We start from the raw sequence: 62,349 nt of genomic DNA, 5'->3' as shown, positions 1-62,349 counted from the left end.
CAACCAGGACTACCGCACGCCTGAATTTGTCCCGGTACAACTCCGGGTGGCGTTGTTCATATAATGACAAACCTTCCGAACCATATGCGCCAGATGAAGGGTAGTCTCGCTTGGGAAGCCATATCCTTGACTCGGTGAGGCGAGACCCACCACCGCCAACTCGATCGCTTCTTTTCAGCCAAACGAGCCGAATAGCACCGGTTCCTAACGGTCCTGAAGCGCCGGATGGCTTCCCGACACCGTTTCTCCGCGCTTCTCGTCGTACTTGTGCTAGATCGGCAATGCCAGCCTCGAAGCCTCCTCGAGTGATACCGCATGTGGAACTGTTCTTCCAACTCGCTTCCAAGTCCGGATTGAGTCTCGGTGGCAGCGATGTGTACCACCCGAAAGCCGATCCTCGTGAGGGACCGTGCGAAGAACCTCACACGTAGTTCATCCGATGCCGAGATCGTGCCCGCCTGCGCCAAATATCGGCTCACATGCTCGATTGAACCGGAGCCATCCGACCCACTAAACTTGGAGAATTCAGTGGAGCCGATATTTGGGTGGTAGTGGGATCAAATCGTACTCGTTGGGGTACGGCTTGGAATAGCCGATTGCCCTCCTTTTCGACACCATGCCGAACTGGTCTCTCAAGATTGTACCGATCCGATCCGCGGTGCCGGCTGCAGGAGTCGAGCTCCGAAGATTCGCCGGAGTAGCATACTTAGCCAGCCACGCTTGCTTCTCAAGCTTCGAGCCACCTGCAGGAGTTGAGCTCTCGGAGGTTCGTCGGAGTGGCATACTTAGCTAGTCACGTCTCGCTTCTCAAGATCCGATCCGAAGCTCCTCCTCGCCGTTCCAAGTCCTCGCCGCTGTGCGGTCCGGTTCGTGAGTGCCCGCCATCGCAGTCCGGCACGTATGTGCACGTGTACCCGTGAGGGACCTCCTTAGGCGCCTCATACAAGAACTGGTAATCACTAGGGTCACCACCGATCTTGTAGACGACGAATGCCGGTGAACTCGGCACTTTCGGTGCCGCCAACGCGAACGGGCAGCGTGGTTGGGACCGGAGTGGTATCTCTCCTTGGTGAGTCCCTAGAGCAGGTCCCGACGGAGAGTACTGATGCCTCATGATTTCCTGGATCACCCGGAAGGGCGACACGCTCCAAAGTGTTCACCAGTGCTCTCGTAATGGCGGTGCAGCGAATGAGCTACCATGAAATTAATCTCCCGACGCAGACCCGGTGCGTTCTTCTCGAAGGGGTAGACAGGTCCACTCCATCGAGCGCGCTTCAGGTGAGAACCCCTTCCACCTAATGCCGTGTGAGCGGGTCCTCCGGAAAGAGCCGATGAGGTCGGCTTCGAGGATAGCTTTGACCTCGTCATACTTCTTCTTGAGCTCCCTCGCCGCATCTTCGTACGTGATCGGAGTACCTTCCGCCATCTCGATGTAGATGGCGATGCGCTTGATGTCGAAGACTGTCCCACCGGGCGTGCTGAATGTGTTGCGGTCGAAACTCCACCGGCGAGAAACGACGGCCAACACAAGAGAGCCGGAGGCTCCCGAGACCGCGGCCGGCCCCGGTCCCTCGAGCGACGGCCCGCAAAGCCCCTCGGCACGCACGTCCGATGCCGGTGCAGGGCGTGCCACTCCGACCTATACCTGGTCGTGAAGGTGATGGATTTGCTTCGCTTAGTTTCCTGCATGGCATACACGTAAACATTAAATACGAGCCTCAATCGGCTCTCAGGTTGTCCTGTGAATCGGCTCAAAGAGCCGATCCACCCATGATTCGTATGAGGTCTACGATCACATGGTGGTCCTGTGATACGTCTCCGACGTATCGATAATTTCTTATGTTCCATGCCACATTATTGATGATATCTACATGTTATATGCACATTTTATGTCATATTTATGCGTTTTCCGGAACTAACCTATTGACGAGATGCCGAAGGGCCAGCTCCTGTTTTCTGCTGTTTTTGGTTTCAGAAATCCTAGTAACGAAATATTCTCGGAATTGGACGAAATCAACGCCCAGGTTCCTATTTTGCCCGGAAGCATCCAGAACACCCGAGAGCCGCCGGAGGAGGGCCACACGGGCCCCAGACGATAGGCCGGCGCGGCCGAGGCCCCGGCCGCGCCGCCTATGGTGTCGTCGCCCGTTGACCCTCCGACGCCGCCTCTTCGCCTATATAAAGGTCCCGGACCTAAAACCTCGATACGAAAAAGCCACGGTACGAGAAACCTTCCAGAGCCGCCGCCATCGCGAAGCCAAGATCTGGGGGACAGGAGTCTCCGTTCCGCACGCCGCCGGGACGGGGAAGTGCCCCCGGAAGGCTCCTCCATCGACACCACCGCCATCTCCATCAACGCTGCTGTCTCCCATGAGGAGGGAGTAGTTCTCCATCGAGGCTCGGGGCTGTACCGGTAGCTATGTGGTTAATCTCTCTCCTATGTGCTTCAATACAATAATCTCATGAGCTGCCTTACATGATTGAGATTCATATGATGATGCTTGTAATCTAGATGTCATTATGCTAGTCAAGTGGGTTTTACTTATGTGATCTCCGGAGACTCCTTGTCCCACGTGTGTAAAGGTGACAAGTGTGTGCACCGTGTGGGTCTCTTAGGCTATATTTCACAGAATACTTATTCACCGTTATGAATGGCGTAGTGAAGTGCTTATTTATATCTCTTTATGATTGCAATGTGTTTTGTATCACAATTTATCTATGTGCTACTCTAGTGATGTTATTAAAGTAGTTTTATTCCTCCCGCACGGTGTAATGGTGACAGTGTGTGCATCCGTGTTAGTACTTGGCGTAGGCTATGATTATGATCTCTTGTAGATTATGAAGTTAACTATTGCTATGATGGTATTAATGTGATCTATTCCTCCTACATAGTGTGAAGGTGACAGTGTGCATGCTGTGTTAGTACTTGGTTTAGTCATGTTGATCTTTCATGCACTCTAAGGTTATTTAAATATGAACATTGAATTGTGGAGCTTGTTAACTCCGGCATTGAGGGTTCGTGTAATCCTACGCAATGGTGTTCATCATCCAACAAAAGAGTGTAGAGTATGCATCTATCTATTATGTTATGTGATCAAAGTTGAGAGTGTCCACTAGTGAAAGTCTAATCCCTAGGCCTTGTTCCTAAATATCGCTATCGCCGCTTGTTCTATCGTTTTATCGCGTTACTACTGCTACCATATTACCACCATCAACTACACGCCATCAAGCTATTTTCTCGGCGCCGTTACTACTGCTCATATTCATTCATACCACCTGTATTTCACTATCTCTTCGCCGAACTAGTGCACCTATTAGGTGTGTTGGGGACACAAGAGACTTCTTGCTTTGTGGTTGCAGGGTTGCATGAGAGGGATATCTTTGACCTCTTCCTCCCCGAGATCGATAAACCTTGGGTGATCCACTTAAGGGAAACTTGCTGCTGTTCTACAAACCTCTCGCTCTTGGAGGCCCAACACCGTCTACAAGAATAGAAGCACCCGTAGACATCAAGCTATTTTCCGGCGCCGTTGCCGGGAGGAAAGGTAAAAGGTACTCACACTCCGGATCTCGGCTACTAAGCTATTTTCGCCGTTGTAAGTACTCGAAGCTATTTCCTTTAGATCCTGCAATTGCATCTTTTTGTTTCTTGTTTACACTAGTTAGGCATAATGGACACCAATGAGCTTCTTATTCTATTTCCTGATTTAAGACATGGATGGTTTGATGCGAAAATTAAAAAACCTATGGAACCTTATTTGCATGTTGGTAGTAATATTAGTATGAACGCTTTGAACACCATTGTTGCTAATGATATGGAAAATTCTAAGCTTGGGGAAGCTGGCTTTGATGAGCATGATATTTTTAGTCCCCCAAGCATTGAGGAGAAAATTTTCTTTGATGATACTTTGCCTCCTATTTATGATGATTATAATGATAGTGGTCTTTTGGTGCCACCTACTATGGAGAGTAAATTTTGTTGTGATTATACTATGCCTCCTACACTTGATGAGAATAATAATGATAGCTACTTTGTTGAATTTGCTCCCACTATTACTAATAAGAATTGATTATGCTTATGTTGGAGAGTAATAATTTTATGCATGAGACTCATGATAAGAATGCTTTATGTGATAGTTATATTGTTGAGTTTGCTCATGATGCTACTGAAAGTTATTATGAGAGAGGAAAATATGGTTGTAGAAATTTTCATGTTACTAAAACACCTCTCTATGTGCTGAAATTTTTGAAGCTACACTTGTTTTATCTTCCTATGCTTGTCACTTTGCTCTTCATGAACTTGTTTATTTACAAGGTTCCTATGCATAGGAAGCATGTTAGGCTTAAATGTGTTTTGAATTTGCTTCTTGATGCTCTCTTTTGCTTCAACTACTATTTCTTGCGAGTGCATCATTAAAACTGCTGAGCCCATCTTAATGGCTATAAAGAAAGAACTTCTTGGGAGATAACCCATGTGTTTATTTTGCTACAGTATCTTTATTTTATATTTGTGTCTTGGAAGTTGTTTACTACTGTAGCAACCTCTCCTTATCTTAGTTTTGTGTTTTGTTGTTCCAAGTAAAGTCTTTGATAGTAAGGTTAATACTAGATTTGGATTACTGCGCGTAAACAGATTTCTTTGCTGTCACGAATCTGGGCCTAATTCTCTGTAGGTAACTCAGAAAATTATGCCAATTTACGTGAGTGATCCTCAGATATGTACGCAACTTTCATTCAATTTGGGCATTTTCATTTGAGCAAGTATGGTGCCTCAATAAAATCCATCTTTACGGACTGTTCTGTTTTGACAGATTCTCGCCTTTTATTTCGCATTGCCTCTTTTGCTATGTTGGATGAATTTCTTTGATCCATTAATATCCAGTATTCTTTATGCAATGTCCAGAAGTGTTAAGAATGATTGTGTCACCTCTCGAACATGTTAATTTTTATTGTCCACTAACCCTCTAATGAGTTTGTTTCGAGTTTGGTGTGGAGGAAGTTTTCAAGGGTCAAGAGAGGAGGATGATATACTATGATCAAGAAGAGTGAAGAGTCTAAGCTTGGGGATGCCCCCGTGGTTCATCCCTGCATATTTCAAGAAGACTCAAGCATCTAAGCTTGGAGATGCCCAAGGCATCCCCTTCTTCATCGACAACATTATCGAGTTCCTTCCCTTGAAACTATATTTTTATTCCGTCACATCTTATGTACTTTGCTTGGAGCGTCGGCTTGTTTTTGTTTTTTGTTTTTGTTTGAATAAATACATGCTTGTGTGGGAGAGAGACACGCTCCGCTGGTTCATATGAACACATGTGTTCTTCGCTTTATCTTTTAGTGTTCATGGCTGCTTCGTTCATTTTTATATGGTTGGAAACGGAAAATGCTACATGTAGTAATTGATAAAATGTCTTGGATAATGTGATACTTGGCAATTGTTGTGCTCATGTTTAAGCTCTTGCATCATATACTTTCCACCTATTAATGAAGAAACACCTAGAGCTTGCTAAATTTGGTTTGCATATTTGGTCTCTCTAAAGTCTAGATAATTTCTAGTATTGAGTTTTGAACAACAAGGAAGACGGTGTAGAGTCTTATAATGTTTTCAATATGTCTTTTATGTGAGTTTTGCTGCACCGGTTCATCCTTGTGTTTGTTTCAAATAGCCTTGCTAGCCTAAGCCTTGTATCGAGAGGGAATACTTCTCATGCATCCAAAAACCTTGAGCCAACCACTATGCCATTTGTGTCCACCATACCTACCTACTACATGGTATTTCTCCGCCATTCCAAAGTAAATTGCTTGAGTGCTACCTTTAAATAATTCAAAATTTATCACCTCTTATTTGTGTCAATGTTTTATAGCTCATGAGGAAGTATGTGGTGTTTTATCTTTCGATCTTGTCATTTACTTCTGACAGACTTTCACAATGGACTAGTGGCTTCATCCGCTTATCCAATAATTTTGCAAAAAGAGCTGGCAATGGGGTTCCCAGCCCCGATTAATTAACTTGCATTAATAATTCTCTTCACATGTTTTGCTCTGATTCATCAGTAAGCAACTTAATTTTGCAAATAGACACTCCTTCATGGTATGTGATTGTTGGAAGGCACCCGAGGATTCGGTTAGCCATGGCTTGTGTAAGCAAAAGGTTGGGAGGAGTGTCATCCATAAATAAAGAAAAACTAAACTAAAGTACATGTGTAAACAAAAGAGAAGAGGGATGATCTACCTTGCCGGTAGAGATAACGTCCTTCATGGGAGCCGCTCTTGAAAGTCTGGTTGATAAGGTAGTTAGAGTGCCCACTACCATTCGTTGACAACAACAAACACCTCTCAAAATTTTACTTTTATTGCTCTCTTTATGTTTTCAAAACCAAAGCTCTAGCACAAATATAGCAATCGATGCTTTCCTCTTTGAAGGACCATTCTTTTACCTTTTATGTTGAGTCAGTTCACCTATCTCTCTCCACCTCAAGAAGCAAACACTTGTGTGAACTGTGCATTGATTCTTACATACTTGCATATTGCACTTGTTATATTGCTTTGCATTGACAATTATCCATGAGATATACATGTTACAAGTTGAAAGCAACCGCTGAAACTTAATCTTCCATTGTGTTGCTTCAATGTCTTTACTTTAAATTATTGCTTTATGAGTTAACTCTTATGCAAGACTTATTGATGCTTGTCTTGAAAGTGCTATTCATGAAAAGTCATTGCTTTATGATTCAGTTGTTTACTCATGTCATTACCATTGTGTTGATCGCTGCATTCATTACATATGTTTACAATATGATCAAGTTTATGATGGCATGTCACTCCAGAAATTATCTTTGTTTATCGTTTACTCCGCTCGGGACGAGCAGAAACTAAGCTTGGGGATGCTGATACGTCTCCGACGTATCGATAATTTCTTATGTTCCATGCCACATTATTGATGATATCTACATGTTATATGCACATTTTATGTCATATTTATGCGTTTTCCGGAACTAACCTATTGACGAGATGCCGAAGGGCCGGTTCTCGTTTTCTCGCTGTTTTTGGTTTCGAAATTCTACTAACGAAATATTCTCGGAATTGGACGAAATCAACGCCCGGGTTCCTATTTTGCCCGGAAGCATCCGGAACACCCGAGAGTCGCGCGGAGGGGCCACACAGGCCCCAGATGATAGGCCGGCGCGGCCCAGGCCCTGGCCGCGCCGTCTTATGGTGTCGTCGCCCCGTTGACCCTCCGACTCCGCCTCTTCGCCTATATAAAGGTCTCAGACCTAAAACTTCGATACGAAAAAGCCACGGTACGAGAAACCTTCCAGAGCCGCCGCCATCGCGAAGCCAAGATCTGGGGGACAGGAGTCTCTGTTCCGGCACGCCGCCGGGACGGGGAAGTGCCCCGGAAGGCTCCTCCATCGACACCACCACCATCTCCATCAACGCTGCTTGTCTCCCATGAGGAGGAGTAGTTCTCCATCGAGGCTCGGGGCTGTACCGGTAGCTATGTGGTTAATCTCTCTCCTATGTGCTTCAATACAATAATCTCATGAGCTGCCTTACATGATTGAGATTCATATGATGATGCTTGTAATCTAGATGTCATTATGCTAGTCAAGTGGGTTTTACTTATGTGATCTCCGGAGACTCCTTGTCCCACGTGTGTAAAGGTGACGAGTGTGTGCACCGTGTGGGTCTCTTAGGCTATATTTCACAGAATACTTATTCACCGTTATGAATGGCGTAGTGAAGTGCTTATTTATATCTCTTTATGATTGCAATGTGTTTTGTATCACAATTTATCTATGTGCTACTCTAGTGATGTTATTAAAGTAGTTTTATTCCTCCCGCACGGTGTAATGGTGACGAGTGTGTGCATCCGTGTTAGTACTTGGCGTAGGCTATGATTACGATCTCTTGTAGATTATGAAGTTAACTATTGCTATGATGGTATTGATGTGATCTATTCCTCCTACATAGTGTGAAGGTGACAGATGTGCATGCTCGTGTTAGTACTTGGTTTAGTCGTGTTGATCTTTCATGCACTCTAAGGTTATTTAAATATGAACATTGAATTGTGGAGCTTGTTAACTCCGGCATTGAGGGTTCGTGTAATCCTACGCAATGGTGTTCATCATCCAACAAAAGAGTGTAGAGTATGCATCTATCTATTCTCGTTATGTGATCAAAGTTGAGAGTGTCCACTAGTGAAAGTCTAATCCCTAGGCCTTGTTCCTAAATATCGCTATCGCTGCTTGTTTATCGTTTTCTTGCGTTACTATTGCTACCATATTACCACCATCAACTACACGCCAGCAAGCTATTTTACGGCGCCGTTACTACTGCTCATATTCATTCATACCACCCGTATTTCACTATCTCTTCGCCGAACTAGTGCACCTATTAGGTGTGTTGGGGACACAAGAGACTTCTTGCTTTGTGGTTGCAGGGTTGCATGAGAGGGATATCTTTGACCTCTCCCTCCCTGAGATCGATAAACCTTGGGTGATCCACTTAAGGGAAACTTGCTGCTGTTCTACAAACCTCTGCTCTTGGAGGCCCAACACTGTCTACAAGAATAGAAGCACCCGTAGACGTCAGTTTGCTACTTTTATCCGTATCAACAGATACGAAGAAAAATCCTAACGGACGCGTTAGGTACCCGATAAATATAACTGGGACTCGACAGAATGGTAAGACCTTAAGCGGCACTCGTCGAAGTTTACACCGATATCCCGAGATCATGTCCGGGGACGTGATCTTGAAGTAGGTTTTTGCGGATTGCCACTAGAGCAGTTAACTAGTACCTGATCCGTCAGATGAACTAGCCCCAATTACCATTATTGCTGTACAATATAGAAATTCATATGAAGAAACATAGAAAAGTTTAAAACTGTCGAATAAATATAAAGGTGGAGATTTTCCCTGACTCTGCGATTCAAGCAAAATCTCGGGGGCTACTGACATAGGCATACCCAATGGGCCTGCCGAAGAAGGTACCCGGGGTTTACTAAAGGCCCATCACCCGAAGAATAAGAAGATTCGGAAGCCCAAGATACTATTAAGGAAAACTAGAGTTGTAATAGGAGTCCTCGTTTGTAATCTTGCGGGATGGGTTGTAAACCCTCCCGGACTCTGTAAACGTGTGTATTACGAATCCCTCGGCTCCGCCTCCTATATAAGGGGAGTCGAGGGACAAAGAGAGGATCGAATTTACTGTCAACACAACCCTAGTTTCATATTCGTCGAGTACTTTTCGGCTGAAACCTTCGAGATCTACTTGCCCTCTACATCTAACTAAACCCTAGTCTACAATCCGTAGGCATTGACAAGTTAATACCTTGTCACTTTCCCCTCCTGAAGCTGAAGACACCAGCGCCAACAACACCGGCGCCAGCACCGAAGACGCTGGGAGGGCGGAACCTTTGGTTCCTCCCGTCCCCAAGAAGAAGAAGAAGAAAGCATCTGCCTCCTCCCCCTCCAAGACCGTGTCGGACTCTTCCGCGCCGGCAAGCTCACCACCGGCAAAACAAGCACCGGAAGCTTCTGCGCCATCCAAGGACATGCCAGCACCTCCTCCGGCAGCTCCTTCTGGCCAACCATCTGCCGCCAAGCCAACTCCTCCAGAGGGCGCCAAGCTCACAGCCGAGCAACTTGCTGCGGTGGTCACGACGGCCACTGCCCCCTCCTCCGGCTCGCGGTCACTGGTTCTCCATGCCGGCCGCGCCGCCGTTACATCCAGTGAGACGGCCTCAGCTCAGCTGGGCCGGATTACTGAGCTCACCCGTGGCGAGGTCGATCTGGGCCCGCCGCAGGCCTATGCCGAAAAGTGGAACCTGGCGGACTTGTCCCCGGCCACTCGCGGCTTGAACAAGGAGAAGCTACCGGTTGCTGATCCTTCCGGTCCGCGAAACTCCACCCAATACCTGAGCCGGCTTAGACGCGTCGTCAAGGAGTTTGACCTTGCGTGGCACGACGCCAACAACAACGTGGTGGTAAGTAGCAGAAACTTCAAGTTCTTTAAATTGATGCCGGTTTTCAATCTTCCGGTTTATATGTATATCCTCCCAGTCCCCGAGTTTCGGGTTGAGAACGCAGTTCTTAGCATGAAAGTTTCTTAGAAACGTAAAAAACCGGCATAGCCAGTCCCCGAGTTTCGGGTTGAGAACGCAGCTCTTAGCGCGAAACTCCCTTAGAAACACAAAAAACCGGCATAGACAGTCCCCAAGTTTCGGGTTGAGAACGCAGCTCTTAGCGCGAAACTCCCTTAGAAACACCAAAAACCGGCATAGCCAGTCCCCGAGTTTCGGGTTGAGAACGCAGCTCTTAGCGCGAAACTTGAAGTATACTGCCGGCATAGCCTTACCGGTACTTTTCTTTGGACAGGGCACGCTGGACGCCCGGAAGCAGCTCTTCGAGGAGCTTCTGTGGGAGCACCGGTACCTCTCCGAGGCCCACAGCAAATGCCAAGGTTAGCTTCTCCGCCTCCGGCTCCTTTTTTCTTTTCAACTTATACTCACAAGTTTTTCCCACAGCTGCCTTTCCGGAAGCCCCTTCCGAGGACCTCACCGCCCAGCTCTCGGCGCTCAAAGGTACTATCCTTTTTTCTCGTTTTTCTTGCATCTTTTGAACTTACCGGATTCATTTGTTAATCCTTTCTCCTTCCGGATAACAGCCGAAAAGGAGCAGCTTGTCCTGGAGCACCGCAAGGCCCTGGACGCTCAGGAGACCCTCTCCGCTACGCTTAAGGACCAGCTTATGCAGGCTGAGCTCCGGCACGATCGGGAGCTGAAGGAGGCCCAGGCTGCTGCTGAAACCAAATTGGATGAGTCTCTGAAGGACTTCACCGATGCCAGCAGCCAACTTCGGAAGGAGCTGGAGGAGGAGACCCGGCTGCGGAAGGAGGCGCAAGCCCGGATCACGGCCCTCACCACGGACCAGGTTGAGTATGACCGGTTGGTCATGCAGGCCGATGCGCTGGCCCTTAGTAAGTCTTTTTTCTTTTCTTCTTTGCTTACAAGCTTATATCTTCCGGCAGTATGTCCTTATCTTTTCTTCTCTCTTTCCTTGCAGGGCTTTTCCCGGACTGACAGCCGCACGCGTTCAAGAAGGTAGCGGAGCGCAGGGCTGAGCAATCCCTGAGCAACCCGGATGCGCCCTGGGATGCTTACGACCATCTGGTCGCGCTTGCCGCCCGGATCCAGCACATGAGGGCTGTGGACCGGCATCTGGTTGACCTGCCGGATCGGACCTGCTGTGGCCTGGGGAAGCCGTTCCGGCCAACGTGACCCTCCTCTCTGGTCGTCTTAAGGACGCCTGCCGAAGGTTCCGGGAGTGGAAATGCTCATCGGCCCGTGCCGGGGCTGACTCAGCGCTACGCGTTGCTTGCTCTTGGTACGAGGACTTAGACCTCGACGCCCTCCATAGCCTTCGTGGCGATGCTCCTACCGACAAGGATCCGGTCCTCACGGCCAAGCGCTAGGATCGCGCCTACCGGGTCGCCGAATATGCCCGCCTTCGCGCCTTCATCCCTCCTCCCGTGGACCTCAAAGATGAAGTCACAGATGACGAGGAAGAGGGTTCCGGCGAGGATGAGGAGGAGGATGTTGAGGAAGGTGACGCCCCTCCAGAGCAGGCTCCGGAAGCTCCCGCTGCTGGTCCCCAGCCTCATATTGCTTGAATGTTCTCACTTTGTTTGTCACACCTAGTATCTTAAAACAATGTCGGTTAAATTCTACCCCGGTATGCCGGGGTATCTGATGTAAGATAATACTTTGCAGTTTCTTTTGGATGTGCTACAACTTATTATGCCGGTATCTTGTATACCGGTAGCTTATCAAGTTATGTTTGCGTGCTACTTTAGCAACTTGCCTTTACTGTTTTGTTTTGATCTTGCACCGTGAAGATTCCGGAATCGTTTCCGCATCCAATTTGATGCACACTTGACTCTTTTGCTTTGGCTCTGCCTACCTCTCTGGGTTTTTTTGGCGTATGAGTCACAAAGTTCTTTTGCCAAGCAAGCACTTTCTTGAACTTAGAAATAATTCGAAATTTTTCACAAAAAACCGGTACAACCGGGGTTAGCCAAGTTTTCTTCGGATCACTTGTTCTCCACCTCTCTTTGCGTTTTTCGCATGCTTAGGTCCTTCCGGTTTATCTTGCTTGCCATGAAGCCAGGTTTCGGACAGCAGCAAAGTCGAAGACTCCGGTAGGTTTAGCACGCTACTATACCGGAAAAGAAAATGTCTAACAGGCAACCGGTATACTGAAAAAATAAACACGTTGCATGCAATTTCGGTAGAGGCAGTCCCCGAGTTTCATTCGAGGTGCCGACATCTTTTATTCATAGCAAATAAGGTACAAAAAGGAACTCCTTACAGCACTTCTTCAGGAATAGAAAGGACGCAGCAAAGCTATGTTCCATGGACGCTTAGTTTCCTCTCCTGACCTGTCCGCCTTTCCCTTCTTTGATTCCTGTGCATCGATCAAGTAGTAGGCATCATTGTGCAGAGCCTTGCTCACAATGAAAGGTCCTTCCCACGGAGGTGAGAGTTTGTGGCGCCCCTCAGTGCGCTGCACTAGGCGTAGCACCAGGTCTCCTTCCCGGAACACCCTCGGGTTAACCTTCCGGCTATGATAGCGCCTGAGGTTCTGCTGGTATATGACCGTTCTTGCCAAAGCCAGCTCTCTTGCTTCCTTGAGCAGGTCCACATCATTTTCTCGGGCCTCTTTTACCTCTTCTTAGGTATAGAGTTGAACCCTTGGTGAGTCATGAATAATGTCGGTTGGTATCACGGCTTCCGCCCCATAAACCATGAAGAAAGGAGTGTATCCGGTAGACCGGTTCGGTGTTGTTCTTATGCTCCACAGCGCTGACGGTAGCTCATCGAGCCAACATCCCGGTGTCTTTTCAAGCGGTTCAATCAGCCTTGGTTTGATACCGGAAAGTACCAAAGCGTTTGTTCTTTCCACTTGGCCGTTGCCTTGCGGGTGTGCCACTGAGCACAGATCCAACCGGATGTTGTTATCCTCACAAAATCGCTTGAATTCTCCTTGAGCAAAGTTTGTCCCATTTTCAGTGATGATGCTATGCGGGTATCCATACCGCAAGATGACATCTTTCAGGAACTTCACCGCCGTATGCCCATCACACTTTGCGATAGGTTTCACTTCTAGCCACTTGGTGAACTTATCCACCATTACTAGGATGTGAGTCATGCTCTTGCAGTTTTGAATGGGCCAACCATGTCGAGGCACCAAACAGCGAATGGCCAAGTTAGAGGTATAGTTTTTAGACCGGATGCTGGGGTATGGTTTTGCTTGGCGTACCTCTGGCACCCGTTGCATTTCCGTACCAAGTCCTCAGCATTTTCCAATGCCGTGGGCCAGTAGAACCCATGCCGGAACACTTTTGCCACCAGCGCCCTTGATGAGGCATGATGCCTACATTCCCCTTGGTGAATCTCCACAAGCATCTCTTTTCCCTCTTCCGGTTCCACACATCTTTGGAGGACACCGGTAACACTTCTTTTGTAAACCTCACCATTGATGATGGTATACGCTTTGGACCTCCTCTGGATCCTTCTCGATTCATTTTCGTCAACCGGCAAGGTGCCGTTGACCAGGAATTCCTTAATAGGTTCAACCCAAGATGGTGCTTCCCGAATCAGAAACACCGGTGCATCTATTTCCATACTATCCACTAGCATAGCTTCTTCCGGTATGGACACCGCAGTCCCCGGGTTTGCCGGTACAGTCCCCGGGTTTCCTTCGTCAATGTCCATCGGCACAACGTGTGATTCCGGTACGAAAATTGATTCGGACTCCGGACTTGGTTTGATCGATGGCACCCTTAGGTGAGCCAAAGCTACTCCGGGAGGAATTTCTTGCCTGTAGGAGCCCAACTTAGAAAGTGTATCGACAGCTTCATTTTCCGCCCGCGGCACGTGGTGAAACTCACATCCCTCAAAAAATCCGGCAATCTTTTGCACATGAAACCGGTAGGAGGCCATGTTGGCATCTTTCGCGTCCTAATCTCCGGAACATTGCTGCACCACAAGATCTGAATCACCATAGCAAATGATCCGGTGTGCACCGATTTCTTTTGCGACCTTGAGCCCATGAATCAGAGCCTCATACTCAGCGGCATTGTTTGATGCCCTGAAGTGTACTTGTAGAACGTACCGGAGATGATCTCCCTTTGGTGAAGTAAGAACCACACCGGCACCTAGACCCTCCTTGAGCTTGGATCCGTCAAAGTGCATCTTCCAGTATTCTACCTTTTGTTCCGGCGGTTTGTATTGCATTTCCGCCCAATCGACCAAGAAATCAGCCAAAGCTTGTGATTTTATGGCGTCCCTTCTCTCGTATACCGGTACGTACGGTGATAGCTGAATTGCCCATTTGGCAATCCTGCCGCTGGCATCCTTGTTGCACATGGTATCTGAAATGGGTGCCTCACTCACCACCTTCATGGGGTGCTCTTCAAAGTAGTGCTTAAGCTTTGTGGCGGCCATGAACACGCCGTAGGTCATTTTCTGGAAGTGAGGGTAGTTTTGTTTTGAGAGGGAGAGCACCTCGCTCAGGTAGTATACCGGCCTTTGCACGGTTTTTCCTTCCTCCTCTCTTTCCACCACAACCACAACACTCACGACCCGGTTTGTTGCTGCTATGTACAATAGCATGGGCTCCCTTTCTAGAGGCGAAGCCAATACCAGCACAGTTGCCAGCATCGTTTTTAGCTCTTTGAACGCTGCGTCTGCCTGAGGGGTCCAGACGAAGGTATCTGATTTTTTCATCAAAGCATAGAGTGACAGGGCCTTTTCTCCCAACCTGCTTATGAACCGGCTTAGCGATGCCAAGCTTTCGGTAAACTTTTGCATATCCTTGAGGTCTTGTGGTATAGTCATTCTTTCGATAGCCCGGATTTTTACCGGATTAACCTCAATTCCCCGGCTTGATACGAGAAAGCCAAGCAATTTGCCGGCAGGGACACCGAAGGTGCATTTTGCCGGATTGAGTTTCATCCGGAACCTCCTCAAGTTGTCAAACGTTTGCCTCAGATCATCGATCAAGGTTTCTTTTACCTTAGTTTTTATCACGACATCGTCCACATAGACTTGCACATTTTTTCCAATTTGATCAAACAAACACTTTTGCATACAGCGCTGGTACGTGGCACCAGCGTTGCGCAAACCGAAAGGCATTGTGACATAGCAATAAGCCCCGTGCGGGGTAATGAACACAGTTTTTATTTGATCTTCCTTTTTCAGGGGAATCTGGTGGAAACCGGAATAAGCATCCAGGAAAGACAACAGCTCACAGCCAGCAGTAGAATCTATCACTTGATCGATCCTGGGTAAAGGGAAAGGATCTTTCGGGCAAGCCTTGTTCAAGTTGGTGTAGTCGATGCACATGCGCCACACCTTTGGAGCTTTGGGGTCTTCCTCTTTTTTCTTCTCGACGAGCACCGGATTGGCCAGCCATTCAGTATGCAGTACCTCCACGATGAAAACGGCAACCAGTAATTTTGTCACTTCTTCTCCGATGATATTTCTCCTGTCTTCAGCGAACCGGCGTAAGGGTTGTCGTACCGGCCTTGCATCCTTCCGGACATTCAAAGAGTGCTCAGCCAACTCCCTCGGAACACCTACCAAGTCATCAGTAGACCAGGCAAAGATATTCCGATTCTCACGGAGGAAGTTGACGAGCGCGCTTTCCTATGCCTCGTTCAGGTTAGCACCGATACGAACGGTACGCTCAGGGTATGCCGGGTCCAGCACAATGTCTTTTGTCTCCTTGGTTGGCTTGAATGTTGGTGTTCCCAAGTTTCCACTCATTGCCGCTAAGCTCAACTGTGAGGACTGAGCCAGCGCAACAGCGGTTTGCATCCTCCTTTTTTCCTCTGCGATCACCAGCGACTCTGCCAGATTTGATCCGGCGGAAGCAGTTTCCAGCGAGATCTTGTAGTTTCCCACCACGGTTAAGGGTCCGCGAGGTGCCGGCATCTTCATCTTGAGATATGCCGTATGAGTTGTGGCCATAAATGCCGCCAATGTCGGTCTCCCCAATAGTGCGTGATAAGGACTGTCTAGGTCCACCACCTCGAACAGAAGGTTTTCGACCCGGCAATTGTCACGTCCTCCAAACGACACATCCACCCGGACTTTTCCCATGGGCGAACATGACAGCCCCGGAACGATTCCGTGGAACGTTGTGTGAGTTGGTTGCAGCATGTTCTTTGTTATCCCAAGCGTATGCATAGTGTGCCGGTACATGATATTTATGCTGCTCCCATTGTCTATCAACACTTTGTTGAACTTCACTCGAGTCGTTGGCCCATGCATGATAGGGTCTACAACAAGAGCGTAGCCACCCGGATTTGGCATTATCTTTGGGTGATCCTTGAACGACCAGGTAATTTCCTGATCAGACCACATCATGTATTTCGGAACTGCCGGCATCACCGTGTTCACTTCCATGGAACGACGATGCACGCTTTGCTTGTCAGTTGGCTCAGTAACGAACACAACGTAGCACAAGTGCGGATCCTGGTAAACATTCCGGCCCAAGGGTGCCGGTGGTGGTGGTTGGCCATTGCCATCTTCCAACTGATGAACTTGTTGTTGTTGCTGCCGGTTCGGCTGAGGTTGTACCGGTAGAGCATTTGCTCCGGTAAGCGGTGGTGGTGGTGGTAGTCTTCCGGCATTCTGGTCCCTCGCATCTTTCATCATGCCTCTTTCCATCAATCTTTTGGTCCAAGTGCAATATTTTGTCAAATGGTTTGCCGGTCTAGCCGGTTAGGCGTGTGCCACCGGCACGGCTGATCCATAGCGGCTTCCATGGTGTACCTCTCTTCATTTTACCACGGTTTCTTTTCAACCCATTGTTTTCTAGGACCCGCCCACGGCTGCGATCCGGTTTTTTGCCTCTGGCGCCGGAATTATCCTGCACCGCGACTACTTGCTGCGGACCATACCTCCGATACGGAAAGTCTTCCCTTCTTTTGTTATGCCGGTTATCCCGGTACTGCTCTTGGCGCTACTGAGGTTGGTTCGTTTGTTCTGGCTCAGCTTGAACCGCTGGTTGCATTGGATCTCCCAATGCGTAGTTATCTGCCACACATATCATCTCTGCCAGAGTTACCGGCATGTTTCGCTGCAGCTTTTCCCACAACGACGAACCTCTTCTGCATCCATTGCAAAACCAAGCAATGGCATGTGCCTCGATCACCCCTTCACAGGAGTTCCTTGTGGAGTTCCACCGGGTCAAGTAATCCCGGTCTATTTCGTTTGGGCGCTGCACGCACAAGGCGAGCTGCTGTGGCCTGTTTGGCCTCCGGTACGTATTGCTGAAGTTGCTTACAAAAGCTTCCTCAAAGTCCAACCATCCGTTTATGCTTCCTGCTGGCAAATTGTTAAGCCAAATGTGCGCCGGTCCTACCAGGAAGGACGGCACAATTCTCACGGCCCAACGCCGGTTGCCTCCACCTGTTACAGTTCCTCCGCCGCCAGCGACGTATACCGCGGTCACGTAATCCGCGAGCCAGTCTTCCGGCTTAGTGGTGCCATCATATGTTTTTGTGTCACGGGGCAACATGAAGTTGCGAACCGGTGGTTCCTCTTTCATGATCCGTGGGCCAAAGCATTTTGGGCCAGGAGGACCTTCTCAGATAAATATACCCTGTCCAGCCGGTGCCTCTCATCCCGTTCTGGCAAGCATCTTTCTCCTACACGTTCCCCCAAAGGGTTCCGGTAGGCCGCGATTCTTTCTGTTCCCGAATCAGCCTCATCGTATCGTTCCGGTACCGCGGCTCTTGCCTGCCGGTACCTCGGTGGAGGCATTTCCTCTTCAACATAAGCAGCTCTTGGTGCACGATAATTTTGCCCGGTTTCACCTCTACCGGCATAATCATTTCCGGCATAGCCATTTCCGGCATAGCCACTACCTGCCCCTTGCCTTTTTCTTCCGGCCTCGTGTCTCCCGGCTTGTTGTTTTCCGGCAAGTACCGGATCATACACAGTCATTTGTTGCGCATTCACTTCTTTTTCTTTTCTTCTGTCCGGATGGGGGGACGATGCCTGCCCATGGGACTTGCTTCCGGCATTTTTAGCCGAACGCACAGATTTTGACGCCGCAGCTTTGTTTACTCTAGCAAGCTCAGCATTTTGTTCCTGTATCATATCAAGCAACTCCCTAACACGATCTTGTTGTTTTGCTAAGGCATCTCCGGTAAGCGAGTCACACAGCTCTACAGCAGCCCTAGCAGCTTTTATGGTTCTATCCGGGCTACTGTACTTAGGTTTCTCTACGATGCTCAGAGATGCAGAGGCACTTTTACCGGCAAGAATCTCCCTACGCAGATCCTGATCTAGATTGCGAGCTCTAAGCCGGTTTTCGGTACTCTAGCGGTCCGAGCGCTAACGAAGCAAAGACATGGACAGCGTTATACTCACGTAGGGTTAGGTTCGGCTCGCGGCTGCGCCCGGATGATGTCCGCGCCTCCGAGCAGAGCAACTTCGTCGCTGCGCCTCCCGGCTCCGCCTGAGCCGCTGCCGGGTCGATGTTCTGCGCGATGGGCGTCGCCAGCAAGCTCATCGCCGCTTGGAGAGGAGTCTCCGGTGGCGCTGCAGGTGCTCCCGCAACCCCTTGGTCACGCTCGGTCGGCGGCTTGGCCGTGCGCGTAGACTTTGTCAGCCCAGCGCCTTCAGCCGCGACCTCCTTGCCGGCGTTAGCCGCGCCAACCACCAACACCTCGACGCTGCCGGCGGCGTGGCCGCTGCGAACTGCAGATCTTGGCGGGTCTGGCGCCACCAGCACCGGCGAGAGGCACTAGCACTCCGGGACGGTGCCGTAGTAGACGCGGAGGCTACCAAACTCGATGATGCGGCCGTTCTTGGGGAACTTACCGCCGTTGGCGAAGCACCCAATGTTGTCGTTGATGAAGTCCATGGCGAGGACGCGGTCGACGAGCGCAGTGACGACACGCTAGCCGGAGATGGTGAGGAGGCCCGCCCGAATATGAACTCCAGCAAGCGCAGCTGCTGGCCCCACGGTGGGCGCCAACTGTCGTCGTGGTGAACAGACAGATGCCATGGGATGGCTTAAGTTGGGGCCGAATGTGCGCTAGAGGATTCGGGGGAGGGTTTTGGTTATATGGGGATGAATTCCGGATGGATTTCCGGATGCTCTCCTGATGAACTTGGCCTTGGCCAGAGGTAGAAGAAGAAGAACACAAGAACTAGCTCAACTTTGGATATCTATATTACATGGTCGAAATCGGTTACATGCTATCAGTTCCAAGGTAATCGCGCCCCGCGCAAGGGTGTGCTCCCTCTCCTTATATAGGGGAGAGGGTGGCTTATAGGGGAAGAAACCCTAGGAAACCCTAATGGCATCTTTGACTAGACAAACTACTTTACAAAGCCCCTTTGGCTACCGGTGACGCCGTATCTCTTTAATCAGGGAGGCTGACGTCCTCCGGTTCCTTTTACGTCATCTTCTGCTTTGGCCTCAGAGCTTCGATTAAAGCTGAAGTGCTTCGCTCATCTTTGTCCTCTAGCTCTTGAGAGAATCTTCGACCAGCTTGCCGACGTGCTACAATGCAACTTGTACCGGTAATCCGGTACCTTCTTAGCCCATTCCGGTATACCCATCCTAGGATACCGGCACAGGTTTAGTTAGCCTTAAGCTTGATCTCATTGTTCCGGAATAAACATTAAACCGGTACCTAACCAGCCTAAACTAGGCAAGTTCGGCATGCCTTTGGCATACCGGGGGTCATCCCCCCAACAGTGAGAAGTCGCCCTCAGAGCTTGCTTTGTGTTGTAAAAGCTCCGTGGTTGGTTGTTGGGAGCCTCCAATTGAGTTGTGGATGTGTGCCCCAACCTTTGTGTAAAGGTGATGGTTGCGACCTCAAGGCAACCGCTTAGTGGAGCGTGAGCTAGGCTTTTGTGGTGTTGCTCACCGGAGAATATGGTGAGGCCTTTGTGGCGTTGGTTGGCCTTTGTGGCACCACACCCCTCCAACGTAGACATACTTCCCTTTACAAGGAAGGAACTACGGGAATCATACCCTCATGTCTCCGCGTGCTCCACCTCGGTTACCTCTACCCTTTTACGCACTTTACTACTTGTATCTTGTATTGTGTATTGCTTGCTTGCATCTTTTCATATAGGTAAATTTACATAGTTGCATATCTAGAAAATTTACCTCTGTGTCAAGTCTAGATTGGAAAAAGAATTAAAATTTGATAAAGCACCTATTCACCCCCTAGGTGACATACGATCCTTTCAGGTTTCCTTAAAGGCCTACACAAGTGAGAGAGCTATTACTTCGTGGGATAGGTTGGGAGAAGAAGGTGATACTACGTGGCGCTGAGAAATCCTTCGTGGGTCACACTCACCCTCTCAAGGAAGAGAACACGGAAATACATCTTCGTCTATGCATGTCTCAGTTGTTTCTATCCTAGCTCGTTTACTTGTGCTTTTACATTTGTGATAACCTTCGTGCTTGAAGTAGCTTGTATAATCATAAAGGTTGTCTCATCTAGATTGCATTAGGCTCATTTATATTTCCGCAAAGCCTAAAGTTGCAAAAGAAATCAACCTTTTTTGTAGAATCTATTCAGCTCCTCTAGGTTACCATCTATATACTTTCAAAAGATGCATCTACATTAACAGTAACAAAATCTTCTCTTGCCTTGATCGAGCCACTTTTCTTCTCCACATGTTTCTATTTGCAAGCCCATGCAAAATTTGCTGCTAGAACTTTGATCGACACTTTAGTTTGAGATATTTTAAAACCGGTTCACCGTGAAGTTTATGACATCTAATCCACCAGATGTATCATGTAGTAGTGATAAAAATCACTTTGAAATTATTCAAATTTTCTCTCTGCATCATGCATAAACTTCCCCAACATCAGATAATCAAGAACTAGACTACCCGATCTATCAGTTACACATGCTTCTTGAACCATTTTCCACATGGCCATTTTCTTCCAGATTACCATAGCACCTTCACCACAAGATATGTTTTATATATTCACATGTATTTGAATAAAGGGGACATGATCTATTATTTATAATATGTCGATTCGCCAAGAGTTCAAGACGGAAAAAATACCATGCAAAGTTTTCCACGCAAAAATCTTTATCTTAGCTGGTAGTTTGCACTTCCATAGTTCATCCCAAACCGAGTTAGGTCTTGCCTGAATCAGTCCCATCTCTCCTTCTCTGTTTATTCCCAAACTGAGTTTTTGTTTTGAGTTTTTGCTAGGTTAGTTTTTATCTGCTTTTTTAGGTTTTTGAAATAAAAACCCTCTGACAGGCTCTCACATCACGAGGCAGTCGTGAAGCTTGCGTGGCCCATTGAACCGCTGGGCCTGAATTCGGGCAGAAAACGGCCCTGGATTGCAGCGAGCGTCGCCCGTCTTCCTCTTCCTCCCCGTGCACTTCGAATGTCCCTTCTCCGACGAAAACCCTAGCTCACTTCGGTAGGGTAAGGGGAACTAGGAGGACGGGAAGGCATGGCGGCCGCGGCGGCGACATCCGGTGGGCACGGCAGCCGGGCCGTCGGCGGGCGCATCCATCGGCTGGAGGTGGAGAATTTCAAGTCGTACAAGGGGGCGCAGACAATCGGGCCCTTCTACGATTTCACGGCCATCATCGGCCCCAACGGCGCCGGCAAGTCCAACCTCATGGACGCCATCAGCTTCGTGCTCGGCGTGCGGTCCGCGCACCTCCGTGGCGCCCAGCTCAAGGACCTCATCTACGCGCTCGACGACCGCGACAAGGAGGAGAGGGGCCGCAGGGCCTCCGTCCGCCTCGTCTACAACCTCCCCGGCACCGGCGCCGAGCTCCAGTTCACCCGCGCCATCACCGGCGCCGGCGGCAGCGAGTACCGCATCGACGGCCGGGTCGTCACGTGGGACGACTACAACGCCAAGCTCAGATCCCTCGGCATCCTCGTCAAGGCCCGCAACTTCCTCGTTTTCCAGGTACCTCACTAATTCTTCCTCCTCGATTAGCAGTAACTCCGGTGACCTCACACGAACATCTGCACTGCAGGGTGACGTGGAATCCATTGCCTCCAAAAATCCCAAGGAGCTCACCGCGCTTCTGGAGCAGATTGCGGCCTCTGACGAGCTCAAGAGGGAGTACGAGGATCTGGAGACGCAGAAAAATACCGCCGAAGAGAAATCTGCACTTGTCTATCAAGAGAAAAGGACCATCGTCATGGAGAGGAAGCAGAAGAAAACGCAGAAGGAAGAGGCTGAGAAGCACCTACGCTTACAGCAGGACCTGGTACATTTCTCGCACATATTGCTTCTGTTCTAAATAATCTGAACTTTCGGCTGCCTACTCTGTCTAGTATTCACATTATAGGCTCCTTGCTTGTTTTCAGAAACTGTTAAAAACAGAGCATCTCTTATGGCAACTCTACACCATTGAAAAAGACATGGAGAAAATAGAAGCTGAACTTGAGGAGGAAAGAGGTTCTCTTCAGCAAGCGCGGGAAGAGAGTCAATCCGCTGAAAATGAACTTGCTGCAAAAAAGAAGGAGCAAAGTGCATTTCTCAAGAAGATCACCATGTGCGAGAAGAATATGGCCAAGAAAAAGCTTGATATTGACAAGAAGGTAACCACCTTATGTCCACTCTTAAACTCCACAAAATCTTCAATCATGGAACTTATATTTGTGTTTGTCTAAGGAGCTAACATATTTTCTTCTTGTGTTCTTTTTCTAACACATGTACATGCACTAGATCTCCCCCAGTTTTAGTCATCACCGGACCGGACACCCCTATTAGTGTTTCTGCATTGGTGGATAATTGTCGTTTTCCTTAGTTAATATTGATACCCAATCTGCTTTTTAGCTGATCATTTCTTCTTCTTTCAGTTCATGACTTGTATGCTCTTAAGGCATCACATTTATCTATGGAACTGCAGATTGTTGCATTTGTTTTTAGTTCTTTTTGTTTAATCTATAGCTTGCAGTTCAAAATTTGTATCAGAACCCTTAATAGCTGAAACATGCCTTTTTTGTGGTAGCTGGAAGCCTGAAACATGGATTTTCTTCTAACGATTTAGAGTGAAGTATCAATGTCGTTGAACTTATGAACTGGGCATGTTAATTACATTCTAATTACTATATTTCTTCTTCAGCAACCCGAGCTTCTTAAATTGAAAGAGCAAATATCTCGGCTCAAATCAAAAATTAAAAGCTGCAACAAAGAGATTGACAAAAAGAAGGATGATAACAAGAAACATTTGGAAGAGATGAAAAGGCTGCAGAGTGCTTTGGCTGATGTTACAAATGCTATCGAGGAGTTGAATGAGGAAGGCCAAGATAAAGGAGTGAAACTGCAATTAGCTGACCACCAAGTCCAGGAATATCATAGAATGTGAGTCTGTATTTCTGATCTCCATATGTTCTGTCTAAGGAGAAGGTCATCTCTCCCTCTCATGTTTATGTTTCTACAAATAAGATATATTTAGGAGTTTAACCAGCTGTGCCACAATGAAAAAAGGTCTCAAAATAGTAGAATGATATGTATCTGGAAAGGAACTTCGAATGGCTGTGAACGGAGGAAGTATTTAACAACTGCAGTCTGCAGATAGATACAGATGCAATGAGCCCATACTATATGATTTTGTTTTACAACGTTAGAATGAACCTTTTTTACCTCAGAAAAATCCGTGAGAATTTTTGAGTAGTTTTTTAGTTAATAATGGATAATTGACAAATGCATAGATTTAAACTTTTTGATCAATGTCTTCCTATTCTTTCGATATTTGTGATTGCATCCCTATGATGGCTCAACTGGACCTTAACTTCTGTTACAGTAAGGAAGATGCAGGAATGAGGACAGCAAAGCTGAGAGATGAGAAGGAAGTATTAGACAAAGAGCTAAATGCTGATATTGAAGCCAAAAAGAATTTAGAGGAGAATATGCAGCAGCTGCATAGTCGTGTTGATGAGATATCATCACAGGAGAGTGAATTGCAGACAAAGCTCAACAAGATTCTTCAATCAATCCCCAAGCATGAAGAAGAGCTCACACATTTACGTGAGGAACATAACAAAATTGCGAAGGAACGCCAGTCTTCAGGGTTAGTCTGCACCAAAGTCCTTTTATCTTGATAGGGTGCTTGATGGAATTATTAAGCATACCAATTTTTGCTGCACTGTAATGTTAGTTTATCAAACTTTATGCAGATCTAAGTATCAAACACTGAAGCAGAGGGTCGATGAGATAGATACGCAATTACGAGAACTCAAAGCTGATAAGAATGAAAGTGAGCGTGATGCTAAATTTTCAGAAACTGCCAAGAGTCTTAAGCGGCTATTTCCTGGAGTCCATGGTCGCATGACTGAACTTTGTCGCCCCTCACAAAAGAAATACAACCTTGCTGTCACAGTTGCGATGGGAAAATTCATGGATGCAGTAGTTGTGGAAGATGAAAGTACAGGAAAGGAATGCATTAAGGTGCTGTTTTCATGATTTTTAGTTAGTTTATTTTTCTGTACTTTTTTATATCTATGCTATCTGTATTAGTAAATCATATCTTTATAAAGAACAATTCAAAGTACATTTATGTAGAAATACAAAGCACCTCTTAAATGAAATCAATTGGCGATAATGCCACTTACTTTCTTGCATGGTTATGAAATAGATATGTTCATACTATAGTGCAAATATATATTGGTGGAAGCTTCCTAACTTCTCACACGTAGCATTAAAAGAAACTTGGATGGTTTGTAACCGTTCAAATGGACGCGAGGATCACATGGACAGACAGTTGGTGTTTGGATTGCACCTTACATCCATTTGAACTGACAGTTGGCACCACTTCCTAAGGAGTGGGAGAATGATGTGTAGCACCCTTAGGATGAAAGCACATGATGTATCTCACTGCAAGACTTGTCTTAGGCAAACTTCAGTCACAAAAAGAAAACGTGGCTAACTGAAGTTCCTTATCCACTGTCTGAGTGTGCCACACTTTCTTAGCTACCTTGCCCACTTGTATTTTGACACAGTTGTAGCAAACAATTCAGTCACAAAAAGTAAACGTGGCCATCTGAATTTTGCGACAGTGTTTCTGGCAAAACAAGAATATCAACCAAATAGCAATAGCCCAGCAACCACATTTTGCATCTTTGTTTGGTAAATAATATAATTTTGTTTTTTAGTTGGCTCTCTAGTTCTCGTACCATCTCCCAGAATGTGTGGTCACTTATATATGTCTCATGTGTTACAGTATTTGAAGGAACAACGTCTTCCTCCTCAAACATTTATTCCACTACAATCAGTCCGTGTGAAGCCAATAATTGAGAGGTTGCGTACCCTTGGGGGATCTGCACAGCTGATCTTTGATGTGATACAATATCCTTTTTCTGTGTCTTACTGATGTTTACTGCTTGCTCCCTTTATTTTATTTTCATTTTTATTCTTTCAAGCGATCAAATCAAATTTTAATGTACTTGTTGATTTTATATGCCTTAATGAATAAAATTATTTTTGCATTTTTACTTGCTGTACAGATTTGTAATGTATTATTCCATGGTGTGAGAAGAGTTGTTGACATTTTGATCATCTCGTGTGATAGCTTCCATCAAGTCTGTTATCTGTCTTTGCCACATGTGGATATGCATTTTTTTACAAAGATACCGGTTCTGTTTCCCCTCAGAAAACTGTAAAGGCACTTTCACTTAGTTACTTTTAGACTCACAGTATTGTTCTTCAATTTTTTTGTGCACACCTGCCTGCTCACTTGTGATTTTGCTAGATAGAATTAGTTGGTATAGACAGTCTTCTTCTTTGTTTGTCAGTTGTGTATGAGATCCACTTAAATTAATTTGCATTGTCAAATGTGGAAAAAACGTTTGTGCCAATCTTTTTCCCTTTTTGCTTATCATTTGTGTCTTAACATTATACATTTGATCGAGCTTTGGAGAAAGCAGTTCTGTATGCTGTTGGGAATACACTTGTCTGTGATAAACTTGATGAAGCTAAAACTCTAAGTTGGAGCGGTGAAAGGTACAAGGGTAAGTGCATGTACTTATGCTTCTGCATGTTCTGAAATGTCATCTTCTTGGTTGGTTATTTTTATGCTTACTTTGCTCTCATGTCTATTTATTTAGTCGTCACCGTCGATGGGATTCTTTTGACTAAATCTGGCACAATGACTGGTGGAGTAAGTGGTGGAATGGAAGCTAGATCAAATAAATGGGAGGACAGTAGAATTGAATGTCAGTATGATTCATTTTACAATATTACCAGTAGACATGCAAATCATTTTGCAATTTGCCTTACTGGATCTTCATGCAATTTGTGCTGTAGCTTTGAAGAAGAAGAAAAATCAGCTAGAGTCTGAAATGGCAGAACTTGGTTCACCCAGAGAGTTACAGAGAAAGGAGCTTGCAATATCTGAGAAAATAACTGGGCTCGAGAAAAAGTTACATTACTCGAATGTCGAACAGGTTGATAGATGGTTTTGACTTCGAGTCAAATACCCTAACCCTACTGTAAACCCTCCTAAAACACCGCTATTTCCTGTCTGTTTCTTATATATTTCTTGTGTGCAGAAAAACCTCAAGGATAAGCTAAACAAATTGGCGTCTGAGAAGCGTAATATTGAGAAAGAAATCGATCATCTGGAGCCAGGAAAAGAAGAGGTATTATGTTAATCTGTTCACCTGTCAGGTTCCGTGTGTTACTTATGCATCAGTCACTAATATAATTTTCTTAGTTGGAGATCCGTCTTACTAAAAACGAACGGGAATTAAAAAAGCGGGAGAAAAAAATAAATGAGATCGTGGACAAGATTTACAAAGATTTTAGCACGTCAGTTGGTGTGAAGAACATCCGTGAATATGAAGAAAAGCAACTGAAAGACGCTCAAGCACTGCAGGAGAGGAAGCTAAGTCTGAGTAATCAATTGTCAAAATTGAAATATCAGTAAGTAATCGCTCATTTATTGGCATTCTGTGAATCAGCTGGCTAAGTCTAGATTTCACTTACGCGGACATACCTTATAGTGTGTTTGGAGTGTAAACAACATTTTGTTCTGCAGGCTGCAATATGAACAAAAGAGAGACATGCATGCACCGATTGCGAAGTTAAAGGATACAATTGATTCCCTAGAGAAGGAACTGAAGGCCTTACAGGAGAGAGAATCTAGTGCTAAGGCTGTCACTGAACAGATCTCAAATCAGATGGAAGAGCTGAAAGCTGAGGCTGAAGGTACATGTTCGAAGCATGTTGACTGTTTTCCTGTAGTCCTTCGTAACTTCGGGTAGCAAGTAGGCAATTCTTGTTTAGAGATGCAAGTGGGCTGATCCACAACCCATTTCATTTGAATTGTCCATTGCTACTTAATGCAAGCAATGAGGCACAACAACTTGGTAGGTCGGCTCAATCCGGCAAACTTGCTTTGTGTGTTAAGATTCATTTATAAGGTCCTATTGGTTTTTACTGATTAGTGTTTCAAATTTAAACTGAGCTCTTCCCATGAAAACAATTTAAACTGAGCGTTTCCCATGAAAATCTTGCATTTATCTGGTAGCGTTCTTATGAACATAGTATTCTTATGAATTTATACTGAGCTCTTGTGAATTTTGACCTGAGCTCATCTGAACATAGCAATCTTGTGAGTGTTAGTCTCGGCTCCCATAACGAACATCAGTTTGTCCAGAGTTTTAAATACATACTGTTCATTTTCTGTTCACGTTTGTACTGATTTGTGAAACTCCTTAATACAGACTGGAAGTTGAAGTCAGATGAATGTGAGACAGCTATTGATGAACTAAAGAAGCAGAATGATAGTCTTGCTGCTGCATTGGCAAAGCTGGATCGTCAGCTGAAGTTAAAGGTAGTTTTCTCTGCAGTAGAACCACTCAATGAATACCCATTGGACACTTCTAATATTTTTTATGGCTGAACTTTGTTAAACGACTGGTTGCTTCATTGTGTTTGTGTGTAGATGAGCTTTTATTGATTGATAGCGATTCGACACTTGCTTAAGTCTGCTACTGTAATGAAATGATACTTGTTCTTTTAGGAGGGTCAACTAGTGCAACTTAGATCACGCCAGAAGGAGATTCATGAGAAGTGCGACCTGGAGCAGTTGAAGCTTCCTACAGTTAATGATCCAATGGATACCGGATCATCCTCACAAGAACTTGTCCTTGATTACAGCCAGCTTAGTGAAACCTACCTGCAAGATATGCGGCAGTCTGAACGTGACAAACTTGAGGCAGATTTCAATAAAAAAATTGGTGCACTAGTGGCTGAGATTGAGCGCACTGCCCCAAACTTGAAAGCACTGGACCAATATGAAGTACTTCAAACGAAGGAAAAGGAGGTCACGGAAAAGTTTGAAGCGGCCAGAAAAGAAGAGCGAGAGGTAGCTGACAAGTATAACGCTGTGAAGCAAAGAAGGTATTGCCGCTTATTTTTTTCTCTATAGTCTATATGATATCATTGATATGGTACTTCTACTTGTTCCCCTTTTGGAATACAAACAGACAAGCTGATCAGCTGTGGAAGCTGGTGACTTATGTTTAAGTTTCCCTTGGATAATTGGCATGTATGACTAGTGAAGCACTTGCACGCTGCTATTCTAATAGTGTATAATTTGCAATCTATTGATTTGTTGATATAATCATGGTGGCAAGCTAGGTGAATGCTTAATATTTATGCCGTTCAGGTGGTGCTTTGTCTCCACGTTATGCTTACATTATTATGGAATACATTGTGCTTACTCATTTTTTGGTAATATTGCTCCAAAACCATACCATCACATAATGTAACTGTACTCACAATATAACCTTCAATACACTCAAAAGTTATATGTAATCAAATTACATGACCTCTGTTCTAATTTTTTTTTCTATTTGCAAGTCTGCATTTTTTTCGACCAAAACCCACAGTTTATAAGTAATCATCATGTTAATATTCAGTCTGTTTGGGAAGACTCCCATCTACAAGATCTTGCTCATATGCTTGCTGCTGAAAACATGATGATAATATTATTTGAAAAAGTATGCTGCAGTCTTGTTAATCATATAAAGTTTCATGTTTCTTTTAGATTTTATGGCCACATATAGCCTACCAGGATATATTTTTGCCTCTGACAAGTGTGATTCACATCTCATTGTTCTTATTTCCAAGGTATGAGCTGTTCATGGAAGCCTTTGATCACATATCTAAAGGCATAGACAAAATTTATAAGCAGTTAACAAAAAGTCACACACATCCACTCGGAGGAACAGCGTATCTAAATCTGGAGAACGAAGATGAGCCATTTCTACATGGTATCAAGTACACAGCTATGCCACCTACGAAACGCTTTAGAGACATGGAACAGTTATCTGGTGGAGAGAAGACTGTTGCAGCTCTGGCATTGCTTTTTGCTATTCACAGGTAAAATGTTTCTGCTAAACCTGGCACTATATTTCCTTTACCATGCTCCCATGATTGAAAAAAAATGTCTCGTTCATTAGCTAGTAACATCAATAGTTGGGGAATGTCTCAATTATTTACAGAGATTATTAGTGGTCACACATTCTTTTTAGGTGTTAACTTTGCTTCTAGTATATCTTAGTGTTTTCATGCCTCATGATTTTCGAGTTGGTGCGATTATCAGTGTTCTATAGTATATGGAATCTAAATTTTATTGGCCTTCAACTGCAGTTTGGTAGGGTGAAGTGCTCTTTGTGAACACTTACCTATTTGTTGTGGTGCGTGTGTGTCACACGCGGGTCTTTTGTGGACATTTATTAAGACATCAGTTACTTTGCCTTCTGTCCAAACCAAATTTCTTAAATTTGTGTTGCAACTGCGCAGTTTCAGGCCTTCACCATTCTTCATATTGGATGAAGTCGATGCAGCTCTGGATAATTTAAATGTCGCCAAGGTTGCTGGGTTTATCCGATCAAAGTCATGCGCACGTACTGGTGAAGAACAAGATGGTGACGGAGGATGTGGGTTTCAGAGTATTGTCATATCGCTGAAGGACAGCTTCTATGACAAAGCTGAAGCACTGGTTGGTGTTTACAGGGACTCAGAACGAAGGTAAAAGTGCACGTTTATTACTTTTTTTCTTCTCATATTCTGCATGCAGGCTGACCATTGAAATCCTCAAATCTTTCTGCAGTTGCTCTAGAACCCTCACCTTCGACCTTACCAAGTACAAAGAAGCATGAAGTCCACTTCGGTTGGAGTCTTCCTAGTTGTTAATCTGTGATAGTAACAGTCCTTAGCTGATCCTGTATTTTAACTTGTGCATATAAGAGATCAGTAGCACGTAGTTTTATTGTACAAACCGCACCTGATTACAGTATCAGTTACAAGTGTGTATTTGTGTGCTTGTGTTTTGTTTCTGCAAGAGTTACTTGGGCATGTATCACCATCATCAGCATATGGGAACTACTGTGTTTGTCACCTCAACTATGGTGATTAATTTGCTAGGAGGCGGATTTCCCAAGGCTTTATTATAACCACATTTTGTGATTTTGTTTCAAACTTAGAATTATGCTTGTGGATTATCCTTTCAGCTGAAAAGTGGCATTTCCATCCATAGCGAGAGCCCCTGTGCTTGGCCAATTTTTAGGCGACACTAAAACTGTAGTAGACTATGGTTACAGCGAAGTATCACGAGAATTATTTCAGTCACCTGTACGACCGGAATAAAGCTCTGTTTTGGCTGATGGCTACGAGAGTAGTAGCTCACTCCCACGCGAGGCTGTCGCTTGCTCGTGGCCTCGATCTGTCTCGCCAATCGCCATTGTTGTTTCTGTGCTGACTCTTCCATCGATCTCTTACCCAACCAGTCACTCTCGACGTTGACGCTCTCCTCATGGATGGATTCAGTGCCCCTGTCCGCTCTCCTTTCCTAGCCCCATGGCTGGCTATGTCGATCGCTGGAATGAGTACGCGCGCGTGGCAGCTCAGCTGTTCGACGAAATGTTGCAACGGATTCCAGCTTCACTCCTCCGTCCAGTCGTGGCCTCACCTCAACGTGGTCTACGGCGGCCTCCCTCCAAAGTCTACCAATCCGGCAGCCAGCGCCCTAGCTCACAGCAGTTCGGCATGGAAGTCGATTGCTGATAGTCAGTGGACCGGTGGTGGACTGGTTTCGTTCTCGGCAGGCAGCAAGCGACCAACTCAGCTTTGATCCTCTATCTGGGTACAGCAGGCGCGGATACTAATCTCTCTGCCAATACCCGCCCTCACTCTTAACTTTTCCATCGATTTCATCACTCTTAAGCTTTAAGTTGTTCGGCAAAACATCAACGCTGATCAACTATTTGTCCCATTTGGTTAGCCCACACAAACATTGATATTTTGGACCCTTTCAGTACAGCTAAATTTGCATGTCACATGTTCTATAATCTAACAAATTGGCAGTGTAACTTATTTACTTTTTTTTCGTGTATGTGTAACTTATTTACTGGTCCCACTTAATTTTGGTTTTCTAGTTAACAAGTTGTAGGGACTGTATTTCTAAACCAGGTGGGAAAGCATTTGCTTACGAGACTGCAGCCTTTGCGCTTACAGTAGTTTTGTTGCAGTGGGAAGACAAATGATGCCCATGAACAAATTGTTGCCACTACGTCAGGCCGACACTACCCCAAACAAAGGTGAGGCATCCTCCTCCATTTAACCCCGTGGTAGCCTCGATTTGGCTGCTAGACTTTTGTTGACTAGTGTGTGTTCATAATTAATTTCCAGGATCAGGCTGTACTAGAACAAGTTCCTTCTACCGAATCAGTTTGAAAAAACCAGATTTTTAGTCTTGTGATGCTCCAGATTTGTTCAAAATCGATCCCTAATTAAGCAGTGGCTACATGGTTGGTTAAATCAACCCACCGTTTGGCTAAGTTGACGAGTTTCTAACTTAGAACCTTGATCCTAGGTCTTCAAACTGGTTTGACGGTAGCTATCCATGTCTTGTTTAACAATATCCAGATTTGCTTCATCATAGTGTTCAACCTGATCTGACAGACAGCTGTCTAAGTCTTGTTTAAACAATATCCAGATTCGCTGTATCATATTCAGACATATCTGACAGCAAATTAATTTAAAATAAATAGATGTATAAGTTCTGGATACTTGACAAAGGCAAGATGAAGGCTTATGGCAAGACAGAAGAAAATATGGCTCTTCACTTGACTGATGAAAATGAACTTGTTGGGCGCCATGATGAAGGGAATGACCTTGGCCAGTATTTTAAAAATTCTAGTGTGACTGCCGTGTGGGGGATTCCTGGTGTTGGGAAATCAGATATCGTCAGGTCCATCTACTATGGCCGAATGCTTGGTTTAAGCAGTGACTATTGGTCCGTAATGGATTGTCTGCTGACAACATGACTATCGACACTACAAAGTACAGCCGAGTTCATGTGCCCTACCGTTCAATCTGACGGACTTGTCTTGGCACTTACTTCTTGATCTGCATTCAGATGACCTACAAGCCAAGAAATCTGCAGTAATTGGTATGATGGAAGGCCAAGACCCAAAGGATGCCGTAGACTTGGAGATGGCTTTGATGCTCATTGTTAGCGATGATTTTTGGAGGCCGAGGCGGGGATCGCAATTCGGCCGTGTGACCATCAACCGGAATAGAGCCGAGGGCAATGCTCGAATAATGCGGAATTATTTCAGCTCCGAAGCAATCTATACCGACAAGCAATTCCGGCGGCGGTTTCGGATAGGTTCCTATTCCTTTTTTAGTATGTTGTGACCCCAATAGCCTATCTCACTATTTGGCTGTTGATCATACTGCATTTAGTCCTAGCAAGTATAGTTTCCCGAGATTTGGGATAGATAAACAAACAAAAGTAGAAATTCAATGTTGAGCAACAGTACATAAGCAGCTTAGTAGCAATCATCGACTTACAACGTACAAATATGGAGCTTTTTTCACGGTGTCCGATAGCTAGCTTAAAGAAACAGTCGTGTGTGCTCTAACAGACGATTAGCACATAATCTGGCCAACGCTCCCCCAAAAGTACATGCAATTGGCGACTGGGTCAATGTTGTAGCTATACAGCGGGCGATACGGCATAAAGCCGCCACGGTACGGGGCCGCCTCCGCTTTGCGACGTTTGACCACCGCTGCTTTCGCTCGTTTCGCGCCGACGACGGTCGACGCTGCGGCCGCGCTCTGGTTTCCCGCCGTCGCTCGATCAGTCGTGGCGGCCGGCGCCGGTGTTGATTCCGGCTTCTTGGCGGCGCTCTGGTTTCCCGCCGTCGCTTGATCAGTCGCGGCGACCGGCGCCGGTTCCGGCTTCTTGGCGGCACTCAGGTTTCCCGCCGTTGCTTGACCAGTCGTGGCGGCCGGCCTCGGTGTTGGTTCCGGCTTCTTGGCGGCGCTCTGGTTTCCCGTCGTCGCTTGATCAGTCGCGGCAACCGGCGTCGGTTCCGGCTTCTTGGCGGCGCTCTGGTTTCCCGCCGTCGCTTGATCAGTCGCAGCGACCGGCGCCGGTTCCGGCTTCTTGGCGGCACTCTGGTTTCCCGCCGTGGCTTGATCCTTCGTGGCGACCGGCGCCGGCGCCGGTGCTGGTGCTGGTTCCGGCTTCTTCGCGGCCCTCTTCTTGCCGGACTTGCTCCTGCCGAAGCTCACGCAGGACAAAGGGTTGATGGCGTAACCCATACGTGATCGATCGCCGGATCACGCAGTATCTCGTGGAAGGTAATTAGCAGTGAGGGAATCGCCTGCTATTTGTGAATGTGGTACCTATTGGGTACCGCGTCCCCGCATGTATAGGGTCGGCCCTTGGTTGTCTTAGTTCGAGTCGGCCACGGGCTCACGTATCCGTGTACGACTCGGAATCTGCTCTAGGACATGGGTCCGGTGTGCGTGCGTCTAACGCGATAGCCACGTGAGATTGATCCGACTATAGCGGCGGCTTTGCTTTGTCCCCAATATTCCCCAGCCGTCGATCTCTTCAATCTTTACAAACAAGAAAAGTTGCCCGAATGCTCTCCTGATTCTCCTGCTTCCTTTCCCTGTCGGTATCAACATTTAAGCAAGCAGATTGTTCCATCAGACATGAGTAGCTACGTGAGCAACAGTATATTCCTCGCTGAGACAGAACCAAAAACAAATACAGTAGTACCAGGCAGTGCGTACTGCGTACTGCGTAGGTTGATTATGTACAGAGAATCCACAGCAGTTGCCAAACTTCCACCAGCGCAGCAGGAGTTTTTGAATGCCAGCCAAGCAAATTCATTCCATCACAAACTACCTCGCGAAGACGACCATTTTTTTCATAAGCCAGCATTAGTTCCCACACACTGGTGCTTTACATGTGTTTCTCCATTAATAGGGATCAAAGAGTAATCAATCAGCATATTTTGGGCCTCCAAGTTGGGCCTACTAAGAGCATCTCCAGCCGCGTCCCCCAAACTGTCCCCCAAAATGCGCCGGATTGAGCGTTTGGGGGACGTGTTTCGTTCGTGCCGTATTTGGGGGACGTCGCTCCCCAGTCGCGTCCCCCAAACAAAATTTCGGAAATTTTAAACTTAACGAGATTCGATTAGATTCGTCTAAACTTACATAGATTCGAACGAAATGTGACTAAATTTAAAATAAACCTAATCTAGAAGTACTTGCGGCGGCCGGAGGCGTCGTAGTACTGCTGGAAGTTGTACATCTCGTCGGTGACGACCTCCTGCTTGACGCGCTCGGAGACGGGCTCGTCCTTCACCAAACCGATTGGTCCTGCCTCGCCGTCGTCGGTGAGGTCCACAAGCGGCTTGCTGGAGTCGCGGATGGACATGGCGATCGCCGTCTCGACGTCGCCCCTCCAGACGTCCTTGTCGTTGAGTGACGCCAAGAACGCCGCCCGCAGACCTGGGCAGTCCTCGGGATCGTCGCTGCTGGCGATGAGCCGCTGCTGCCGCTCGTACTCCGCCAGCAGCGCCGCCTGCGATGCTTCCTCCGGCTCCTCCTTCACCTCCGGCTTCGCGATGAGGAGGGCGCTGCCGCGCCTCCCTTGCTGCCGCCACGCCTCGTGTTGACGGGCATCGCCGGGTCCTCCTTCACCTCCCGTTTGGGGACGGTGTAGGGCGCCGAGCGGTACGATGAGGACGGCGTCGATCGCGCCGGTCCTGAGGAAGAAGAGTGCGAGGAGGATGAGTACGTCATTTCTGGAGCGGCGAGGAGAAGATATGCAAGGGGGAGGCGGCGACGAGAAGGTTTGGGAGCGGTGAGAAATTGGGACGAACTGCAGGGCGTCTTAATGTACAGCGGCGGCAGCGGGGTGGTTGCACACAATAACGCCGGCGCGGACGGCCACGCGGTCATGCACGACGAGACCCGTCCCTGCGTCGCCTAGGAAAACAGGGACGCCATTAACGTCGCTTGACCAAAGGTAGGCGATGGGGTTTTAGGCTTCCGAGCCGCTGACGCGTCGGGCCCGCGTCGGTTCGCCTCGCTTTTCGTTGTGTCCGGCGTGCCCGGAGCGTCCCCGGTGGGACGGGGACGGGCTCGGGGCGCCGGACACCGTATCGGGGCGCGCCGGACAAAATTCGGATTTGGGGGACGCGGCTGGAACGGTTTTTTGGTCCGGCGCGCCCCAAATTGCTTTGGGGAACGCTCTGGGGGACGCGGCTGGAGATGCTCTAAGTCATCAGCAGGAGGAACTTGGTCGATGAATATCTCTTCACAGCTCACAGATTCCATCAGGCAGACTAGAATTTACCTTAATTCAGACAACAACTATGTATGACTGGAAGACTACATCAACATTGTGCTCACAGCATCTCAATACCATAGCATAGTAGTAGTAGGCAACTTGCAGCTACACAATCCATCGTGCTCGCTCTCAGCGCTTCCACGCTTCCACGATGTTCTTGTTCACCATGCAGGTGAGCTCTTGTATAAACACCGGACCACATGAGATTCATCCAAACTGTGCATTGCGTACTGTGGTACTATAGCAATTCGATGCAATACTTAACTGTAGCATTTAAATCGTGCCCGTCGTTAATGTGATCTAGGGCCAAGGCAATGCTAACTCTCAAACATTGCAGTCGCCCATGTCGGAGGATGTAATTCTGTAAAGCAGGGGTATACAGTATCTCGTCAGCCATGACCTCAACTTTGTATATTGTACTAACGTGTGGAAGATGGATTATCTAACGTTAGTACATCTCAACTTTGTATGTGATACACAGATTTCCCTGGACTTGTCACGGCTAAGGTCTTTCACAGTGTTTGGTGAGTGGAGATCATTCTTCATCTCCACTCCACCGATGTGAAGATGAGACTGCTTAGGGAGCTGGATCTAGACTCTAGAGGACACAACTTCAGGTTTAACAGATGGCGAGATCGAGCAGATAATTAAACAACTGCGTCGGCTCAAGATATTATCCATCTGCCGGAATCATTGGGTGATCTTCAGACTCTGGATATTAGACACATCGTCAAGCTAGTGAAGCTGCAGTATGTTTGTGCTGGCACTTGTGAAGAAGACCGGCCATCAGTCTGGGCACGCTCATCTCGCGTCCTTTTCAGCACGTCTCGACAAGGAGGAACCTGGGGCAAGTTTCTTTTCTTGCTCGGGTGACATGTCACATGTTGTTCGACCTACCCAAGACCTTACAGAGCCTTAAGCTGTACTTAGGTTTTTGGGAATGTACACGTGTCGCCGATCTTGATGAAGCACCTTTGCAATCTCAGGAAGGTTCATCTTAAGTTAGCAATATCAATGCAAGAGGACATAGATAGTCTTATAGAATTGCCAAATCAGGATATGTTTCGACATCTTCTTGTCAAGCCAATTCGAGATGACGAGCTTCGTTATGGTTGGTGGGGTGGGGAATTGCCACATCAGGATACTACTATGTGGGATGGCAATTGTGCACTCACAGAATCAGGCACTGAAAAATACAGTGCGCAGCTTCATCATCATGTAAGAGCATCTCTAAGAGAGCCCGAACTCGCGGCCGAAACTGAAAAAATCCGGCAAGAATAGGGGTTCAGTTCGGAGATGGGCCAGAATGGAGCCCGAACTCGCGGCCTGGCCCGTAAAACGAGTTCGCCCCCCCGAGAAATCGAGCGGACGCCCTGTATTAAAAGGGGCCGCGGAGGGGAGTTCGGTTCGTAAACCCCACTCCCCTCCGCCGCTTTCAATCCCGCCGCCGCCGCCTGCCTCCTCTCCGGCGAGCGATTCCGCCTCCTCCGACGCCGCTCCACCGCTTCGGCCACCACCCCTCCGTCCGAAATGGGGCGTTTAAGACGTGTGGGTAGGGGAGGTGGCCGAATCGGCGGCGAAAAGCACCTCGGCGTCCGCCGGGTGTACGGGTGGAGGCGGAGCACGCCAGGCGGTCGCGCTCCGACGGTGCATGGAAGCGGGCCGACCGGAAGTGGCCGGAACTGATGGCGCGCCGTCAAGCGCACGAGGCGGCAGCTGAGGAAGGAGAAGCGGAGGCGCCCCCGCTGCCGGCTCGTGCAGCCCGCCGGTGCCGGCGCTGCCCCCGCGCGGCAACGATGACAACGACGCCGATGGGCCGCCTCTAGCCTACGGGAGCACCTCCGAGGCGGCGGCCTTCGAGGTGGCGGCGCTCATCGTCGCCTAGAAATCGCCGGCGACCAAAAACCCTCCACCGGCGTAATGAAGCGCCCTGGTGACAGTATAGTCACTCCGGGGACTAAATCTAGTCTAAATTAGGCCCCTAGTATCGAATGTAGGTCGAAGATGTATGTATTTTGCCTGCCTTATTGTAAATTATCAACGAATTCACCTTGATCGGAGCAAATCGAGTTCAATCGCGAGTTTCAATTTCCCGCGACGTTTGATTTTCTTGTTTTCGGTTTCTGTTCTGCGCCGTGACTAAATCCAACAACTTCCCACAGTTCAGGAGACCGAACTCGTAGTTTTCGGTTCCGCGATATACGACTCTGCTAGAGATGCTCTAACAACAACCGAAGATCCTCCTTAAGCTATATGTTTATTAAGATGTCATGTTTACATTCTGTGACATCCTTCCCAACTATATACACAGCCTGTATGCCTATGGATTTTTTTTTTGAGCATCTCCTATGGATTTTGTTTTTTATTACACGAAGGCCCAAGCAGTTCAATACTTCAATGTTCGTATGTTCTAATGGGCTGGCAAAGTGGAGGCCCAATCACAAAAGGACGATTTTCCTTGTTCCTCCGACGACCGGCTCTCCTCTCCTCGGATCCCCAAAATTCGATCCCAATTCCGTTCGATCCCGTCGGTAACAAGGAACCCTAGCCCACCCTCCCTCTCACCAAGGAAATCCTTCCGAATTGCTGCGCAGATGTCGAACCCTAACCTCCCGCCTCCGCCGCCCGGCTCGTCGGCGTCCGCGGCTCCGGCGGGGGCCAGCTACTTCCCGCTCCCCTTCCACCTGCAGCAGCAGCAGCCGGTGGTGCCGACCTACCAGTTCCAGCAGTACCAGCAGCTGCAGCAGGCGCAGCAGCTCTTCCAGCGGGACGCGCAGACCATCACCCCCGAGGCGCTCGAGAGCGTCAAGGCCGCCCTCGCCACCAGCGACGTCCTCGACCCCTCCGCCGCCAGGGCCAACGCCTCCTCCTCCGACGCCGCCGCCAAGAAGAAGGCCGTCCCGCGCCGCGCCGCCGGCCAGTCCTGGGAGGACCCCACCCTCACCGAGTGGCCCGAGAGTACGTCCTCCTCCTCCTCCCCCCGTACCCTTCCAGTCTAAGTACAATTTATCGACCACTGCCTTTCGTCAGAACGCCAATTCTGCTCATTCCGTCCGCGATTATTTTGCAGATGACTTCAGGTTGTTCTGCGGAGATCTAGGGAACGAAGTTAATGACGATGTTCTCTCCAAAGCCTTCTCGCGGTTTCCCTCCTTCAACATGGCCAAGGCAAGTTAATCCCCGAGCCCCTGGAATTGCTATCAGTGTTTCTCTACCGTTCAGTGTTTATAATCTCTCGATATCTTCAGAGGTTTTTGTGACACTACCTTTCTAAATAACGCACAAGTTCAATATCACGACAATATTTTGCTTCACGCAAGTTCTACATTTCTCTGTCCCAGATATCTAAAAAGATATTGTTGGTCAAGCGTACAAGTTCTCAATCCAGTTTATCTGCTCTAACAATAGTTGTGGAATAATAATTTCTTGAATGCCTTCTCTTTTAGTTCTGCACTGACTAAAAATATGTGTTTAAATTTTAAGAAAATAGTCTGGATAACTGGACAGTCTCTAATTCACTTCCTAGTAGTTCAGCTAGGTGCATATGTCTGATATATGAATCTGGATAGCAAAAGTTGAACAAGACTTCTGATGCACCGAGCAACCCTGCAAAATTCGTCTACTCACACCGTAAGGTCCAGCCAGAATAAGTGTGTAATTCAGTAATTTTATTGAACAAAGGAGTTAGGCAAGATGTGGACGATTGATCACCCCCTATTGTTTGTTTTCACTCTGGGCATCCTGACAGATATAATAGCTGTGAGCTTACTAGATCTGAGATGACCCCTGAACCAGGGAAAAAGTGCCTTTGAGATGAAGTCGTGCCTGGCCTTGAGAAGATATTCTATACAAACCGTTATCGAAACCATGGAAGCTAGGACAGATGTGCCCAAACTTTCACCCACGCATTTAAGAACCATATCAGTTCCGACATTATTTTACTTTGAATAAGCTATAATATGAAAGACATATTGCCACAATACTATAGTTTGAAGAAAATTCCTTTCAAAGTAAAAACTATGCATGCGACCAAAGTTTGTCTATTTTTGCCACTGATATACATATACATTAATGACTGTTCACATGAAATTGATACCATTGTTTTCGTTTCTCAAAATTGCTGGTATCATTTTTTGTGTGTTTAAATCTTGAAAACCTTACAATGTTCAAAATACACTTATCCGTGTATCACAAACACTGGTAGTAATTGGAGTAAAATTGCTAATATTTTACAGAATAAGCTATACGAAGCTTCTCAGTTTCATGGTTTTGGTATAACAAGATTCCTCACCTATATATAGCTATAAGGCCTATCGTAGTTCAGTTGTACTGTTTAAATTCCGTGTGGCTAACGCAGATGTTGAGTTATATGCAGCTGGTTTATGATGTTTCTTATATGCAGACTCTGGCTTACACTTGATGTTAAATAACCATATGTACCCTGTTTTTAGGTTGTCAGAGATAAGAGGACTGGCAAAACTAAAGGTTATGGATTTGTGAGCTTTTCAAACCCTACAGACCTGGCTGGAGCCATAAAAGAAATGAATGGTTTGCATTTCCATTGAATTTTATTGACAAAGTTTCCACTCCTCAACAAGCTCTGTTTACTCATATCTTATTATGTTTGAATTCACTTCTTTCAGGAAAGTATGTTGGAAACCGCCCGATTAAATTGCGTAAGAGCAATTGGAAGGAAAGGACAGATGTTGAGGCTCTACAAAGGCAAAAGGTTTATACCTTGTTTCCTTTTTGAAGCCAAGTTCGTGTTTCTCTCCTTGTCTGCTCTAACTTTTTTTATATGCCCCATCTTTCAGAACCACATTCAGAAGAAGCCTAAAACAGCCAAGAAGGGCATTCTTCACAAGTAAAGCTCTATTGAGGCAGACCAGGGTGGCCCCTGTAGAAAAAAGGCTGTAAGTCCTTTTCCAGATTACATGATAGCTTTTGATCAAAAAAACATTGATTCACTCTGTAGTTGTTTCTCAAACCCAGCCAGACAGTTGTTATAGAATGATTGTGGCTTTGTGACAGGCCTTCTAATAGAAAATACAAAGAAATGGAAGCAGTAGCAAGGACTTTGATCTTTATATTTTTGTAATGTCTAGTTCTTGGCTTATAGACGAATTCAGATTGTTCTGCTTGGTTTGAATGTATTCGAATGAACTCGGTTTGTCTTATATTTTCCATTTTCCTTTTCTTAAGGCTGTGTTTCATCTTTTTGGAATGACCACGAATATCCTCACAACTATAAGTTGGTGCGGGGTTTTCATGTTCTATGAATGGATAACTCGATTTGTTTGATGGATTGAATCCAAGAACAACGCACACCAATGCAACAGCCTTTGATGAAAAAACTACATGCTTGATTTAGCGCCATGATAAGAAACTTCCAATCCTACGGTGGCTCAGGAGCTGGGGAGACCAAGCCTAGAAGTCTCTTTCTTCTCTGACCCTAGAAATAGACAGGATACCACCTTTAATACTTCCCTCCTCCAGCTTCTAGTGAATAATGCTCGCTTGTTACAAAAGTCCACTTGGGTGGTTGATGCAGCCGTGGTGTTCCGTCTGCATGAGGCAGTACAACTGACACACCTTTCATCTGTCCGATCTCTGACGTTCATGATGCCTGCTTTCCAAACCAAGAACACAGAGTGTAGAGTTATCAGGTCGCGGCCAATTTTGTGAAGTTTAGGTGGTAACTCAGTTACTCAAATAGGAGAAGATCCACTCTCCCCTGTAGGTGCAATTTCCTGACTTGCTCTTGTGAGTGGACAGACCTGAACACTGTCAGCCTTGCTTGGAGTGGCATGGCTATGTCCTCATAGCAATTAACATATAATCAAACCCCGAACTCAACCATTATCAGTTGTGGTAATACAGTGCACTAGTTTTAGACCCAGATGACATTCATCCATATTGTAGAGCAGACTGAAGAGTGGTTGATTGTGAGTCTGCTTACTTTGATTAATTGGTTTTGGCTGGTATGTACTTGTATTCTGTCTATAATAAATAGATATGTTAGTTTCTCTTGTCTCGTTGTCACTAGGCCGGAAGCCCTATCACTGAATGAAACCTATCTGTACCACAGATTTGGTGAGTGTCTTCACTCGGATTTGTACTCACTAGTATAAGTTAATGAGAATGACCGGAGGGTCAGATGGTTATCTCGAGTTGGTGGCTACTCCGCAACCCGGGTTCGAATCTCCTCGAACACGGATTTGTGGCTCACTTAGCTTCTTCTATAATAGACAGGTTTGAGTCGCGGTCTCCTCACATTGCACTTCGTGAGGGTAAGGCTTGCCACTAACACCTTCCCCAGACCCCGCACAGTGCGGGAGCTCTCAGCACTGGGTACGTCCTTTTTTTTAGCTTCTTCTATAAGAATATGCCCTGGGTGCTAGTGCTCATGGGTCTCGTTTTTTTTTTTAGTATTTTAAGTTAACCAACACAAGCGATCTGTTACTTTATTATATGTAGGGTCATGTGCTGGTGGCTCTTTTCCTTTGTAGACCCAAACCCTTATTATTACAGTGCGCACAAGCTGCTTATCTGAAGTATTGTACAACTTGCACTTACCTCTGCAAATTGTTGATGGATGGCTTGTGTCATGCAGTGCTGCCTTTGGAGTTTGGATGAAGGACATCTAAAAAATACACTGGCTAGTCACTCTTATGTCACTGGTCAAGGTGCGCGAGGTTGATATACCTGTTGAATTGTCACAGCTTACTAAGCATTGTTCTCTCTGATGACAAATAGATGTTACATTTGCGAGAGTTGCAACATGTTAGCCTTGTTGTTGTGCATGACATTTTGCATCCTTGACTCTTAACGTTGTATGTACAATCAGCTTTGTTTTGATATAACGCTGCCGTCATTGTATTGCAAGTTAGAGATGTTTTTAGGAACTGTGCATTATTTTTGAAAGAATTTTCAGTAATTATCCAAGACTTACTGTTCGAACCTCTGACCAACCAAAGCATGTAAAGTACAGTGCAAGATCATATCTGATTGTTATTGTCTTCTTAGATATGTGAGCATGTCTCACTTGTGCTCGCCCATGCCCTGGAGTTAGAATGGGATTGTCCTGTTGCAAAATCCGTGTTCAGTTTACTGCCTGTGCTCCTGGATAAATCAAGTTTAATTTACTTCTGTTTGAGTTGAGCTGATGAACCCGTCAAATCAAGTGCCATAGAAGTCTCTGGTAGACTGCTGCCACTGATGCGTAGCACAGCCTCTCAGATTATCTGGAGTTAGTGAAGTCCTTTCGGTAGTTTGCTCGCTATTACTGTACTTTGCGCTCTATCTGGCTGTCATTTGCTCAGATCAGTTTTCTGAGGTATTTCCGAAATGTAAGCCTTTTTATAAAGCTAGCTATTTTGAAATGGAGGCGCCCATGGTGTAAGAAAAGATAGAAGATATGACGGAACTTGCCGCAGAATCCAAATACACAGCTTTGTCCTCTTAGTTTGAATTTCCACACTAAAGAAAGGCCTTTGTGTTTTTTTTTTCTGTAGATGAATCTAACTCGATGAAACATCTAATCCCACCATGCTTCTAGCTAGCCTTAGATTGATACAGCCTGATTGCTTGGGCTTTCCGCCGCACCTCACCATATGAACTCTTCTGTCCAACTGTCTTGATTGGGTTTGTAGCATATGCGAATGCAGCCATTAAGAACTGAAGACTGGTTGTAAAAAAAAAAACTGAAGACTGAAGTAATGAAATCGAGGAACCAGAAGTACTGTCACTGTGAATGCGTGTGTTAAATTAGTTAACAATACATATCCATTACAGAAAAAACATTTGATCAAATGCGGGCATCTAAACTGTACTCCTACTATCTGGTATATGCATGCAGAAAAAGTGCACATAGAGGAAAACAAGAAGAATGCTCATGCTGTAACTATTGCAATCCCTATACATATATAGATACTTGAGTTGCTCATGCATGGATGAGAATTAAGAGGCAAAAGGTATGTTATCGTAGAAAAAATTATGGAAGAATGGAGGCAATTAACTAATAATCCAAGGAAAGCTGGCGCTGGAGCTTCTTGCTGCTGTTCCTTCGCTCTGGCTGCGACAAGCTAAGGAAGCCGGACGCCCTCCTGCTGCTGGTGCTCTTGGCGCTGCTGCAGCAGCTTGCGGGTGATCCGGACTGCGAGGGGGACTCCTCGAGCCAGCTCCCCTGGCTGTGCGGGGTCGGGCAGTCGTCGGCCTCCTCCTCGACGACGACACCACCGTCGCGCTTGTCGTCGGCGGTGTAGGCGTCAAACTTCTTATCGTGGCGGTAGTCGGCGTTGGGGGAGCAGAGGCAGACGAAGGCGGGGCTGTCGGAGTAGTGCGGCGAGGCGGAGGCGAAGGACCAGGTGCCGCGTGATCCGCGGGAGGAGCCGGACGACGCCGAAGAGACGGGGGAGGCGGAGGCGGTCGGGCTGACCACGCCGTGGTGATCGGCGCCGTGGGAGAAGGGGAATGAGCGGACGCCGACAGCGGCGCGGTGGCGCGCGTCCCTGAGGCGGTCGGCGTCGGTGAGGAGGCTGACGACGCTGTCGGCCCGGCGCTGCATGGAGGCGCCCCAGTCGAAGCCCTTGTCGTCGATGTAGGTGAAGCCGCGGAGGTCGCGCAGCGCCTTCATGGTGGGGAGGAAGTCCCTGGGCAGCTCCTCGGGGCCGTGGGTGAGGAGGAACTCGAGGACGACCAGCGCCTTGTACACGGGCCGCCACTCCTTCCAGTCGTGGACGCTGCCGAGGCGGCGGTGCAGCACGTTGGCGATCCGCCAGTAGTCGTCGATGTCGAAGGCGGCGTCGGCGATGCACGCCAGCGTCTTGGCGTCTGGGACGCAGGGGTCGCCGTTGGTCGCCTCCTGCACCAGCCTACCAAATCCATCCACGGTTAATTATTCATGCATCGTGAGCCACAACGTTTACATTCAGATGCAATGCCAAAGAACAAACGTACAGCTCCGCCGGCGTGATGTCGCCGAGGGCGAGCCTGGCCTGCTTGTACTTGTCCTGGAGGTACCCGGACGCCTGACGCCCCAGCCTCGTCGAGAACAATGCTGCCATGGCTCGCGCGCTCGCCGGCTGCCTGCGTGCCTCGATCACCTGCCACACGGGACGATCGACTCCTTGATAAATTACTAGCCAGTTAATTACTAGAGAGAGACAGAGAAATGGAGGAACAGTTACTGGAGAGAAATGGATGAACATTAATTAGAGATTGCAATGGATGGTGGAGAGAAACAAGCGGCGCAAGGAGGCGTGGCTCGCCATTCTCGCGGCCGGCCTTATTGCCCAACCCTCCATATATGTCCATCAGATGCATTTGCATGCATGCCATATTGCAGCATACTAACATCGTGATCATGTTATACTACATATATACAATCTTCTTCTTTATCGATAAAATATACAATCTTCTTTCTAAAACATAAGGAGTATTTTGACTGTCTAAATTCATACTTTGACGATTTTTTTTTTCACATAATGGTTATGAATTTTAATCACAGGGAAATACTTTTAGGTACGAACGTCCGTGTATGAAATTTTCTTTTGTCTCGATCACTTTAGAAAAGTGCAACCGATGTCAGAAAAGTGCAACCAGAAACGAGTTGCGCTTTTCTTTTTTACATTGTGGTTACACTTTTTTGTGTGTGACTAAGACATAAAAGAAGTCCCAGTTGAGGTGTCATAGCAAAATGGTATATACATTGAAAGCTTTAGAAGTAGCCCCTTACAAGGATCAGATCCTCACTCGCACACACCCCTTGCCGCACAATCAGGTAGACAAATAGACGACCAACAACATAGGGGGCAAAGAGAACACAACTCTTACAAGAAAATAAGGGATCCTTTGATTCATAGAACTTATGTAGGAATTGTCTATAATTAATAGAAATATATCCCATGGAAACTAATTTTCCTATAGAAGTAATCTTATAGTCTAAATTTTATAGGAAAAACATTAGCTCATACATTATGAAAAATTTCCTTGGTACAATCGAACATACTTCATCTTCTTATAGGACTCAAGTAGACGTGACATATCAATTATATGTTTTTTCTACTCCTATACTTTTTCTGCAGCGGAAAAGCAAACACAAGCACACGCACAAGTGACACATGTTAGATGTATAACATGTAGGGGTATAGGTAAAAGGGGAGGGGTAGACTTGTAGTACAAGATGATTAATCCTAGTCTTACATAACACAAAGATTTAAGTGGAAAACCTCCTCAATCTGAGAAGGGAAAACCATGAGTATGGACCAGCTGGTTCACGCAAACTTCACTATGAGCAACCTGGATACAGAGTCTTCTCTAAAACAACTAGAGATTACAACACATTTCACCCTCGTTGCCCACCGGCAACAACAACATCCACAAGAGGTAAGATACAACAAAGCAGAGATATCACAGATTCTATCCTCTTCGGTAACTAGCAAACTGCTCTTAAATCGCATATCCAATCAACACCAAGCTTGTTAGACAAGCACACATATGAGTTTCCAGCATGGCCAAAAATCAGCTTAATTGGACACCGTTTGCCTGCCCAAACTGCTCGTCTCTCAAAACGTCTCTATACTGAAACTGCAGCAGTTCGAACTGATTTCACCACTCTCAAATCTGATTCTCCACTAACCCAAATCTTAATCCATCTATCTAGATTGAAATCTAGCTATCCAGATCGGAATCATCTTTCCTTCTTCTTCCTCTCTTCTCACTTGGTTGGTGTTCTAGTGTGCTGTCCCATCCTCTCACAGCAGCAACCAATTTTGGCTTGCTCTACCTTTCTCACACTTAACCACAAGGTGGCTAGGGATTTTTCCTTATGTACCTCTCAAGGAGGCAGCACAATTGTTAGATGCGAATCTTGATCAACGGTTGATACGTGTTGGACTTTCTGGACTGATATTGGGTTGCCAACATATCTCCATGTGTAAGGACATGGCCCAACACCCCCCCCCCCCGATCAGTCATCTCTTCCTTAATATTTGGAAGCTTCTTAGACTCAATTAGCTTCCTTAATCCCGAGCTTTTTAGACCCTATCAATGGCTTCTACTACAACATTAAAGAGTGACAAAGGGTTAACCCTGTCAATGCCCATGATGATGAACTTGGATTTTTAGGAAGGAGTACACTGGCGAATCAACAAACCGGTTAGCCAAACTAGGCAGCCGACGAGAAATATGATCAAGGGCGAATCTCCAAGATTGTATTATGTGAAACTGGGGTTACAGAGTGTTTCGTCTGGTTGAATCTGTCCCTCCTCGGTGGCTCCTCCTAGCCCTTATATAGTTGGCTAGGTCTCAGAGTCCGCCTCGAGGTCGTGTTACATCATAAATCGGTTCACCCGATATGGGCCTAGCCTTCCTAACTTACATGACGTTATTATCTTCGGCTTCGTATGTATTTGTTCATGGGATTTGCCCTATTCCTTCATGGGCTTCATACCAGGGACGCCAACGTTGAGAACCCGATATGGCATTTCCTTGTTAAAGAGAGAGCCCTGTAAATCGGTTTGGTCTATGTTCCTGAACACCTTGGCATTCCGAGCGTCCCAGATCTTCCATAGAATGATAAGGGCGACTGAGTTCCAGACGGAGCGAGGAAGATTGTTAGGAAGTGGCGAGGACCTGCCGCTAGAAACCACCACACATGGTTATTTTTATCGCCTCCTGGTTTCAGAAAGAGTTCCATAAATTCATCTCTATTGCCAGGAGTATGCTGCTTGACAAAAGTTTCGCAAACCACACATAAAAGCTGCCACACAGGACACCTGAAGATGATGTGATCCACATCTTCTACCACACAAGCACATAGAACACTCCCACGCCAACCTCTAATAGCAGTTGGGAGTGCGCATCCACATGATTATTATTAATGTTTCAGTCCTTTATACTATCTGCTAGTCTGACATGGATTTTCCATAGCTCTAGCCCAAACATTCAATCTTGCTACTATATGTATGCAAGATTTTGAATCCGATAAAATGCCATCACACACTGTATATGTCCAACCGATGGGCGCATACATGGAGGGAGAGGATTTTGTAAACTGTAGAAACGACTTGCAGCTGTCAAATGCCCTTGCACCGTGGGACAAGGACCTAGGATGGACAGCAGATCATACGCCAAAATGGAACTTAGCTTAGTCTCATACGGAGCAACCAAACTGGCGCCTCAATCCCCCACGAACTCACGAACCAAAGCCTCGCCGCGCAGGGGAGTTTAGTCCGCGAACATTCCACACAAGAAAGAGATAAGAAAGGCTAAACATGGCAAGAGGCCTGCACGTTTACTGAACCACCAGATTATGAAGTTTACAACTACGAGCTAGTCATCATTGCATAAACAGTGATGTACTAGAAAAAGTCCAACAGAGATCCAGTATCCACCCACAACGTTAACTTACAACGCAGCATTCCCCGTCAAGAGGGCAACTACCCGTACAAAATCCTCACTTTTACTTCACCATGGTGGACGTTGCAAATTGATTTTTCATACTCGCCACGGTCGAAGGCAAGATCACCTTGGAAGGAGACGGGATCATGCTGAGGATCAGTCGCGACATGAAGGCTCAACTTGATTACCAATAGAGGATCTAAGTATACTGGAACAGCTGCCCAAGGCCGCAATAGTCGCGACATGAAGCTCTTTTTCTGTGTTGACATCAAGTGACTATGGATCCATGATGAAAGTCGGAAGAAGAGAATTTCATGAAGGCCGGAGGGGAGGACTAGCTAAGGGAGGTTCAAGTCTCCGCGTTGTTGAGGGGCTTGCTTGGTGTCCGGGCTTCACAGCAGCGGTATGAAAGTGGGGGCGACAACACATGTGAAGCGCAGAGTCCTACCTTTCAGGGTGAAAACCCAAGGTCTGGTCTTAACTGGTTGTGCCTGGCAGTGACCTTGGTGGAGGCATTGTTTTGAGAGTGGGGACTATCTTCAGGGTGAAAACCTAAGATCTTTGATCGGGCGACGACGGTGTTGGAGCACCTGTTCCCTTCTTGGAGGCGTCGTTTTTGGAGAGTCTCGCAATTCGGGTGTTGTCATGGTGGTGGATGTATTGCTGTTGTTAGGTCCGTGATACTGTAGCGGGACTTTTGTTTCTTAGTTTTCTTTTCCCTTTTTTGGCTGTGTGCATCAGTAGTGCCATTAGGGTGGTGCGTTGTTGCAGAGGCTGGGTGTAATTGGTATCTCTCGATATTAATATATTCCCTTTATCGAAAAAAATAGTGGGAGTTTGCCACCAATAACCTTTATTTTGTTCCCTTCCTCGCGGTAAAAGAGCATGACATTCTTGCCACCGTAGTGTTGGTGGTGTGCAGTGATTTCGCCATATACATAGTAGACAGTGTCACCTGTGCTAGAGCCGCCGCCACCAGCAGCAGCAGCTATGAGATGGAGGCAGACAAACACGTTTGCCTGTATAGCTTGGTTGAGCGGCACAAAAGTCAGATCTATTTTGCGGAGGTGTTCTGTCGGGATGGTGCGGGTTATAACTCTGTTACATGCGTACGGGTCCACTGTAAAATTGAAGTTGGCCACTTCAATTTTGTTATCATCTTCTGGGATTTCAACTCTAACTTGAAAGTCGTCCTCGATGGCTAAACCTTTTGCCCAGATTATCATATTTCCCTGTGTATGTATATATTGTCAACGGGGTAAAACGATTCAAAAGGAGATACAGAATACAAAAGGTAAATTTAGAGTGCGAATACGTGTGATTAAATAGACAATACCTGAGAATCCACATGACCATACTGTTGGCCTTTCGGCGAGGAGAAGTAGTAGACAGAACGGTCGTTGAAGCAAGCGAAGGTGCCCGTGAAGGGGAAGTGGGGGCGCACAGACAACAGCTCCACCAGGTAGCGAGAAAAACAGTAAGCATCCTCTACATCAGAGTTGTCTCCATCATAGGCATTCCTGATACACGGCGGAGGCAAGTCATCTTCTTCATCGTCGTAGCCCTCATAGTCGCTGAGGTCATCATCGTCGCTGCCATGGAGGTACCTGCCATAGAGTTCATCGTCGCTGCCATGGAGTTCATCGTCGCCGCCATGGAGGTCATCGTCAGCCAGTTGCTGGTTGTAATCATCATAATCGGCAGCAGCAGATTCTTTTTCTCCCGTTCTCTCGTCAGCAGTATTGACAGCTTCTCTTTCCGCCCCCAAGAAAAGGCGTCGAACAACGACGAGAGCGTAATGAACAATTCTAACGGGCTCAGAGATGCAGGCCTGTTTCAGTAGAGGATAGAGAATTGTACTAGATAATTAAGAAGTAAAACTATTTGGTCTAGCTACCAGATTTATATAATCAAAAGGGCGGCGGATATGGCTGTGAGCTGTCGTAATACCTGCAGATCGCAAAAGATGGTCCAAGAAGATGCTCTTTCGGGCCTCCCTCCGGCGGTAACCCTCTGCGGCATACTTCTGACGGAGTTGGCTAGGTCGGCGGCGGGGGTATTGGCTGGTTATTAAACCCTAGATCGACCTTGTAGTGACAAGTGAACTCCCCTCCTGAAACCCTCCGATCAGGCTTTGTTTCAGAAGAGGGGTTTTTGCTCCCCCTCTGTGCACGGTTAAACTTCGAATCGGTTTCTGTATCGTTTCAGAAGAGAGGTTTTTGCTCCCCCTCCGATCAGGCGAAGTTGGAACTCGGACGAGCTGGAACCGAGGACTGTGGCATCATTGTCGGTTAAATCTGGTGCTGCAGATCGATTTTCTGAAGGCATCATGGTTGGCTACGTGGATACATTCTTTATTGGAAGTGCTATGCATGATACAGTTTTGTTTTGCTGACAGGATAATTGTGTTGTACTGATGCAGTGGGTTAAATCTCTGCCTCGAGTCCTTCAGTCAATTGGAAGGAACGCTCGACCAGGGGCAGAGGAATTTGCAATGGATGGTGGAGAGAAACAAGCTGCGCTAGGAGGCGCGGCTTGTCATTCCCCGATCAGCTTTGCTGCTAGTCTGTGTAATTACACCTTTTTTTCCCAGTTACACAAGAAATACACATGAAATTGGGTGACTGAACCAAGAATCAAGTTGGTTAATAAAGCGATACATGGTACTTACTAAACTCTTGAGTCCCATGGACAATAGGACCGGGATGAAACTTCATAACACTACTGAAGGTCAGATGGGCCTCGGAGACAATGGGAACCAACAGAAAACGAAGAAGTTAAGATTTCTTCTAGCAGTTAGATCCGAAACAATAACTGAATTATACATGGATAGCAGATTCATTCAAAATTCCAGCATGCTCGGAAATCTAACACCCACAGATTCATAGCAACAACAGCCACCACCCTGAATGGAAGTATGCGAGCAGTGAATTTATTCAGACACTAGTATTCCGCAATAATACAATCGTCACAGATATCAACAAAATACACTCCTCTCGATTATTGTTATTTACTGGAAACAAGAGAAGCCCATACAGGCAGCAGCAGTACAGATTCTCCATGAGGGATCCACATAGAAGCAGTGTTTTATGCTACACTGGATGTACAGCAAACAAACAGTCCACTGTACGGTAAAACCCATGATCCAAAAGACAAAAAAACCAAGCATGGCTGTCGAAAACTTCCATGTAATCGTGTGAAAATCCATATATTGCACAAACTAATCGAGCTTGACATTTGAATACAGGAGGGTATCCCTGGTAAGCGGCATGTTCATGAGCAAGCAAATCTGCACAATCAGCATAAAAGTGTCATCAGAGATGCATGGAAAGAAAATTAAATCAGTTGGCGAAGACTATTGAGGAAGTATGCTCACCCCAATGAGAGTCGAGATAAGAAGGATGATCCCGGTAGTCCATGCCAAACTCAATCTAACAAGAATAATAGCAGCTATAGAAGCTGAAGCTGTAGCATTAGTCATGCTTGCTTCTGCTAGCCGTCTTGAGATATGCAACGAAGACGGTGCGTCAATGATGGATGCCAAGGATGTTGATGCCTCATTTGTGGATATTACAAGCCCAACAATTTTCCCTATACAGATGAAAGATGTGAAACAGAAAAGTAAATTGTTAAAAGAGTTCAACAAAAAAACAAGAACACTAGTAAGCAAAAGGTTATGTTTCCAGTCAATAAGTAACGGCACAAAGTAATTTACCGTTATATGCTGCCTGCAAGAGATCAAATGCTTTGGTGAGAGCTGTCCGAACTACTTCAGCTCCCTGCTTAACAATTTCCGCAGAACCATATTCACCTTCCAGAGCCTAGATAAACACAACAAATTAGTAACTCTATATCACTAACATAGATTAGGTTAGATCAAGATTAGCTGGGCAGAGCACGAGTAGGACTGGGTGGTGGTCTGGGAAATAAGACTTCTGGGTCCCTTGAATATTCTTTATTGTGCACGATTCATAAGAAACAGATACCAGCTTCAAGTTACAGCTAAAGATTTATGTTCACAATTACCTTAACGCCTGTGAAGTGGCACACTATTAACTCTGCAGGGCTCACAATGCCACCTGAGAAATCTTCATGAACCTGAATACCCCTTTTGATGGTTTTAAGAAGGGAGATCAAGCTGGATGCAAATTCCAAGTCTGCATTCTGCAAAAACATGCAAATGCAGTTGATATATAATCCTAAATTTTAGTCAATTGTATACAAGCTAGGACATGAGTTTAACAGACAAAAAATGCATCCTGGAAGACAATTTACGTTTATGCGCAGCCAAGTTCATGTTCATATGCAAATGGATGAAATCATGAAGCAATGCTAACCTTAGAGACAAGTAGAGTAAGACTGTTTCCACTCTCTAACGGAATGGTCAACTTGCCGTCAGTCTTCTGATATGATCCCTCCAGCCAAATTGCCTGCACAAAAAACGTTTTATTTATATTTTGTGAAGAATGTGTCTACTCCTTCCTAAAGTTTCATTGGGCTTCTTCTTATAAAAGTGATGATTATTTTTAAGATTAACTTGCTAGTAGTTGAGAAACGCACAAAGTTCTTGTTTTGCCTATGGTGTGTAGGATTTTGTGGAAATTTGATAAATCCATAGGAAACTTCAACGTTCTGTACTTGAATCTATCCCTACACGGCAGATTTTAGTTGTCGTATTTACCCCATGAAGAAAGAGTCGAACGAAGAAAGTTAAAACATCAAATTTGTTCCTCACGTCTGTAGTTTCAAACTGCATATTTTCATGTCCCAAACGGAGTCTATTCATCCTGGAGCTCTGCATATTTATTTACCACATCTGCCACTTTTGTGAGACCGAGAGAGTTGACTGGATTGACGCAACTATGCCCATTCTTGATGGAATTGGGAGTGGTTTAACCCTATGGACTCATGAGGAGATAAGGAAGCCTTTGTAGGATCACGAGATGTCAAAGGGCACTTAGATCAAAGCGTGGTAGATTGAATGGCTAAGATTGAAGGATGGACTCCATATTAATATTGGATGAAAAATTGTGCAAAATGGTGGCTCCCCCCAAAAAAGTAAGGTCTTTCCTTCAATATATGGACTCCGTCCTTCAATCTTGGCATTCAATCAATCACCCTTTGAGCTAAGGGTCCTTGGCCATTTCTAGATCCTTCCAGAGCTTTCCTTATCTCATGACTCCATAGGATTAAACCAAACTCCAATTCATCAAGTATGATAGAATTTGAGTTGGTCCCGTCACAACTCTTGGTCTTTCGGAAGTGGTAGATTTGGAATAAAGATGTAGGGCTACAGGACGCATACACATTATGTTTTTGACATGTAAATATGCCTTTTGAAGTTAAGAACGCGAGGAACAACTTCTTATTTTAATTTACGTTTGGTTGAATGTCTTAGAGGCGTAATAATACGATTACCCGGAATAGAAGAGCTTGCCCCACCCATGAGTAAATATTTCATAGTAGCCTCATTAGACGTAGATCTCTCTTGGTATATCCAGACAATAGGTAGGATGGATTTATGACCACATTCTCCATAGGTCCCTTTTAGATCTTCTTTCTCCAATCTTGGATTAGGGAAGGAGATATTCGCGACTACTGGTGGGGTTTCATTATGGGGCAGCTCATGATCTTCATATCGATCTACTATCCACCTCTGTATCTATTCTTTCTTAGCTAAACGGGTGGAGGATCCACCCAATTTATATCATGGACTCAAAAAACGGATCCGAATTTGACTGAAATGCACGATCTTCACAGGTATCACTTTTCACGATACCTAAAAGGTGGAATAGGGATTTTCGAACCATTTCATATAAGAGAATGGTTTCCATTACTTTGAGAAATGGATTCTTATATCAAACTATAGCTATTGCATTAAATAAGAAAAGAAACTAATAGAAGTCGAAGACGCGGAATGGTAGTGAATAGAGAGAAAGATTCTTCTTATTTTCTTGTTCCTGAAAATATTATATCTATCTCCTAGACGCCGTAGAGAATTGATTGGAAAGTTACGGAAGGAGACCCATCATTTTGCAATGAAAACAACATATAAAACTCTGACTATGGTCTCGAATTGCACCAAGTCTCGAGGTTTTCTATAGATATGCATAATGAGTGCTACTTTCCCATACAGAAAAAAAATACTTACCAAGTCGGTGAGCTCATTATCAAGAGAATCTGATCCAGACTGAACATCGAGAGATTCATCCGAACGAATGACAATTAACTCATCCTTGTCTGCGAGGCCATGCATGATCAATGATAATTTTGGGCAAACAAGATACAAACACAGACAGCAGTACGGGCATCCAAGTTCAAAAAACAATGATATGTTAAGTAATTAGCGATACCTGTAAGCCCTGTTGCGGCATTTTCTGCACCTTCAATCTTGGTTTTGAAAACACTACCGGCTTCAGATATGAAGCTATCGACAGAGGCTGATATATGATTAGGAGAGACAACATTAGCCACTACATCCATATGCAGGATTAGTCTAATAAAATCATCGTCGAAAAAATAACATACCATGGGATTCATCGATTTGCATCAAGAAAACAGCACGGGGTCTGTCAAATGGGTTAGGGAGTAGCACTTTGTTTAACTGAAAACCAAGAAAAACAAAGATTGAATAACTTAGATAGTGTAGCACGATGCATGTAAAGGTTAGCTGAATCCATCACGAAGGTTAACCAACCTTTGCAGAAGATTGCGAAGGTAGCATGGCCGGTGGCGCAAAACCAAGCAAGACAGAAACAGCTGCAGAAACTTCGTCAAGTGACATTGAAGTGGCCTGTTGTAGCATGACAAGGCATATCATGAGATCATAATGGCATGTGGTGGGGAGAAATGAAAATAAAAGCTAAGGTTAAATGGTTCAGTCTTGAAACAGTAGGTGAAGGCCATTAGTCAAGGCAAATAAATTTCTACCAGGGTATGTACAAAAGCAGGTGATGTACTTGGAAAAGTGTATCCCATGAAAGAAGGAAGTTATCATGCATGTCAGATAATGTGCTAATTTATAGCATCAATGCTTTAGTAGGAGCCAGTGCTTAACATGTTTTATGCCTGTAACTACCTCAAACTTGATACAACATCCAAGCACCTATTAAAGAGTATATAGTCACTTTAACTTTGTTATCCGGGGATGAGTAGATGGCTTATATGTAGGTGTAGTTGATAATTATCTAGCCATAAGCCCCCATGTTTAAGCGTAATACTGGATTGTAACAGCCATTGGTAGTCTCATCTGGTAATCCAGAAATTATACACCGGAATCGTGTATGGATTAGCTACAAGAGCCGGCTGAACTCGGTTTCAGTAGCAGGAAAAGGTCGGCATTCGGCAAGCACCGACAGATTAGTCCGCATCCGCAGAGAGAGCAAGAGAAGGATCGGGGACGGAACCTGGCCGCCTTGCTGATCCCGCAGGTAGCGGCGCGAGGCGCCATCGATGAAGGCGGCGGAGTCTCCCTGTCCCTGCGGATAGAGGCGTCGTCAGGTGGGCGGACACGCGGCGACATGGGAGGCGGGTTGGTCACGAGAGGATGAGTGAGTTCGGTACCTCGGCGGACGCGACGGCGACGGAGGAGGCGAGCGCGAGGAGGGGGAGGAGCAGGAGGAGGTGGCGGCGCGCCATGGTCGCCGGCGTCGGCTGAGGATCCGGGACCGGATCGGATTGGATCGCCGGGTCGCTGGGCGAAGATTTGGATCTTGGTTGCCGGGCTGCGTCGTGCCTCTCTGGAATAGATTGGGGACGACAGAGAATGAGTAGTAGTCGATTCAGAGGTGGAGGAGGCACGAGCACACGACACGACGCGCACGTTCCGACCGGTTATTATTGGTGGGTTTTGGGCTTCCTTTCTTCCTCGGTACTATACCATCACGGGCCGTTAGAGTATCTCCAGCCCGTTGGCCCGTTGGGGCTCCCGGGCTGAAATCCGGTGCTATTTAGCGTCGGATTGGACGAAAGTTTGGTCCGGGAACGACGAAGTTTCAGCCGTCTCCCCTAGAGTAGACATCCGGGATTCAACATTTTTTTTAGAGTAAAACGTCTCTGGATGCCAAATTTCCTGCATAATTTGGCGAATTTGACCAGTTTTGCCAACATTTGGTTTATTTTTACAAATAAACGTTACAGTTCAACAAAACAAGATAATTTTTCAAACAAATCAAATGGAAACTAGTTGGTGTTGCCTCGAAGCGTCCATATGTGCTCCACCAGATCATCTTGCAGTTGTTGATGCATTGTGTAGTCTCGAATCTCCTGACGCATAGCGATGAACGCAGCTCACGATGTCGGCACTTGGTGGTTAGGTTGTGCAAGAGGACTCTCTCTGTCGTATGGTGCAGCTTGTTCGCTCAGAGGAACCGGATACTTCCGCTCATCCTCGATAATCATGTTGTGTAAGCACACACAGTTCATCACCTCCGACATCTGATCCCACATCTGATCTTTGGACCAAGTCAAAGCGGTGAACCGGACTACAGCAAATCTCTGCTGGAGGACACCAAATGCACGCTCGACGTCCTTTCGGCAACCTTCTTGTAGCTTGACAAACTCCACCTCATTCGGGACGATGGCGCCTAAGATATTCTTCACAAATGTTGCCCACTTTAGATAGATACCGTTTGCAAAATAGTATCCCTTGTTGTACTGCTGGCCATTGATCAAAAAGTTAATCGGGGGAGCATGACCCTCAACAAGCTTGGTGAAGATTGGCGAGCACTGCAAGACGTTGATATCGTTGTTGGATCCCGGCATACCAAAGAAGGAGTGCCAAATCCAGAGATCATGGGTAGCCACTGCCTCAAGTATCACGAGTCATGACCTTTTTGTGACCCTTGTACATTTCCTGCCAGGCAAACGGACAGTTATTCCATTTCCAATGCATGCAGTCAATGCTTTCAAGCATCCCTGGAAATCCTCGAGCTTCATTGACAGCGAGGATCTTACCAGTGTCTTCGACAGTCGGTGATCACAAGTAGATGTTCTCGAACACTGCTATCACCGCCATGCAGAACCGGTAGAAACAATCAAGGGCAGTGGAATCCGCCATCCGAAGATAGTCATCCGTAGAATCACCATGAGCTCCATATGCCAGCATCCGCATAGCCACCGTGCACTTTTGGAGGGTGGAAAACCCTGCCATGCCGGTGCAATCCAACTTGCATCTGAAATAGGAGTCGTACTCTCGAAGGGTACACAATTTTCAAGAAGAGCTTCCGGCTCATCCTGAAACGATGCCTAAAAACAGCCTCACCGTGCAATGGATCGTCGGCGAAGTAATCGGCATAGAGCATGCAGTAGCCCTCCATTCGCTGCCTCGGCTTGCACTTCCAGCGACCTGGTGCCGACCCACCACGGCGACCAATGGCCGACTCGGCGTACAAGCCGGACAGGCAAGCTAGGATCAGCAGGTGCTCCTCGTCTTGGACGGTGGCTACCGTTTCTTCTTCAAGAAGCTCGACGAACATCTGCTCCTCCTCCTCGTCGGAGTCCATGTTCGGCCAGGCAATTGGACGAACACCTGTCGGGCGTGTCGACGAGGAGCGATGTGAGGGAGCTGCCCGGCAGTGGAAAATAGGCGGAGGGCACGACGGGCGGCGGAATATAGGAAGTTGGGTGGAGGAACGGCGGAGTTGAGGCAACCGGCCGACGGATTGGCGAGGGGTGGTGCCGGCGGCAACAGAGCAACAGGAGGGGAGGGGGATTTGCGTCGACAAAGTGGTGGGTTTCGTCTGTTCTCTCACCGACAGAGCGGCCCCGTCCCCGCTTTTCTCTCGTCCGGAGTCCCCGAGCGCACCCCGGGGGGCGGGGATGGCCTGGGCTCTCCGGATGGATGAAAGGCCTAATCCGGACAAAAAAGAGGAGTCGAGGGCGCGACTGGGCCATTTTCATCCATCCGGATGAAAAAAGGCGTCTTGGGGCCTCGTCGGGGAGACGGTTGGAGATGCTCACCCGTTGGGATCCCATGCCGAAATCCGGCGCTATTTAGCGCCGGATTGGATGTAAAATTTGGTCTAGGAGGCTCATTTTCCCAGCGGTGAGCCCAAGGGATTGAATAAATGTAGGCGAATTCAAACATAACCAGACAAAATACGTGCAAACTTAGGCTAAATTTAGAGATATTTAATATATATAGACCGAATTCGTAATATATTTGAATTCGGCTAGAGGGAATATAAACTAAACTTAAAAACACGGCGTTCTACATGCCGAAATGGCGGTAGAAGGCCGTGTAGTCGCCGATGCCGTCATCGCTGAAGTAGCCGCCGTCCTAGGGTGGCGGCGCCTGCTGGCTGCTGCTCTGGCCGGCTCCCCAACGACTGGAACCCTTCCCAGGGTCCCTGTGGCGTGGCGGCGACGGCGTCGGCCGGTACCACTCATCCTCGCTCGAGTCCTCGAGCTTGAAGAGCGGCACGCCGGGGCGGGTGTGGTGCGGGCAGCGCGGCGCCGCACGGCCGCTAGGTCCAGCAGACAATGCTGCTACTCCGTCTCCTCCCTCTCCTAGTCATGCCTAGACCAGACGAGCGCCGCGTCCATCGGGAGGGCATTGTCGGCGAGGACGAGGTCGTTGAGCGACCTCGCGCTGGCCTCGCGGATCGACGCGTCCTCGGCCCGCGCGGCCACCTCGGCGGCGAGGTCGAACGCAGTTGCGGCTGGTGCGTCCTCCTTCTTGGTCTTCCTCTTGCGGCCGCGCGACGGAGGCGCCGAGGCGCCCCCCCCCCCCCTCGTGGATGATGAGGGCACCGCTGCTACGCCCTCTAGTTGGCGGTGGCGACACCGGCTCCTTCTTGATGGTGGTCCTCGGCATCGCTGGTGGAGGCACCGACCCGCACGAACAGGATGCGGACCTCGACGCCGACGCCGACCCCGACGACGATGACTACGCCATCCGCCTTGGCATCCACGAGCTTCCATGTCGGCGCGACACAGAAGGCACTGACGCCAGCGGTGGCAGCCCCAGTACGGGGAAGTTGCTGCCCTCGATGTACCCGAGCACATTCTCGAGGGTGCAGCTGTGGTGACCCAGTGTACCACTGCATGGTGTAGTACACAAGTCGTTGACATAACACAAGTGAAACACCGTTCCACTCATATTAATTACATCCATCAGAGTGGTACAACAGAAACATATGTGAGTCCAAGGTATGTCTATAGAAGGATACACAAACTGTTTACAGAAGATCAACACAACCTCCTACTTTACAGTGAGGTAAAACTTCAAATAAAGCTCTAGAAGAACGACTTGTAGTCTAACTTATTGCTAACTCTAACTCTAGAGATATTTGGCTTGCTATAGAATTCTAGCTACTTAGGTGCTAGGATTAGGGAAATGTTACCTTCTATTACTAGTCTAAGTTTCCACTCTAGCTGATGCAGAAGTTGGCTCCATTGACTTCTTTGATTGGATTCTTCATCCTGTTGTAGTTGACTCCTTTGTCTTCGAGTTCCACGGTAGTTTCTCCTTCGGTGCCTTGATCTAAGAAGGGGGTTCAAATGGGAGGGAATGAGTATGAGCGTACTCAGCAAGTTCATATTAGGAAATAGGTGTATCATGCACTAGCTACATCCACAAACCAAAAAGTCATAGGCAAATGCAAGTTTTCATAAACATTTCTTCAAAAGGTTTATTTTATTCTGAAAACTATGCCCGTCAGTTTTCACAGGTTGACCAGAGCTTCATGGAGTTCCTTTCCTTCCGCGTTCGTAGTTCCCTTCCCGGAACAGGGAGTGACTGCCCAATTTGATACCCTCTGCAGAGGTGCATTACTTTTCCCATAAGAGAACTTATCCTTGATACCAACCGGGTGTACTTTCCCGTCCACACTTCCTTGGTGTGGGGCCAGGTGTAAGATCCAAGCCAATCACCGCCTTCTCCGCGACCCTGCAAACCCACCCTTTTGTCCACCCGTACATCCCCGGTAGACATGTCCCGATTATACAGCTTTACCCCCGATGTACGTCGGACAATCCTTCATAGACGGTAGAGCCTCTCATCCACACGGATGGGGATTTAAAAGGATTTCCCAACCTACGGTGGTGTTATCCCAACACCCCTCCATGCCCTATCAAGTTTGTTGGCGTGCAGGAGGGAAAAGATACAGCTGACTTCCCCAGATCCATTATAGATCTTATGGTTAACGCGATATGTACGGCGCTAGAATCACTGGACGACATTGGTACTTAGTCCTAGATGAGTAGTACCCATGCAATGGAACCTCCACCATATCAACACATACCATGGTTCCATTGCCCACCACATAGTCATATTCATAATTGTAAAGTATATTTTGCTATTCAATGCAAGAGTGATAAGTATAGTACTTTGCATATAGTTTGATAAAAATAATCAAATGACATGAGCAAGCGATGAACTTGCCTTTCTTGACAGCAAGATTATGCAGGCAAAAGCTTCGATACGTGATAACACGAAATGCTGAAATACCATCATCGTCCGGTAAGGACAATGTTTAATTAAAGAACTCGCAAAGATACTATAATGCATAGTATGAGATGCAATAGTCCCAAGCGTAACCTAACCGCGATGATTTAAGGTTGATGAGTTGTAAATATTTCTTTAGGGTTAGTTGCACTTTTAGGATGGTTCTCAAACAAGGTTCTTATTAGGATTGGTGATAATATAGCATAAACAAGTGATATAATGCATCATAACAATCATACACACAAAGATTAGTAGTGGAATAATATGTGAAGAACAGTTGTCAATTTTAAGTTCTACAGGACATGGTTGATGATTACTTATATTATACTTCAAAAGAATAACTTTTGAAGAACATATTGATTAAGAAATAATAAGTATTTCAAATAAGAACTATGGCTTCTATGGGTTGATTAACATTTGTACTTCGAAAGAATAACTTCTGAAAAACAAGTTTTACAAAGAACCAGAATTACTACAAGTAGGAGCTGAGTGCTTTTAGGGTTTACTATTGGATTCATTTAGTTCTCTAATAGGTACTAGTTGGTTCTTATGTTGAATTGATCTATATGTAGCAAGTATTGGTAGGTTTATTACTATGGTTGATTATATGTATCCTAACAAAGGATGATTATCAAAGTGGTTCCATAAGTTAGCTATTAGGGTTTACTATAACTTCACATTTGCTTCACTAAGTAACTTCTAATGGTTCCTAAGCTAAGTGGCTTATTACCTCCTAGGTAGGGTTTAGTTGAATAGGAGCATATAATATGCATTACTACACAAGATTGGTATTAGGGTTCATCACTATGGTTCTACTAGGGTTTGATGGTTGAGGTTGAATACCATAGCGTGGTATATAGGAGTGGTGATCAATGACACTACTCTAATTAACAAGCTAGGGTTTGCATCTAGGTGGTATTAGTGAATCATATAGGTTTTACTCAAAAGTAGAGACATGAAATGATAACCACATGTGAAGTGATGTTGTTTTATTTTAGTAGATCATGATCATGTATTTATTTGTTTCTTATTAGGGTTCTATAGGTATATGTGAAGCTTATAGAATCATATGGGCTAAACCCCTAGGGTTTTAGGATTGAAGCAACTATTTAGGATGAACACATAAAATAATGGGTTCAAGGTCTTACCTATATTAGAATTAGGGTTTCTAAATTATGGTACAATTCTTAAAATGATAATTGACAATAGATATGTGGTCACTAATTACTTTGAAACAAAATTAATAATGGTTTTAGCATTTTATTAATTTTCACAATAATTAATAGTTAGGGTAACTCCTATTTAGGTTTAATTAAAAACTAGGGTTTAACAATTGTTATTGGTTTTAAAATAATTAACTTGTTAACTAAAGATGTTTAAGTAAAAAAGTTTTGAATTACCAAAATAATATTAATCTTTAGTATCTTCTTGATTCATTATCATTTAAAGAAAATAGAAAATAGCAATTTGCAAATTAGGGTTTATGAATTATCACTAATATTTAAGTGGATGCAATTATGATAAAGAAAACTAATCTTAACATTTTACTTAGTTACTGAATAGTTAAAATTTAATTTTTGAAACTTAACTAATTATTGAATTCAAATTGTATTTAAAACAATTGGAAAGACATAATTAATAAAGATAAAAATAAGTGGATTTTTATTTTGACACACATGTTTCTTTTTTTATTTGAATAGAGTTTATTTTTGTGAGCATCTTGATATATTTTTTATATTTTTCTGAGCTAAAATGAATTTTATCTATTTCTGCAAAGTTTCAGCTATTTTCTGGTTTT

General features: G+C 46.2%; 4 protein-coding genes across 4 annotated transcripts; 2 read left to right on the top strand and 2 right to left on the bottom strand.

Annotated features, from left to right (window-relative positions):
* Positions 1-21,498: 21,498 nt before the first annotated feature.
* LOC124670141 (structural maintenance of chromosomes protein 1) lies at positions 21,499-30,491 on the top strand. The gene is made up of 18 exons (XM_047206680.1): positions 21,499-21,990; positions 22,061-22,297; positions 22,398-22,631; positions 23,159-23,397; positions 23,840-24,106; positions 24,213-24,483; positions 25,256-25,380; positions 25,933-26,042; positions 26,139-26,246; positions 26,338-26,477; positions 26,583-26,672; positions 26,747-26,955; positions 27,071-27,240; positions 27,759-27,868; positions 28,058-28,437; positions 29,170-29,421; positions 29,845-30,072; positions 30,155-30,491. Exons 1-18 carry the CDS (start codon positions 21,520-21,522, stop codon positions 30,201-30,203), a joined length of 3,690 nt encoding a protein of 1,229 aa, XP_047062636.1. The 5' UTR covers positions 21,499-21,519; the 3' UTR covers positions 30,204-30,491.
* Positions 30,492-37,231: 6,740 nt separating this feature from the next.
* Positions 37,232-42,646, top strand: LOC124651401 (RNA-binding protein 42-like). The gene is made up of 8 exons (XM_047190495.1): positions 37,232-37,331; positions 38,013-38,015; positions 38,129-38,659; positions 38,772-38,869; positions 40,153-40,249; positions 40,345-40,430; positions 40,516-40,614; positions 42,315-42,646. Exons 1-7 carry the CDS (start codon positions 37,232-37,234, stop codon positions 40,567-40,569), a joined length of 969 nt encoding a protein of 322 aa, XP_047046451.1. The 3' UTR covers positions 40,570-40,614; positions 42,315-42,646.
* Positions 42,647-43,718: 1,072 nt separating this feature from the next.
* LOC124681985 (epsin-3-like) lies at positions 43,719-44,766 on the bottom strand. The gene is made up of 2 exons (XM_047216757.1): positions 44,660-44,766; positions 43,719-44,574 (listed from the first exon to the last, which is right to left on the bottom strand). The coding sequence occupies exons 1-2, from the start codon at positions 44,764-44,766 to the stop codon at positions 43,719-43,721; spliced, it is 963 nt and encodes a 320-aa protein (XP_047072713.1).
* Positions 44,767-51,023: 6,257 nt separating this feature from the next.
* LOC124670039 lies at positions 51,024-55,813 on the bottom strand. The gene is made up of 11 exons (XM_047206581.1): positions 55,667-55,813; positions 55,510-55,581; positions 54,801-54,896; positions 54,632-54,707; positions 54,457-54,543; positions 54,255-54,343; positions 52,441-52,533; positions 52,130-52,267; positions 51,819-51,924; positions 51,480-51,694; positions 51,024-51,392 (listed from the first exon to the last, which is right to left on the bottom strand). The coding sequence occupies exons 1-11, from the start codon at positions 55,739-55,741 to the stop codon at positions 51,324-51,326; spliced, it is 1,116 nt and encodes a 371-aa protein (XP_047062537.1). The 5' UTR covers positions 55,742-55,813; the 3' UTR covers positions 51,024-51,323.
* Between the last annotated feature and the right edge of the window lie 6,536 nt (positions 55,814-62,349).

Source organism: Lolium rigidum, chromosome 1 (assembly GCF_022539505.1).
Source record: "Lolium rigidum isolate FL_2022 chromosome 1, APGP_CSIRO_Lrig_0.1, whole genome shotgun sequence".
Classification (NCBI taxonomy): domain Eukaryota; kingdom Viridiplantae; phylum Streptophyta; class Magnoliopsida; order Poales; family Poaceae; genus Lolium; species Lolium rigidum.
This window is presented reverse-complemented; position numbering and strand designations above follow the sequence as displayed.

Coding starts and splice junctions, on each gene's coding strand:
- LOC124670141 (XM_047206680.1), top strand. CDS start 21,520: ATGGCGGCCGCGGCGGCGACATCCGGTGGGCACGGCAGCCGGGCCGTC. Junction 21,991..22,060: donor GCAACTTCCTCGTTTTCCAG/GTACCTCACTAA, acceptor TCTGCACTGCAG/GGTGACGTGGAATCCATTGC. Junction 26,247..26,337: donor GGAGGACAGTAGAATTGAAT/GTCAGTATGATT, acceptor TTTGTGCTGTAG/CTTTGAAGAAGAAGAAAAAT.
- LOC124681985 (XM_047216757.1), bottom strand. CDS start 44,766: ATGGCAGCATTGTTCTCGACGAGGCTGGGGCGTCAGGCGTCCGGGTAC. Junction 44,575..44,659: donor GACATCACGCCGGCGGAGCT/GTACGTTTGTTC, acceptor TGGATTTGGTAG/GCTGGTGCAGGAGGCGACCA.
- LOC124670039 (XM_047206581.1), bottom strand. CDS start 55,741: ATGGCGCGCCGCCACCTCCTCCTGCTCCTCCCCCTCCTCGCGCTCGCC. Junction 55,582..55,666: donor TCGCCGTCGCGTCCGCCGAG/GTACCGAACTCA, acceptor CTCTATCCGCAG/GGACAGGGAGACTCCGCCGC. Junction 54,344..54,456: donor TGCCGCAACAGGGCTTACAG/GTATCGCTAATT, acceptor ATGGCCTCGCAG/ACAAGGATGAGTTAATTGTC.
- LOC124651401 (XM_047190495.1), top strand. CDS start 37,232: ATGGGGCGTTTAAGACGTGTGGGTAGGGGAGGTGGCCGAATCGGCGGC. Junction 40,250..40,344: donor AGCCATAAAAGAAATGAATG/GTTTGCATTTCC, acceptor CACTTCTTTCAG/GAAAGTATGTTGGAAACCGC. Junction 40,431..40,515: donor AGGCTCTACAAAGGCAAAAG/GTTTATACCTTG, acceptor CCCATCTTTCAG/AACCACATTCAGAAGAAGCC.